The sequence below is a fragment of the Nicotiana attenuata genome, chromosome 3, assembly GCF_001879085.1.
Source record: "Nicotiana attenuata strain UT chromosome 3, NIATTr2, whole genome shotgun sequence".
Lineage (NCBI taxonomy): Eukaryota > Viridiplantae > Streptophyta > Magnoliopsida > Solanales > Solanaceae > Nicotiana > Nicotiana attenuata.
The window spans coordinates 44,260,641-44,326,765 of record NC_031991.1 but is presented as its reverse complement, the minus strand read 5'-3'; the positions used below and the strand labels follow the sequence as shown (position 1 = coordinate 44,326,765).

The window sequence follows — 66,125 nt, the reverse complement described above, 5'->3', positions numbered from 1 at the left end:
ACCTGCAAAACATTTAAATGAAGCAAGAAATCAATAATTTTATGCAGACAGATTCTGAATCTGTATACCAGGCATGGAAAGATTAGCAGCAATGTTAAGAAAATGCCCACATCATGGTATCCAAGACCCTGATATTTTATATATTTTCTATCATGGTCTTAAACCCTCTGCTAGAAATGTATATTGATGCAGCATCAGGAGGATCAATAATGGAAAAACTACTACACAAGCAATGCAATTGCTTAATGAAATTTCAGAAAATGCTGTTAACGACCTCAGACAGAATGATTATCAAAAAAACAGCAGGAGTAAATCAAGTTGAAGCTTTTGAATTCACTGACACAAGCAACAAAAATTGCGACTTTAACACAAAAAGTGAGGCTTTTCAGGTAGGTGCTCACTCATCATCCCAACTTGAGAATTGTGATGTTTCTCCAAGGTAATCATCCGAATCATGAATGTCAAGTTTCAACACCAAAATGAAGAACAGGTAAATATGATTGGATTATAGAAATAATTACTCCATTTGGTAGTCCCATGGCACAAAAACATCCAGGATTCAATGGAGTAATCCTAATGGTGGCTGAAACCCTCAAAGATTTTTTAATCAAAAGCAAGCAGGTACGGGACCGCCTGGTTTTCAAAATCAAAATAAGAGGACAACAAGATTCCAAAAATATCAACAATCACCCCAAAGAGCTCATCAGCAAAGCATCGAAGACATGATGTACAAATTCATTAAAGCTACTGATGAGAAAGTTGAAAGTCAAAGTTAGCCATCAAAATTTAGAAATTCAGATGAGCCAATTAGCAACCCTTCATGTCTGAACAAATAAAAGGTGCTCTACCAAGCAACACCGAAAAAAAATCCAAAGGAACACCTCAAAGCCATCTCTCTGCGATCAGGTAAAACTCTTGATGATCCAAATGCAGATAGAACAAGGAAAACCACAAGAAATTGGGACAGGTAAATGAAGGTGAGAATAAAAGAGACTCTGAACTTCTAAAAGAACAAAAGATAAAGGAAAAAAGGTAAAAGAAAATGAATTGATGACAAATCCGCACTCTGTACCCCTCCTTTTTCCCAAAAGAAGAAAAGAGAAAATCTGACAAACAGTTTTCAAAAGTTTCTGGATATTTTAAAAGCAACTTGTACATTAACATAACCTTTCACAGAAAGCTTTGACACAAATGCCTTCATATGCCTAAAAATTTCTCAAAGAATTTTGTCAAGTAAAAGAAAAATTGGAAGAAGTTTCAGTTATTAAGCTTACAGAGAAATGTAGTGCTATACTTCAAAATAAGCTTCCACAGAAACTTGGCGATCCAGGGAGTTTTACAATTCCTTGTACTGTGGGAGGTAGGGGTGTACAAATGAAACCGACAAACCGCACCAACCCGATAATCCGAGTCAAACCGAGAAAAAAAACCCGACTATGGTTTTGGTTTATTTGGTTTGGTGTTGAAAAAAAAAACCCGACCAATATTTGGTTTGGTTTGGTTTTAACTAAAAAAAGTCAAACCGAAACCAAACCCAACCGCGACATTATATGTATAGGCGTTTAAAAATAATTAATACATAAAAATATTTATTGTAGTGTAGTTTATAAATATTTCTTAAGTTTTTTTCATAGTTTTATCTTTTTACGTATTATTTCAAACTTGGACTTATAATTTGGATGATCCAATAAGTCTTATAGTTCATAAATGTTAGTAACTCAACAAATCCTAAATCAATATCAATTAATATTAATGCTAATAAAAGATATTCAATGCAATTGAACTATGAATGAAAATAGTGTTGGATATTTATTTTTTAGTTTATTTGTGGTTTAGATAAAATGCATAACTTATTTTCTTCTTTAGTGTTTAGTCATGTAAATAATACTAGTACTTATTAGTCGTACTTATTTTAGCAACTTATTAGTAATTTTAAATTATGTTTGTTTTCATTATGGCTTATCAATAATACTTATTTTATACGATTTTATTATCTTTAATTGTTTAATATTTTTAGTAAATGCCATAACTCATCTCATATTTATGTTATTTTATTGAAAAAAACACCTTATATAGTTATATCTTGTACTAGGATTTTTTTAAGAAATATTTTGGAGCAACAAATTCTATATTTTGTGCTATGCAAAGACTTTATGAAAAAACCGAAAAAACCCGAGAACCCGAAAAACCGAAGGTTGAAAAATCCGACTTTTATTGGTTTGGTTTGGTCTTTAGATTTAATAATCTGATACAATTGGTTTGGTTTGGTAATTTGAAAATCCGAACCAACCCGAACTATGTACACCCCTAGTGGGAGGTGCTCACTTTGAAAAGGCATTATGTGTTCGGGTGCTTCAATAAATCTAATGCCTTTTTCAATTTTCAGGAAATTAGAACTTGGTGAAATGAAAGATACTGATGTGTCTCTTCAATTAGCCGATCAAAGTACTAAGAAACCAAAAGGAATTATTGAAAATATCCTTGTCAGAGTTGACAAATTTGTATTCCCGGTAGATTTTATAGTGCTTGAAATGGAAGAAAATACTGAGGTACCATTAATTTTAGGGAGACCATTTCTCGCAACAGGGAGAGCAATTAGGGGTGTGCATTCGAATCGGTTTATCGATAAATCGAATCGATTATTTGTTATCGATTTATCAATATCGGTTTATCGATTTATCGATTTCGATTTCGATTTTGAAATTTTCCTTATCGAGTTATCGATTTCGATTTCGATTTTGTCCTCTTCGGTTATCGGTTTATCGATAAACCGATAAGATATACTAAAAAGACAATTTTTTTTTAAATTTTAATTTTTTTGTACCCTTATTCTATAATACCTTTTCCTTTACCCTAAGTTCCTAACCCTATTATTTCCTCCACTACATTTAAGAATGATCATATTTAAAGTTCAAGGGAATGAAGTTCAAATTAATGGAAAACAGAATTAGCCGTGATGATGTATTTTTTTATACCGTTAGAGTGTTGGTGACATACATTTGATCCTTTACTTTAGTTTCGTTGCATGTGCTTGTAGACACAAATTTTATATTATAAACGGTGTTCGTCTTATTTTAGCTTCTTTTTGTCCATATTAGTTAGGCGTGTTTATAAGCGATATACTTTCCGTGGAATCCCGCAAATTTTCTTATTGGTGTAATCGATAACCGAATCGATAAGCCCCAAAAATCGATAAATCGAAATCGAAAAAATCGAAACCTTATTGAAACGATAACGAATAAGCATATGTACAAATCGATAATCGATAAGTAATTACCGATAAGGGTCAAAATCGAATCGATAAATCGAATGCACACCCCTAAGAGCAATTATTGATGTTCATCAAGGACAACTAATTTTGCGAGTTGATGAGGAAAGAGTAATTTTTGACATGTAGAAAATGATGAAATATCCCGGGGATGATCATCAGCATCTTGTTTTCAAATTGACTTACTAGATGACGCTTGTAGACGAATACAAAGATAATCAGTTAATTACTGATTCATTGGAAAGATGTTTAGTCAGGTCAGGTACCACAATGATGAAATATGCCACCAATCAGCAGGTTGGAAAATATTTATTTAGAAATTTCTGAGTCATTTGGTCCCATGTAGTGATTGAACCTCTAGGCAGACTTCGCAACCTACATTTTTTGCTTACACCTTTTAAAGAAAAGGAAAAAAGCCGCAACCTGATGGCGTCTGTTGTGACTCCATTATACCTGCAAGTTTCAACTAATTCAAGAAAATCAATTAGATGGGTGTGAGGATCTTCACTCGCATCACCAGTAAACTGACATGACTGTTGAATGTTTTGAATCAAGCCTGTGCGGATTTCAAAGTTGTTTGCTGCAATTGGTGGTCTCCTCACACTTGATTCTCCTTCAAAATGATCTGGCCTTGCATAATCACGGAGTATTCTATCACGTCGTGGTGCCACCTCATCAAACTGTTCTTCTACTTGATGTGGTGGAAGTTGGTTATTGAGTTCTTCGTTCTCCATTTCCTCTATTATGAAAATTTGAGATCGTGAGGTTTGTTCTTTTCGCAACAACCGTAAAGATTTTTCAATTTCAGGATCGTATTTGACTAGTTCTCTAGAAGAGGAACGGGTCATACACTTTCTGAAATTTCTGTAGAAAAGTTAAAATGATTAGACAAAAAAAAATCTCAAATTAGTAGTAAAACAATTAATCTGTAGTAGACTTTAGCCAATCCCCGGCAACGGCGCCAAAAATTTGACGAGTGTCTAGCGTATAAAAAATTTTAACTCGTACTCTGTCAAATAATAGTATAGAAAGATGTCGAACCCACAGAGATTGGTTTATCTATTCTACAGATGTTTCTTGTTTTAGTTACTATTTGAGAAAATCAGAAAGAGTTGAGTTTTAAATTAACTAACTAAAAAAAACACGAATGGAGCAATAGAAAATATTTTTGTTTTTCACAGATATAATAAAAAGGTGTTGGGATCCTGACTTCACTTAATATTTTTATTATATAGTAGATACATTTATCCTTCAACTTCTATTTCTCATAAATGTATAAATGCCTATCACGATTACATTTATATATTACTACTATAGTTGAACAATTAAATGCACTCCTCTCGGTTATACAAATTAATCGTTAAAATAGTAATATTAAAGAACCAGAAATATATACTTGAACTAAAGTATGCTCCTATTTTAGTAAGTCCCTTTCGGTTACCCTACTTGTTATAACTGATTACTACAACATTCGCCTCTTTCGATTACAAATAAGTGTAGAATCAATTTTAACATATATTAGCTAGATGTCACTAAATATAGGTTAACATCTATCAATACCAAAATTAAGTATTACTTCTTCTGCCTCTTTCGATTACAGAATTAGTAAGAAGTTAATATGTAGTACGAAATAGATAGATGTTAACTGTCACGACCCAAATCCACTACGGGTCGTGATGGCGCCGGACACCGTTGTCAGGCAAGCCAACTAAATTATCAATTAAATTCTCTTTTAATACCTTTGAAAATCTAAGAGTTTTCCTTCCATTTTTCATATATAAAACAATCTATGTTTCAATTCAAATTAAGAAATAACTATTAACACACATCTTTCGAAAAACCATCCCAGAACCCGGTGTCACAAGTGCATGAGCAACTACTGATAAGGAAAATAAATTACAATGTCTGTCCGATATACAGTGGACAGAAAATAAATAAATAAAGTACTGGAAGGGAACTACACTAGCTGCGGGTCGCCTCGAACAATGCAACGCACCTACTCCCCAAATCATCCGAGCTGCTATCTAATATAAAATATACCTGTGCAACAAAAATGCACAGAAGTGTAGTATGAGTACGTAATCAACGTGTACTCAGCGAGTATCCCGCCTAATCCCGAAGGGGTAGAGACGAGATGGTCAACTTGACATTCTCTAATAGTCCAATGATTATTTATCCTTAATATACATATTAAATAGTGGATTTATTTTATAAACATGATTTTAATCCAGATAGAGGAAACAAGTAAACACGTAATTCTTTCATAGGAAAATTTCCAGAGTTTCTCTTTAAATATACTCCAAATATTAAGGGCAATAATAACTTAATTAAGTTCAGGCAGCAACACAAGCATGCGCAAATCATACCGAGGCGACGGCCCGATCCAACAGAAATAAATGTGCACTTGCCGAGGGTCGACGGTGCGCCTATAGATGCATCTATTAATCTGCCGAGGCGTTCGGTCCGTTCCAAAATAAACACACACAGAGTCAGACAATCAGTCAAGAAGTCAACAAGGAGCAATTATCCAAGAAAGGCCAATTCTCTTTAAAATTTTGAGAAAACCAAGCTTAAGTCTTTTTAGAAATCCATTTATTAATTTAATGTGATCTAAGCAATTCAAACCATCAATGGGTTCACAATTAATTCAAATATAACATGCTTTTGGGTCCTAGACTACCCGGACAATAGCATAATAGTAGCTACGCACAAACTCTCGTCACCTCGTGCGTACGTAGCCCCCACAAATAGGAGCACTTAACCAGTTTAACTCACCTATGGGGTAAATTCCCCCTCACAAGATTAGAAAGGAGACTCACCTCGCTCCGAAGACTCATAACCGGCATTCTACATTCTTCCGAAGGCTTGAACCAACGCACAATGCACCAAAACTAGCCAATTAACATCAAACTAATGAGACCATGCTCAAATACTTGTTAGAAATTCAAATTATACAGATTCCCAACTTCGCTTAGTGAAATGACCAAAATACCCTCGGGCCTACATGCCCGGATTCCGAAATTTCTCGAAGAAAAAGGTTACCCCTGACCTTAGGAACTCAAATATATGATTTTCTCCTAATTCCATACTCAAAATCGTAATCAAAATCCAAGATTTCTAATTTCCTAGGTTTTCAACCAAAACCCCAAATTTACACTAATCTTCATACTTAAATCCATCCATAATTGATATATTTAACACAAAAGTGATGGGGATAACATACCTTGACATTGACGACGAAAATCCCCTCCTTGAGGCTCTCCAAAATCGCCCCAAGCCATGAAAAATGAGAGAAATGAACTCCCAATCACAATTTTAAAACATGCCTACTGCCCAGCATTTTCGCATCAGCGGAACCCTGTCCGCTTCCGCGGTCCCGCTTCTGCGGACCGCTTGCCGCTTCTGCGGCTCCCATCCACTCCAGGCCTTCCGCTTCTGCGATCAGCCTACCGCTTCTGCGGTTCCGCATCAGCGGATCAAGGGCCGCTTCTGCGGTCCTGGCTGCCCTCGCCCTCGTCCGCTTCTGCGGCTTCTTCTTCGCTTCTGCGGGGCCGCTTCTGCGGTCCTATTTCCGCAGAACCGAAAATACCAGATGCCAGATCCCTTCAGCTATTCTTCAACTTCCAAATTTGATCCGTTAGCCACCCGGAATCCACCCGAGGCCCCCGGGACCCCAACCAATCATACCAACCAATCCCAAAACACATTACGGACTTGCTCGGGGTCTCAAATCACATCAAACAACGCTAAAATCATCAATCGACCCCCAATCCAAGCTTTATGAACTTTAGAACTTCCAACTTCTACTTTCGATGCTTAAACCTGTCAAATCACGTTCGATTGACCTCAAATTTTGCACGCAAGTCATATTTGACATTACGGACCTACTGCAACTTCCGAAATCGGATTCCGACCCCGATATCAAAAAGTCAACCTCCGGTCAAACTTCTCGAAAACCTTCAAACTTCCATCCTTAGCCAAATGGCTCCAAAATGTCCTACGGACCTCTGAATTCACTTCCGATCGCGCCCCAACTCCAGAATCACCATACGGAGCTATTCACAGTCTCGAAATTCCAAACGGACATCGATAACTCTGAAATGCACTTCGAACCAAACTTTTGAAATTCCTTCTAAAATGCTAACTTCCACAACAGGCGCCAAAACACTCCCGGGTTATCCAAAACCCGAACCGGGCATACGCCCAAGTCTGAAATCATCATACGAACCTGCTGGAACCTTCAGATCCTGATTCCGTGGGTGTTTACTCAAAATTCCAATCCTAGTTTATTCTTTCAACTTTAAGCTTCTCAAATGAGAATTTTCATTTAAATTTAACTCCGATCTTCCTGAATTTAAATTCCGACCATGCGAACCAGTCACAATTCCTGAAATGAAGCTGCTCATGGCCCCAGACTGCTGAACGACGCGCTAGGGCTCGAAACGACCGGTCGGGTCGTTACATTCTCTCCCACTTAAACAAACGTTCGTCCTCGAACGTGCTGAGAACTATGTTGGATTAGTCTGAAATCACTGTTTAACACCTCGTGTACCTTCCCGTGCTACTGTAAGTCAGTTGAGCACATTGGCTCGATCAATTTGAAGATATTCCCTTTTTATTAAGGCAAATAAGCCTTAGAGCCCGATTCCAACATCCGGAATTCTATGCCTGACCTGTTTCCAACATACGCACACCGTATCAACCACCACACGCTGTATCCAGACATGATTGCATAACTTTGCCGAATTCACACTTTTCATCATTTCACTCGCCGGATCACGATAACATTTTCTGTTCCACTTAATTGAAATTCCACGAATTTGGTGCTCCCATTGCACCCCATAACATACACAGGTATTACTCCCACTCTTACAATACCGCCAAAACGGAAGAGATGCGAAGAAATTCATAATCAACTGCCGAGTCGACCAATCATTGAGCCTATACTTCTGACAGGAAACATTACCATATTCTGAATCAAATAGCGATCCTTGCTCCTTAATATACTTCACGTAATCAGATTGCACTGATCATAAATCCAACAATCTCGTCTCACCCAATACGAACTACTCAGGCAATGAGCCACCCCGACATAACCAAAAGTCTCATATGATGCCACAATGTGCCAATAGGCTACCAATTCGAACGCGATACCCAAGGAAAACGAACTCTGGAAGGAATTACCTAACTCCCGCACTAATACGGACTTTCCCTGGAAATAGGAAATGAGACATATAGAAATAGCATATAGAAAAACTATACTCAACATCACCCTGTTGCGGCGCACAACCCGATCTACTAGCATACCCATGGCGGCGTGCCGCCCGATCCACACATAGATCTCACATAAGGAGATGCACATCGAGCTAGATTGCTCATTACAATAAAATATTGAATGTCAGTCAAGAACACACTAAGTGTATAATAACAATCCCTGAGAAAAACACATAGCGCCATAGGCTACAAAACTCAAGCACAACTGAGGTGCGTTACAAGATCTAAATCTCAAGAGCCATCCTGCTCACATAACATCATCGCCACGTGGAACCTTAACACATAAGAATTTACCAAGCCGTATCACAACCCATACGGCGCAATACATCACTACCCAGAATAACTGATGACAAAATAACACCCCGACTGTTCCTCCATAGGGAACACTCGCTGACACGAACACAACTGGCCTGATATACAGCCCTGATCACATGTATAAATCCATTGATCTCAAGCCGATTTCTGATTGCACCCACTTAGCTAATCACCTTTCAAAGGTCCATAGTAACTCCCTTTTCCTCATAACACATAAGAACAACCGTCATAACCGGAGCAACCTCCTCGGTTCATAACCCAGTAAACAAAGTGCCCTCCAGGCATAATTTCTCAAATTTAGTGACACTACCACAATCCTCATACTTGGTTCAAATCTCTAGCCAATCAAGTGACTACATGTCAACACGCTCCCAAAATTTGCAGAAATAAATAGCGGGTTCGCCCGTCTAATCCACCGGACGCACTAATGCTGAAAAGCGATCAAAAATCCTTAACCAGGATGCAAAGCCTCTTTCACAAAACATCGATTTCAAGTGACGCTGAAGACAATACCAATTTACTCTAATCATTCAACCCTTTCCTCGCTCATCCGAGCCCGTGACATCCTTACCAGGACCCAACTGTAACCTTGATCCTCACTTCGAATTTCCATGCTATTCACTGCATCTAATGTGCCAACATACGATAGAACACGATTTTAACATTAACATTTTAACACTTCATCATATAAGAACCTTCCACTTAACTCACTTCTGGAGTACCATAGCAGCACACAGGCGAATTTTTCATAACCGTAGAATATGCAAATCTCTAAGTAGTGGTCTAAGCCACCATAGCCTCTTCCGGAATCTGCTTCCACACAACAAGCCATAACAATAGAAGGCCTCTGAATAACATCAATTGCGGAGGCTGACAAGCCTGATACGTACCATCACAAATCACTTACATAACCCGATCATGCTGTAGAAACTGACTGCCAACACCCATATGCCAAATTCAACTATGGCTAATCAATTTACCTTCTTCCAATTCCTCCTTGCTTGCCGTAAAAATAAGACTAACTCCATTCAACACATAACATACTCCATCTACACTCGCCCCGAGTGACCTTGAATCACGAGACCAGGCTGTCTCCATTCCCACGAACTATTCCACATCACTCAAACGCTACGCCACAAGTCGAAATATCATAGAACATCCTGGGCACCTTCTCATAAGCTACTATAAAGCTTGGTTCTTAACTGTACTTATAGGCTCGAAATCATTGGGAACCACACTATAACTTCTGAATTCACTAGGACCATTATTGAGAGCCACCCGCTCTGACTTGGTCGTGAATATAATTCACTCCATGAATCTTCTAGCACATTAATACCCTCTCAACGAAGCACCTGGCAGAACCACTCCCCTTTAAACCCGCTTCTATACAAGGTATAAATTCTAAATCCTTTCCCAAGTTCGAACATAAGCCCATAAGGCTAATCATAGCACATCCTTAATAATTCCTCCGCTCAATTCATCTCTTATGTTCTTTTCCCGTACCTAGAATAACCCATCAACATACTAATAACCAGAAACCTTGCAAGTAATCAACNCCAATTCCAAGTTATGTTGCATCCTTCTTCACTTAATCGGCCTCCTTTCCGTTGTATTAAATCTCCTGCCCCATGATAGCTCTTACTTCTAATCAATTCCGTAGGCCCCAATAGCCAAGCACCAATATTCCCAAATCACTCCAACTCTCCTTAAGGTACGTGGTCCTTCCACTGCAAGCCCATATGCATCTCCGCCACTCTCCCACTTTGGCGGAGCTCATCCCCTTAATCGACTACTTTAATCTTTGCTTTATATACCTGGCCTTTTAACAATTTAAAACTCCGCCTGACATTTCCCACAGGCCCTTCTCATCTTTTGCTGCTCAGTTGTTGCCGTAATAAAATTCATCTTCATAGAACTTGAATCCTCAATTTGCTACTAACTCCAAACCTTTCCGAAGGTCATCCTTCTCGAACCGTCAACATTAGAAATACTGATTCAATCCTGAACCACCGCATCTTGTGGTATCTGATAGTTGTATCTCCGATACTATTTCACAATACCTTGCCTCAAAGGCGAATTGTAGAAAATCATAACACAGACAACTTAATACGTCCAATTAGGACAACGGTACCCCAATATAGAGGAATAATTCCACCACGCTCGCAATTACCAAGTCTCATTACTTTCACCAGTCCACCTGACCCTCCTTAGTTCGATTACCTTTCCCCCTGCCGGGAATAACGTACTGAATCTCTCGATTATGCACTAAGTAAACCTCCCTTGAAATCATTCATTGCCCTGACACGTGGGCAACACCCTACCATCATATTACTACTGTAGAATAGTCATTCATAAGCATTGCGGCAACTTGTGCTTAGCCTCAAAGCCCTCGAAAATACGGCTACTGGGCTGAAACAATAAAATATTCTTCTATAAGGCGACGACAATAATCTGATCAGCTATACCAGGAGAAACATCCCGTATCACATCTGTAGTACCATTACGATTCTTCAATTTTCGATTTATAACAAGCGGTTTGCGTCGCATAGGATTGAGCAAGAAGGAAACAAAGGCATAAGCCTCTCATGAAATCGAATCGCACGATAAGGAATCAAGAAGGGAAGTACTCCTAATAGTCCTGCAGCCTCCCGATGATAAGTACAGACCTCTCCGTACCGATCCGCGAGACTCTACTAGACTTGCTCATGACTCGTGAGACCCTGGGAACCTAGTGCTCTGATACCATGTTGTCACGACCCAAATCCACTACGGGTCGTGATGGCGCCGGACACCGTTGTTAGGCAAGCCAACTATATTATCAATTAAATTCTCTTTTAATACCTTTGAAAATCTAAGAGTTTTCCTTCCATTTTTCATATATAAAACAATCTCTGTTTCAATTCAAATTAAGAAATAACTATTAACACACATCTTTCGAAAAATCATCCCAGAACCCGGTGTCACAAGTGCATGAGCAACTACTGATAAGGAAAATAAATTACAATGTCTGTCCGAAATACAGTGGACAGAAAATAAATAAATAAATAAAGTACTGGAAGGGAACTACACTAGCTGCGGGTCGCCTCGAACAATGCAGCTCACCTAGTCCCCAAATCATCCGAGCTGCTATCTAATGTAAAATATACCTGTGCAACAAAAATGCACAGAAGTGTAGTATGAGTACGTAATCAACGTGTACTCAGTGAGTATCCCGCCTAATCCCGAAGGGGTAGAGACGAGATGGGCAACTTGACATTCTCTAATAGTCCAATGATTATTTATACCTTGATATACATATTAAACAGTGGATTTATTTTATAAACATGATTTTAATCCAGATAGAGGAAACAAGTAAACACGTAATTCTTTCATAGGAAAATTTCCAGAGTTTCTCTTTAAATATACTCCAAATATTTTGAAGCCACAAAAGGGCAATAATAACTTAATTAAGTCCAGGCAGCAACACAAGCATGCGCAAATCATACCGAGGCGACGGCCCGATCCAACAGAAATAAATGTGCACTTGCCGAGGGTCGACGACGCGCCTATAGATGCATATATTAATCTGCCGAGGCGTTCGGCCCGTTCCAAAATAAACACACACACAGTCAGACAATCAGTCAAGAAGTCAACAAGGAGCAATTATCCAAGAAAGGCCAATTCTCTTTAAAAATTTGAGAAACGAAGCTCAAGTCTTTTTAGAAATCCATTTATTAATTTAATGTGATCTAAGCAATTCAAACCATCAATGGGTTCACAATTAATTCAAATATAACATGCTTTTGGGTCCTAGACTACCCGGACAATAGCATAATAGTAGCTACGCACAGACTCTCGTCACCTCGTGCGTACGTAGCCCCCATAAATAGGAGCACTTAACCAGTTTAACTCACCTATGGGGTAAATTCCCCCTCACAAGATTAGAAAGGAGACTCACCTCGCTCCGAAGAGTCATAACCGGCATTTTACATTCTTCCGAAGGCTTGAACCGACGCACAATGCACCAAAACTAGCCAATTAACGACAAACTAATGAGAACATGCTCAAATACATGTTAGAAATTCAAATTATACAGATTCCCAACTCCGCTTAGTGAAATGACCAAAATACCCTCGGGCCTACGTGCCCGGATTCCGAAATTTCTCGAAGAAAAAGGTTACCCATGACCTTAGGAACTCAAATATATGATTTTCTCCTAATTCTATACTCAAAATCGTAATCAAAATCCAAGATTTCTAATTTCCTAGGTTTTCAACCAAAACCCCAAATTTACACTAATCTTCATACTTAAATCAATACATAATTGATATATTTAACACAAAAGTGATGGGGATAACTTACCTTGACATTGACGACGAAAATCCCCTCCTAGAAGTTCTCCAAAATCGCCCCAAGCCATGAAAAATGAGAGAAATGAACTCCCAATCACGATTTTAAAACATGCCTACTGCCCAGCATTTTCGCTTCAGCGGGACCCTGTCCGCTTCCGCGGTCCCGCTTTTCTGCGTTCCCGCTTCTGCGGACCGCTTGCCGCTTCTGCGGCTCCCATCCACTCCAGGCCTTCCGCTTCTGCGGTCAACCTACCGCTTCTGCGGTTCCGCATCAGCGGATCAAGGGCCGCTTCTGCGGTCCTGGCTGCCCTCGCCCTCGTCCGCTTCTGCGACTTCTTCTTCGCTTCTGCGGGGCCGCTTCTGCGGTCCTATTTCCGCAGAAGCGGAAATACCAAATACCAGATCCCTTCAGCTATTCTTCAACTTCCAAATTTGATCCGTTAGCCACCCGGAATCCACCCGAGGCCCCCGGGACCCCAACCAATCATACCAACCAATCCCAAAACACATTAGGGACTTGCTCGGGGTCTCAAATCACATCAAACAACGCTAAAATCATCAATCGACCCCCAATCCAAGCTTTATGAACTTTAGAACTTCCACGTTCTACTTTCGATGCTTAAACCTGTCAAATCACGTCCGATTGACCTCAGATTTTGCACGCAAGTCATATTTGACATTACGGACCTACTGCAACTTCCGGAATCGGATTCCGACCCCGATATAAAAAAGTCAACCTCCGATCAAACTTCTCGAAAACCTTCAAACTTCCATCCTTAGCCAAATGGCTCCAAAATGTCCTACGGACCTCCAAATTCACTTCCGATCGCGCCCCCAACTCCAGAATCACCATACGAAGCTATTCACAGTCTCGGAATTCCAAACGTACATCGATAACTCTGAAATGCACTTTGAACCAAACTTTTGAAATTCCTTCTAAAATGCTAACTTCCACAACATGCGCCAAAACACTCCCGGGTTATCCAAAACCCGAACCGGGCATACGCCCAAGTCTAAAATCATCATACAAACCTGCTGGAACCTTCAGATCCTGATTCCGAGGTTGTTTACTCAAAATTCCAATCCTAGTTCATTCTTTCGACTTTAAGCTTCTCAAATGAGAATTTTCATTTAAATTTAACTCCGATCTTCCTGAATTTAAATTCCGACCATGCGAACCAGTCACAATTCCTGAAATGAAGCTGCTCATGGCCTCGGACTGCTGAACGACGCGCTAGGGCTCGAAACGACCGGTCGGGTCGTTACATTAACAAATTAAATAACACCCAACTATAAAGCAGATAAAATTTAAATAAAAAGCTTCAGCTCAAGTATGTGAAATTGAAGAATAATATCTACTACTATTATATAAAAATATTAAGATCCGTCATTTTCCCAACACAAGAAAAGTTACTCCATATTGGAGCCAATACCGACAACGGAAATAATCTTGCCCATTAAATAAGAAAATAGAAAGAAATATTCAAGAGAATAATTCCTCCTATTTAATTAAAAACAGGAACTAGAGTAATTTCCAATACTACAATTTATTCAGAACAAGAAATGAAGCCAAAGTAATGGCTAAAAGATGAAACAGAAGCAAAACTAAAGAATAAAGAGAAAGGAAAAACTTTCTGCTCAATATTTCACTTCTCAGCTTTCTTCCTCGCTCCCCTTTTTTCATTCACGATTGATGCCTCTTTTATAGCCAAGCCAAGACAAACTTTTCAATACACTCTTGGATATGAACTTGTTATGGCTGGTTGTGGCCTTGTTATGCTTGGTTATGAGCTTCTTCGGTTATGGATCGGTTATAGTTTGTTGTAGCCGGTTGTGAGTCGGTTATAGTTTGTTGTAGCCGGTTGTGAGTCGGTTGTCCTTTGTCATGGCATATCACGTCTTTCTTTAGCGCCATATTTTACTCTGCTTTAGCTTGTCCGTTTTTCTAATTTTTCCTCTGTAATCTTCTCGTTCCCGGACCAATACTTCTTTAACCTTTCCTGCATAATTTAGACAAAGTATGGAAGAAATATGATAGTTTTTTTTGTGTTTTTCAAAGAAATTATATGTTAAAAATCAAGTAAAATGCACTTATCAGCACCTCTCATGAAGACAAGGCCAGCCGACACATTTCCAATCCAATTTTAAGAAATTAAACAATAAGCATTACGTCTAAAACATGATATAATCTCAGAAATAACGATGATAATACAAAAAAATTCGCGGGATCCAGCCCAACACAGCCCAAATCGGGGTGTCACTAGTCATGAGCATCTACTACAATCGTCTAATCACATCAAGACCGAAATGGTTGGAAGATTTCAATAATATATAAGGAGGAATAAATAGGGAGAAAGCAAAGTCGCGATCGCCAGGCAACTACCTTGCTAACTCCAATGACAACTGCCACCAAGCTCAGAAATACCTGAATCTGCACACAAGGTGCAGGGAGTAAAATGAGTACTGCCAACTCAGTGAGTAATAATCATAAATAAAGACTGAGTGGTAAGAAATCACGAAAAGAGCATCAACGTGCTGTATAGAAGCAGTATCAAACTAGTAAGAAAGCAATGAAGCTGTAAAATCCTTTTAAAACATCCTAGCTCAGTTTAAACTCTTTTGAAAATGACCTTTCCAACAGTTGCGCAAATGAATGCAGAACAACTAGTACAGATAAGCACAACAATCCGCCCCTTGGGCACAAACACATAATTAAGCAAGTAAATGACAGGCAAATAAGAAAGATAAGCACATAACAGTACCAGCCCCTCGGGCAATCACATTGAACAAAACCAGCCCATCGGGCTATATCTCACATCACACTGGGTACCCGCGCTCACTGGGGGTGTGCAGACTCCTGGAGGGGCCCCTTACGGCCCAAGCGCAATATCAAGCCATCTCGTGGCATCATAAACAGGTCCTCGACCTCATATCAATATCAAGCCACCTCGTGGCGTACAATCGCAGACCCTCGGCCTCATAATCAAATCAGTGTATCACCGCTGCAGCGTGCAGCCCGATCCCAAAGATATGTATCACTGCTGCAGCGTGCAGCCCGACCCAAAAGATATCCTCACAACACAAGCCCTCGGCCTTACTCAGTCAAAAATCACATAAGCCTCTCGGGCAACAATAAAACAGTATTTCTCAGACCAAAACATCATTTAAATATCATTTGAGTATTAAAAGAGAGTAAACATGGCTGAGTTTTGAAAACAGTGGAAATAACATGACTAAGTTCAAGTATAAAGTCAAAACAGTGAGGAAACATCAACAACAATCCCCGAAGGGTCCAAATAATTGGCACGGAGCCTAAATATGGCATACAACCCAAATAATGATGATAGCAAATAGATTTCAATTAAATACACGGTAAAATCATCAATCGGGATGGACCAAGTCACAATCCCCAATAGTGCACGACCCCACGCTCGCCATTAAGCGTGTGCCTCACCTCAATATAGCACTACGATGTGCAATCCGGGGTTTCAAACCCTCAGAACATCATTTACAACCATTACTCACCTCGAACCGGCTACATCTCTAACTCGCGACGCCTTTGCCCTTCGAATTGGCCTCCACGTGCGTCAAATCTATCCAAAATCAGAACGAATACGTCACAATATGCTAAGGGAACAAGGCCCAAGCGAAAACAATCGAAAAATACCAAAAATCCCGAAATTGGCAAAACCCGAGCCCCGGGCCCACTTCCCGAAACTCAGAAATTTTTACACCAATAGGTTCCTCATCTCCCCCGCGAGTTCATACATACCAAAAACATTAAAATCCGTCCACAAATGATCCTTCAAATCCCAAATTAAAGGTCCAAAATTCCAAGCCCTAGTTCTTCCATTTTTAGCTTAAGTTTCCATGATTTTCTAGGTGGGTTTCAGAATATATTCGAGTTTTAAGTCCAAGAATCTTACCTCAAAGTGATTCCCCTTGAATCCCTCTTCAATCTCCTTCAAAAAGCTCCAAACGACCAACAATGGAAGAAATAAACCCTACCTTCGCGGACAAAACAACCCTTAAAATATTCTGCCCAGGCATAAAATCCTTCTTCGCGAACGCGGCATATAGCTCGCGAACGCGAAGCTTTACCCAGGCAACACTCCGCGAACGCGTTCAGCCCATCGCGAACGCGATGAGTTAAATCCTCTGAAGCTCAGCCTCACCATACCTTCTATGCGAACACGAACCTAACCTGCGAACACGATGAACAAACTCACAGCCCTTCGCGAATGCGTCACCTGCCTCGCGAACGCGAAGGTTAAACTCCCACCTTACTCAGCTTACCCTTCGCGAACGCGAGGGTACTCTCACGAACGCGAAGACCAAAATGTCTGCAACAGCTGAAACCATTTTCTGCAATTTTCCTTAACTCAAAATGATCCGATTGACCACCCGAAACTCACCCGAGGTCCCCGGGACCTCAACCAAAGGCACCAACACATCCTAAAACCTTATTCAAACTTGTTCCAATCATCAAAACACCTCAAACAACATCAAATTACCCAAAACACATCGGATTCAAGCCTAAGTTTCTAGAAATCATCCGAAATACGCTTTCGAACAAAAACCCAACCAAACCACGTCCGAATGACCTGAAATTTTGCACACACATCCCAAAAGACATAACAAAGCTACTGCAACTCTCGGAATTCCATTCCGACCCCTGGATCAAAATCTCGCCTATCACCCGGAAAACGCCAAAATCTCACTTTCGCCAATTCAAGCCTAAACCTTCCACGGACTTCCAAAATGCATTCCGATCACGCTCCCAAGTCCCAAATCACCTAACGGAGCTAACCAAACCATAAAAATTTCGATCCGAGATCATATACAAACAAGTCAAAACTTGGTCAAACCTTTCAAATTTCAAGCTTCAAACTGAGAACTGTTCTTCCAATTTCATTCCGATTACCTTGAAAACCAAAACCAACAATTTACATGAGTCATAATACATCACACGGTGCAAGTCATGCCCGAGAACTGACGAGCAAAGTGCAAAAGCTCAAAACGACCGGTCGGGTCGTTACAATATTTTTGCCTATTTCCCTCCCTAGGTACTTAGACTTGTTTTTAGGGCTGCTAACACACATATTTATAGTGTAGTCAGCCCCATTTCAGTTTTCCTATTTCAGTTGACACCCCCAACTGATTGGCCATGATCATGCATGATAAAGAACGTGCATGTCATGCTAAAACATGCCTAAAACGTGCATAGACTTAGCCCCATTATCAGCAACTCTTTGGACAAGGCAGTTGTAGCCGCCCAACGGCACATCATGTGCACAACACACTTGACAACCACTCCATGTGCGCGTTTCTGGCCAGCTGCTGCATGCCCAAGGCTGGCATTGCGCCCAGCCTTGCCCTTTTGACACTGCTCCGCCCCAATGCCATAGCTACAGCTTGTCGCCCATGACTTAGCCGCACGCACGCCCACTGCCACAACCGCTTGTTCATGTCAAGTCGCCCCTACTTGATCAAGTATGCCCTTTGCCAATGCCAAGCTGATATTAGCATCAAGTCACCAAGCCATGATACCATTCCGCTAAGTTATTTCCCCACAAATTCCTTAGGTGCCAGCCCGCTCACCTAAGCCAAGACAACACCAAGTTGCCAATGCCACTGCCTTGGCACTAAGCTACCTCGTCTTAGCACCTAGGTCTTTCCCGCTTTGCCCTGTCAAAATTCCGTCCAGCCCGCCTAGTCCCGTCAAGACCTTGGCCTTTGCTTGCACACAACCCTCTCGTGTTTTAGTGTAGTTCGTCACACCTTAGCCTTCTAATTGTAGTGTAGTCCGTCACACTTTGCCTTGCAACAGTTTGTAGCCATTGACAACGCCCGCATTGTCTTGCATGTTGATTTCTATCGCACATAGGCCAATGGCAAGGCCATCATGCCAAATCTTTGCCACTGCCGCGCCATTTACCGATCAGTTTTGTCAAGGGTCTAACAAACCACCCAACTAGTTGAACTCAATAGCCTCGTCGAATAATTCCCAACACATACTCGCCATTTGCAAAGACATTACAAGTTCAGCACCCTTTTGAGAATTACGTTGTCCTTTCCCTCATGTGCAACGTTTTTCTCCTTTGCTTTCCCTGCCCGTCATTCCTACAGCAAATCTATCACGCAACTAACTTGATTTGAAAGAATTCCACGCTAATTTTGGCACCCTCAACTCGAATTTTCTGCATCACTGTCTTCCTTGCCTTTTCTGAATTTTCTAAGCACGGACAATCCCTTCCATGAACAAGCACACTGACCCACTGTCTTGCAGTCTTATCCATGGACGTCTCGCCCTCATCACAAACCTGCTCTGCTCTGATACCAGTTGTCACAGGGGCATTTTCTGTCCGCCGAAAACCTTCCTGCTGTGCGGTAGTCAAGTCTCAACTTGGCTCAGCCTTTGCCCGATTTTCTTACGCTTTCGAGGTTTGGCACTTAGAATAATTTAAAGGCGACATAAATAAGTAAAGCATACGCAGAATTATGGGAACCCTTTCCCAACATTTTATAATAAACAAATTACAAAGGAAAATCTCGAGTTTGGCAAGGTGCTGCCACCCTTGGCAGACACCAACTCACAAAATTGCCGACTCTTGCACAAAACTGCCCTATAAAAGCCCCTGCCTAAGGCATTTCGTGCCGCTCACTCTTTTGGCAAGGCAATGGCACATAATTTGCCATGCTCAAGCCTTGAAATAGACAACCCTATGCCTACATCTTTGCCTATTTCCCTCCCTAGGTACTTAGACTCGTTTTTGGGGCTGCTAACACACATATTTATAGTGTATTCAGCCCCATTTCAGTTTTCTTATTTCAGTTGACACCCCCAACTGATAGGCCATGATCACCCATGATAAAAAACGTGCATATCATGCTAAAACATGCCTAAAAACTTGCATAGACTTAGCCCTATTATCAGCAGCTTTTTGGACAAGGCAGTTGTAACCGCCCAACCGCACATCGTGTGCACAACACACTTGACAACCGCTCCATGTGCGCGTTTCTGGCCAGTTGTTGCATGCCCAATGCTGGCATTGCGCGCGGCCTTGCCCTTTTGACACTGCTTCGCCCCAATGCCATAGCCACAGGTTGTCTCCCATGACTTAGCCGCACGCACGCCCACTGCCATAGCCGCTTGTTCATGTCAAGTCGCCCCTACTTGATCAAGTCTGCCCTTTGTCAATGCCAAGCTGATATTAGAATCAAGTCACCAAACCACGATGCCATTCCGCTAAGTCATTTCCCCACAAATTCCTTAGGTGCCAGCCCGCTCACCTAAGCCAAGACAACACCAAGTTGCCAATGCCACTGCCTTGGCACTAAGCTGCCTTGTCTTAGCACCTAGGTCTTTCCCGCTTTGCCCTGTCAAGCTTCCGTCCAGCTCGCCTAGTTCCATCAAGACCTTGGCCTTTGCTTGCACACAACCCACTCGTGTTTTAGTGTAGTCCGTCACACCTTAGCCTTCTAATGGTAGTGTAGTCCGTCACACTTTGCCTCGCAACAGTTTGTTGCCATTGACAACGCCCGCATTGTCTTGCATGTTGATTTCCCCCACACATAGGCCAATGGCAAGGCCATCATGCCAAATCCTTGCCACTGCCGCGCCATTTGCCGATTAGCTTTGTCAAGGGTCTAACAGTTATCTTGGTTAGGCTTTGTCAGATGATCCTCTTCCACATGTTGCTTTGCTTTGCCTTTGTCTTTTGTAACCTATTGTTGCACTATTTTCTTTGTTCCCCTCTTTTCTTTCGTTTGATCCTTGTGTTGCTGCTCCTGTCTTTTTCTTTCCTATTGGCATTTATGCTCAATGACTTGGCATTCTTCACAGAACATTGGCTTCCAATCATAAATGATTGGTTGTAGGAACACTATCCCATTTGGGTCCTCCACAGTTATGTCATCCACCAGTGGCTTAGTCATATCTACCTCAATCAACATCCTTGCATAGGACACTCTAATTTTCTTAGCATTACATTCATCTGCGTACATGGGTGTCCAGTTGAGCTGGCTATCTTGCTAAGTGAATTGTTCCCCCAACAGTTCAATGGTAGTTTATGAAACTTGATCCACAAAGGGATTTTTGTTGGAAACTCCTTCTCAAAATCAAAATCCGCTGTCCATTGTTTAAGAATAATAGGTCTGTTACTGATAGTATTTGGGCCAAAATACAAAATCTCCTGCATGTCATCTATCATTTTGAATTTGATTATGTAATAGCCCTCCTCATGTATATACAGATCCGGCTATGAATTGCATTCCAATTGAGTTTTATATACCTCTTCATAGCATTATAACCCCATATGTCCTCGATTACATATGCAGTTAGAGCCCCTTTCCATTTCTCAGTTTCCTTATCAACTTCATCCTTATCCAATTTGACAATCATTTCACCATTAACAATCTGTGGTGGGATATAGGTTAGGGCCATACCATTTTCAGCAGCCCTATTTTCAGCAAATAGGTTAACCCACGTTTGAGTGCCTTCCTTCTCTACCTGCTTGTTTTCCTCCCCTGGTGTAGTTACTGTTCCATTGCTTTGTTTCACTGGTGGGATTGAGATTTTCTTTGTCTTCTCCACTTCTAGATCTGCTTGTTCCTGCGGTGTTCCTGGGCTCAATTGAAGCCTTTTCATCGCTCCAATTGATGATGAAATAACCTCCAATAATTAAAAGTTAAATCACTCACTAACTTTAATAGTACTAATTATAAATAAATTTTTTGCATGCTCCATAGTACTAAAAAAAATGTTTTAATCAAAAGTATTGATATATCCCTGAATTGTGCCAAGATTTTCATTCATACCCTTTCGTTAAAAGTTTATTTCAAAATTATCCTCTCGTTAACCAGTTGTATGGCATAGGCTTTTATTTTCCATTTCAACAAACAAAATTAATACTCCCTCCGGTTCAAAATAAGTAATTTTTTTGATGTTTTCACACAGATTAAGAAATTCACCTTTTAGCATTAATTAGCAATGGAATTGACCATATTAACCTTTACTATCTCACATAAACACTCCTAACACATATTCCAACACTATTTACTCCAAGGAAAATGTAGGAAAAAAATAATTAATTCATTCTTGAAATCTGGAAAAATCACTTATTTTGGACCACAAGAAAAAGGTAAAAAAATCACTTATTTTGGACCGGAGGTAGTAATAAACACGTAAAAACATATTCTATTGTTGACACATGAAATGTGTGAAATCCAATGTCAACACCTCATCGTGATATTCTTCGCTCCTGTTTGTTCATAATTTTTTTTCTTCGTTTTTTCAAAAAGTGAGTTTGTTGTTTTCGAAAATGAGTTTTTTTAACCATCTTTTTAAAAAATTTAGAAAATTTCTCTTTCCCTACTCACAAAACTTCAATATTTTTTTCGAATGGAATGTATATTTGAAATATATGTCCAAACATAATTTCAAATTCTAAATATTAGTTTTCAACTTAACTCCAAATACAACTTCTTTTTAAAAATAATAATTTTTATGTCCAAACCCCTACTTCGTTTCTTCAAGAACTTCATATTTTGTCCACATTCATCATTACCAAGCCACCACACCAAACATAAACATCATCTTCCCTACCTTTTCCACCTATATCAATTCCAAGCTAGCACACAAATACGGAAACATCGTCTTCTCATCTACCACTTTTTTGAGAAAAGGTTAACACTAATGTACTATTAAGACATGTGATCATCTATTTTTAATAGTGAAAGAAGACTTCAATTCAACTTATTCTAAGAAGATGATGATGATTGCTCAGTATTAGATAAGAGTTTTTAAATGGACAGCCAAATTAAAATATGTTGAAGAAAGTCCAGTAGCTCTTTTTTGGATATTTTTACTAACTTTCACACGAATTTATACAAATAAAATTTTGTGAAATAAATTACTGATCAGAGTCACTAATAACTGATGTTGTAAAGTGGAAGACAAAGTTGACTTAACAAAACCATCTACATTGTGTTGGAAAATAAAGGCATTTGTGATGTAATTGGGAAATGCCAAGCTAGCGTTTGGCCATAAATCCCAAATTTATTTTGAAAAATTTGATTTGGGTGAAGTTTGGTTTGAAGATGAAAATGTGTTTGGACATATGTTTTCAAAACATATTTTCTAACTTTATTTTGGAAAAACATGTATATAATTCCCAAGTTTTGTGATTTTGGCCCAAAATCACCTCAATAGCTGATTTTGAGATTTGAAATTTGGGATTTGGAATTTGGCCAAAATATGGGCAAAATTTATCGCCAAACATGAGTTTTGAAAATAAATCCCAAATTTATTTTAGCAAAACTCATGGCCAAACGGGCCTTAGCAAAGTGTTAAGTCACTTTTTTTGAAGTGAACTTCAAATAGAGGGCATGAATGACTAATTTCATAAAGTTTATGGGTAAATTTAACAAAGAAATAAGTTCCACTCACGGCTTAAGTTAGCGTCATCCAATCAAAACATAATTAAGCCGGCAGACTCGCCCCACAGTTACAACAGAGAGTTAGAGCGCTCATAATTTCCGAAGCCTCACTTTTTTCCCTCTTTCTTTTTCAAAACCCTTTACTAGCTACGCGCACAAAAGCAGCCATAACCCAAAGTAGAAGGAAATTCTCTTTTCCTCTGGCAGATCGATAACGTCTGCAGTTTACTCCTGATACTGTCAAGTGTGTGAGGGAAAAACGGTAAAAGGAAAATGCCGAGAGAAATAATCACGCTGCAAGTGGGACAATGCGGGAACCAGATCGGAATGGAGTTCTGGAAACAGCTGTGCCTCGAACATGGTATCAGTAAAGAAGGCATTCTTGAAGATTTTGCTACTCAGGTTTTGTAACTTCTTCGCTTTTGTCATGTTCAGTTGTGTGTATGCAGTCATTAAAGTAGTATAGCGCTTTGTATTAGATTTTTACTTGCGTCTTATGCTTTATTTTTATACTTATTGAAATGTTTTACCTTGCAAGTTTTTTGGTTTTGTTTTCAGTGTTTGGTTGGGTATAAAAAGTCAGTGACGAACATTGTGGTAGGAGGAGCAATATAGGGCATACTGATAGTGGTTGGTGAAATTTTTTAGTTATTAAATGATGACAATAGTGTTGTTGGAAGTAAGTGAGGAAAGTTGTTCTCACTATTTCGTGAAAAGTAATTTCCTTGGAGAAAACACTTCTACAATTCACTTAACCAAACACAAAATTTCAGAACATTTTCCAAGGAGTCAAACACGCCCTAAGAGTGTTTTGCTGTTAAAGTTCCTTTATTCTCCTGATTTTACCTGTTAAGGTATATGCTTATCTGAAGTGAACTTATTTCATTACCTTTTTGGAATGGAAAAACCTAACTTTTAGGTTTCCTGGGTTCATTTTCTTAAAATTAAAGCCTTCTAGACAATATTGTTTTACAATTGATTTATTGGTTCAAATTGGGCTAGTTTTGTGGTGTTTTTTTAGTTCCTTTACTGCAGAAGGAAATTGATTGCTTAAATGGTGGAAAATGAAATGCGAATCTAAGGGAAAAGGGGCTAATATTGAAGTACTGTTTTCATTGCAGAGGTAGTTAGATCTTTTTTCTTTTTTGTGTTCAGCATAAAATGCAAGTGGTGATAGTTACAAATGACAAATCAGAAGAGGATTAGTGGTTAGATCATGTAGAAGGTAGTGGGGCATTTTAGTTGAGTTATCTCTATGACAATTAACTTTAGTGACTCTGAGATCTTCATGAGAAACAAAACTCCCCCCCGAAGTCCATACCAAAGACGCATCACATTGTTTAAGTAAAACATCTGACTATTACCACGATGAGCATTTTTATCCAAATTATTGGTCCTTGTTCGGTTATACACTTATACTACAGCACTACATGGTTTACTTTTGAAATATTACATGGTTTTGCTTGGAATTTCTTGTGCTGGACTTTTCAGAAAATGATAGACGTGTTGTTTCTAAGAAATTAATTTGAGGGAGCTTGAAACCAGGATTTGTCTGCAGCTTTTAGATATGATTCTTCCATTTTCTGATCTGATTTATGCTACCTAGTGACCATGGATGTTTATACATGTACATACAACACTGTCACTGAGCCACATGCATGTGCATGGTTGATCCACATGTCCACATCCACTTAGACAGAAGGTTCTTATTTGTTTTACACACTTGCTTGTGTGTGACTAAGTGCTTGTATTTTCATCTTAGGACCACTCTCTTATACAACATGAATAACCTACATTACTTTATAATGTTGAATATGTAATGCTGCAGGGAGGTGATAGAAAAGATGTATTTTTCTATCAAGCAGACGACCAACACTACATACCTCGAGCATTATTGATGGATCTAGAGCCCAGAGTGATTAATGGTATACAAAATGGTGAATATAGGAATCTCTACAATCATGAGAATGTATTCATTGCAGATCATGGAGGAGGTGCTGGAAATAATTGGGCAAGCGGATATCATCAGGTCTATTTGTTTTCTTATATTTTTGTTTCAGTTTGGTAAAGATGAGTACTTCTCTAGTCAAGACATGTAGTTATTTATAGAAAAATATTAATTATGGTTAGGAACAAACTAATGTCATCGCATACATATAAATATTCTCTGCTAGTTTCTGGATTACACTTTATTAAGATTCCCATCTTCTCAAATATGCTCCATCAATGTTGTGTATGCTTTCTCTGTGATGGTCAGTGGACTTACATCTTTCAAGTGGTCTGCAAATAATCTTGATATTCGTTGCTGTCCCTTTCATCTTGTTGTCCTTAGAGCTTGTATTAGTAGTTTCTGACTAATTTGGTAAAATCACTTCTTTTTATCAGGGTAAGCAATATGAAGAGGATCTAATGGACATGATTGACAGGGAAGCAGATGGAAGTGATAGTCTCGAGGGTTTTGTTCTATGCCATTCAATTGCCGGTGGAACTGGCTCAGGTTGACTCCTATTACCAAGTTGGTGCAGCTTGTGATAATGTCAGAAAATGAGTGTCTCAGGATTCGGTGCGGATATTCAACTATTATTTTGTTTCTATTCACTGTTTATATGCAGGTATGGGCTCATATATATTGGAAACTCTGAATGATCGCTACAGCAAAAAGCTTGTTCAAACCTACAGTGTCTTTCCTAACCAAAATGAGACAAGTGATGTGGTTGTACAACCTTACAATTCCCTTTTGACACTCAAGCGTCTGACATTGAATGCGGATTGTGTAGTTGTACTTGATAATACTGCACTCAATAGAATTGCTGTGGAACGCCTGCATATTACAACTCCCACTTTTGCTCAAACAAATTCATTAGTGTCTACTGTAATGTCAGCAAGTACAACCACATTACGTTACCCAGGATACATGAATAATGACTTGGTTGGCCTCCTTGCTTCGTTGATACCTACACCAAGATGCCATTTTCTTATGACTGGGTATACTCCACTCACTGTGGAACGTCAAGTAAGATTTCTGCTCTTATCTTGTCAGTGCTTGGTTTTTTTTAGTGTTTTAAATATAACTGTATTGGCAATTGCTGATTGTTATCCTTTATATAAAATGCTCTGGTAATAGCTCAGTTGTTTCTCCCTTGAGAGAAGCAGAACTCCAATGTGGACTTAAGTGACCCATATTCATGCTATCCACTGATCAATTGCAGACCAGTTTATTTCTCTTTAGCTCCATGGGATGGGAGAAAATTTTGCCTGATTCATGTGCTTCCCATGAAGGGAAAAAAATCAGAATTAGAAATATATAGTTCTAATTAATGGAGAGCAATTTATCTTGGTGCAACTCATTTTGTGAACCTTGTACCCGTTTTCTCTGCTAGACCTTTATAACTGCCCTAGTATCGAGAAAAAGAGAAAGATAAATTGGCCGGCTCAATAAATGGGTGGTTATTTCTTTTTACTCCACTCTCCCACTTTCTATCCACTATTGCCTTTCTTTTTATGGGTAAAATTGTATCATGTAGCATGTCTGTGACCCATTCACTAGTGACAACTGAAGCGAAGTGCTACCAATCATTTTTGCAGGCTAATGTAATTCGGAAGACAACTGTACTTGATGTCATGCGAAGGCTCCTTCAGGTCTGGAAACCTGTCCTTTAGATTGTTCTATTGAAAGTGTTTGCAGATATACTCAAGGACTTTCACTTTGCAGACCAAAAATATCATGGTTTCCTCTTATGCTCGAACAAAGGAAGCCAGTCAGGCTAAGTACATATCCATATTAAACATTATTCAAGGGGAAGTTGATCCCACTCAGGTATTCTTGATACTTAACAACTTTTGTGGAGTTATTCCTTTTTTTTCTGTTGCTCCTGCAATAGAAAGTCTGACTGTTTGAAGTGTATTTACCCCAAATTTAAGGCATCTGTTTTTCAGATATTCAAGTTCTTTCTGAAGTCCATTTGCTAGAAATTTCTTTTAGTTCAGTGAAATAGGTTCTAGGTAGATTCTGAATCTGACTTTTTGAAAATCAATCACACCGTGTGAGTCATGTTTCTGAAATTTAAATCACAAACTTGTTCTTTTTAGTTATCATCTAATCCTTTACTTGCTCAGTTGCGCTTGAGGAGTTTCAAGATTATTTCATTTGCAACTTAGACATAGCTTTATCACCTAACCACCCAAGGGGACATTGCTTTTCCATTTCATACATTAAAATTCGTTTATTCTTAACTCTTAGAATTCTATTGCTCCTGTTTCTACTTCCCAAAATTTGTAAGCTTGGAGCATATAGAGGCACAAACTTATGCATACATGTAAAATGCACTCCTGACAAAACATATCATTCAGCTGTCTTTGGCTCATGTGATGTTTCTGAAATCAGGTCCATGAAAGCCTGCAGAGAATAAGGGAAAGAAAGCTTGTTAATTTTATTGACTGGGGCCCTGCTAGCATTCAGGCACGTGTTTTGGCCATAATGGACATTGAGATTTAGTTTTTTTATCCTATTGCTGCTTAACTTTGACTTTGCACTACTTCCTTGGCAGGTTGCTTTATCTAGGAAGTCTCCTTATGTCCAGACGGCTCATAGGGTGAGATTTGATTCTAAGTCTACTTGTTTAATCTTTTATGCTGAAGGCTGTTAATCTGATTTGTACTGCTTGGGAACTGCTTAAATGCCTTTCTAAGTGATAAGGAGGATCAGTAATGTAAAAGTCAAAGCTTGTAGTCCAGTAGTTCGGCTCACCAACAAATCAACTAAATTATGGGACTCATAAATTTAATGTTCTGATAGCACGAAGTAATTGCTCTTTTTTGTTTTTTGAAACTGATGCTTGATCCACTGGATGATGTTTCTGATCTAAAATGTTTACAAATTTATATTTAAACTTTAAAAATGGACATATAACATAGGTTTTGAAGTTGCAAACATAACAAATGCTGATAACTTACCATGTTCGAAAAGCGCATGTTTTACAATGGGCAAATATAAACTCTACTTCACTAGCTGACATGATCACTAAAAAGCATCAGTTGAGGCAAGCCAGATTAGTTTGCCTATCTTGGTCTTCACATTCTATTGTAAATCAGCTTTCCTGAAAGTTGTTTGGAGTAAAGCTGTTTCTTTTCCGAAGATATGTAATATTACTGTGGTTTTCGATGTGTCAGGTTAGTGGTCTCATGCTGGCTAGCCATACTGGCATCCGACACTTATTCAGCAAGTGTTTGAGCCAGTATGATAAATTGAGAAAGAGACAAGCCTTCCTTGACAATTATAGGAATCATCCGACGTTTGCCGTAAGTTCTTGTTCAATTGTCTTTCAGATATTATCTACTATGAATAAGAGGCAGCATAGTGTATAGTTTAGTTATCGGTCAGGCAGTGCCCATTCCGACCAGGGGATTTAGTTTTTATGTCTAAAAATTGTCTGCTTGTATAGCTGAGAGAGTGAAAGAAAACAGAGCAGACATTTGTCATGCTCCATGGTTTCTGCAAAAGTGAAGCTGAATCTGGAGATTTTCCATTGAAATCTATCAATGTCTATAAGAAACTATGACATGCTTTCTCCTTTCATCTTGTTGTCATTATAAAACAATATCTATGTTTATAGCTGAAGTTCACATGTCTAAAGTAAGATTTAATTGATGAATATGCGAAGCTGATATTCTATAACTAACAAGTTACATAAAATAATACGATATAATTTTTATTGTAAGAATGTATGGTCTTAGACAAAAGAGAACACTTGAGTGTGAAATGTACTTGATGGCGCAACTAACAGACAAGTTATTAAAAGCATTCAATTGCTGCATTTTTTTTTATAATTATCATAGGCTTAATTTGTCATGAGATGCTTCTCTTAAAGAACAAATGGAGCTGCATGTGTTACGGAGAAACAAGGAGCTAAATTCAAAAAGTAATATGAGGTTTTTCGAAGTACAACTCTCCAAAATCTTGAGAATATAACAGCGTTCTTGGTTATCTTTTGACTTGTGGGGATGGGATGTACTGTTGAACCTCAAAACCTGTGCTTCTTTGAGGAGTTCAAATCCCCAGCAATAGATAAGCTTGGCAATTTGAATAAAAAAAAAACTGTTTGCGTCAGTTTGTCAATGTTGCAGACGAAGACAGTGTATTTGTTGTCTGATCTCCAGTTTGAGTGGTTTGCTCTCAGTTGAGCTCCTTGCTTTTATCTTCTGCAACAAGGAATGATTTGTCAAAGCGGTGTCCAAGAACCCCAGCTTTAAGTAGCATGCACTCTCTTGTAGAAGCTTTTGTCAGTTGCATTGTAGTGTGATGTTCAGTTTGCTCAAGCCTTTTTCCTCTTTCTTACATTTTCATGCATAATGTGCAGGACAATGATCTATCAGAATTTGACGAATCTAGAGATGTGATTGAAAGTCTAGTTGACGAGTACAAGGCTTGTGAGTCCCCAGATTACATCAAATGGGGAATGGAGGTAAGTGCTAGTACTTGTACTAGTCTGTATTGCTTTTTATTTCATGTGCTGCATCACAAATGAGCTATATCTATTTGTGCAGGATCCAGACCATGTTCTAACAGGCGAAGGAAATGCTAGTGGGACAGTTGATCCCAAGTTATCTTTATGAGCAAGCTTACTATTCTGTATTTTTACTTTGCAGAACAAAAAGGAGAATTTACTCGATGTAATTATCTCTGCAATTTAACCCTGATTAGTCTTCTGTATGTGATTGAATTTGGGGCTCAACTTATTTGTTAGGGTCATATGGTTTATGGTTACCGGTAGTATCAGTGAAAATAGTCTTGTCTAGTTAACATTAGCAAATTCATGGTAAGATATACTGAATTTTTTCAAGAGAAATCTCCGGCAATGGATTGAACCCTTGAGGGAAAAAAAAATGATCTTATGTTGGAGTGACAAACGGGCAGGTCGGATATGATTCGGGTCGAAAACGGGTAATGAAAAAATGGATAAATGACGACCCGACCCATATTCAATACAGATAAAAAATGGCTTAATCAGCGTTTAATATGGGTAACCATATTATTCATGATTTCTTGCATATCACTTTTGGGGGAATTCTCAGTCTCCCTAACTTGAGGAATTCCAATTTGAGGCTTTACAATTGTAAAAGTTAGACTTGTTGATTATCCATTTTCTAAATGGATAATATGGTTTTTATCCACATTTTTAAAAGTTCATTATCCAACCCATATTTTAGTGGATAATATGAGTGGTTAACTGTTTTCTTTGAACCATTTTGCCACCCCTAATTTTATGTAATCGAATGATATGCATGCTTTAAAATTTAATGATCAACACCCCCCTACTTCAAAAACTCCCAATGAGTCTATATTTATGCATAGATTGCCTAAGTTTAGTTGTCAATTTTTCATTCCAATTAGTAGTAAACGACCATGTAACGGCTTTACTAATTCTAGGTGACAAATAATCAGCTATCAAAGCAACTGGAGCAAATACTTGCAAAATCGTATACTTAAATATTAAATTAAATTAAAAGAACAAATATGTTGTATTTTGAAAACAGAAAGGTTCCCTTTTCTCCCTTATTACTATTCACTCTCAACTGAAAAAAATAAAATAACAATAAGAAAAAAATTAGGCTGGTAATAAATTACTTAGGAGTAATATTTTTCAAGAAAAAGAAATGGAAAAGAAGCAAAACGAAGTAGTAGTTGATAAAAATGTAAAAGTCAAGTCTCGTCTCACCAAAAGCAAGAACGGGAGGAAGAACATATAGCTGAAAGCCTGCAACTTTCGTGCGAATTTGGATATATATACATAGAGAGAAGGGGAATGGAGAATCTTCGCCAAAGACGAGCAAAGAATCCCTGTTCTCTTCTTCTTTCTTTTGTATTGATCACTGTCCTCTCTTCATCCATATCCGCAACTTCACCTCTTCCTCACTCAGATCAGGTTTCTTCTCTTTTTCAACTACACTTGTTTAACGACTAACGAAATTTTTGCTTCTGTACTGGTAAAAGAAAGAATTATTTTTCGAAACATATTCTATACTATTATTCTGCCCTAGATCGAAGGGATACATTTTTGTTCTTGATTTGATTTTGCTTTTTTCTTTTTGAATTCCCAGTTAAGTTAGGGTTTTAATGAAAAAGCTATGGGATTAGGTTTCATGTGTTTTTTTTTCTTACATCTGATATGGCAATTCCTGCACTAAATTAACCTTTTGGTTTCACGGATTGCAGAATTATTAGTAATGTTTGATTTGGATTACTTGCAATCATCAGTGATAATTTATTTTTGTTTTTCAATCTTTTGTGGGCTTGTGTGGATGTAACTGCATGTATTGGAAATTAAATTATGAACAAAAATCACTTTTTGGAGCTGGTATTTTCCTGGCTGACCACTTTTTGTTTATTTGTGCATAGGGTACAGAGCAGCATGCGTCAAGGTAATATTTTGTTTCTCTTTTATTGATTCTTATTCCGAAAAGGAGCCTCTTAAAAATACATTTAAAGATATTTCTCTGAGGCAGTTAAGTTGTATCATAGTAATTTATCAGAAAATAAAAAAAAGTTGTATCATGGTTAAATGTTCTTGTTTTTGCCCCTTTTCAGGCCTTATATTCTTTTTCAGCAACTGTATGAGATAAATTCTGGATTTCAACTGTATTACTAAAATATATTTGAAAATTATTCCATATTAAATGTGCATTCCCTTGAAGTTGTCACTAATCTGAATTATTGTTTTTGATGCTCTGAAGTCCTGAACAAGACAAGCCACATGTTCATGAAGTTCATTGCTCCCGAGATAGAAGCCGGGCTGCTTGGAAAGTTATTGAGGAGGTATCTGCAAAAGTACTCCATATGGACTCAACATAAAGCTGCTGCACATACAGGACTGAAAATTTGTTCTTTTATTCTTTTTGTGCTGTGCAGTACTTGATGCCCTTTGTGGAAAGAGAGAAGTATGAGCTTCCTAGGCAGTGTAGACTTCATCCAAGTAATGATATTTTCAGAGATCAAGAGGAACATAAAATCCATCTTGACGTGAATGAGTGGAAATGTGGATACTGCAGAAAAAGCTTTCGGGCTGAAAAATTTCTTGACCAGCATTTTGACAACAGGCATTCTAATCTTCTGGACGTTGTAAGCATCATATATTATTCGTGTTTGCGGTTTACTCCAATTTTTCTTGCAATAGGAGTGAGAAAACCAATGTTCACGCACTCTTCTGTAGTATAGCTATTCACGAAAACTAGTGGTTCATGTGTGCGTTATTATCTATATTATATACAGTCAGACCTCTCTATAACAGCATCCCTATATAACAACACTTCACTATAAAAGCCAAGCTTTTCCGGAACTAATTTTCATGTTATGTTATAATATATGTTCTATATAACAACATTTCGCTATAACATCCAAAAATATTCGGAACAAGCAAGGTTGTTATAGAGAGGTTTGACTGTAATTTATATTCATCTTCTTCCACTTTGTTTTCTATTTATTTCAATAGATATAATTTTCTAATCTGAGAGGCGTAATTACCATTCTTTTCTTATTCCTTTTTCTTGTTCACTATTATAAAACAACATTTTGATCATTGATGTCATAATATATTGTTGGAGTTTAGTAGACAATTCATAGAATTAATCCTGAAAGATACAAAATAAATAGTAGAATACCTGATAATTTTTCCTTAAATAATCCCTGCTTAGTTTGGTTCCTTATTACCTTTATGATTTTCTAAACCTTTAGTAGCTAAAGCACATAAAATTAGGTAACTCAAAGAAAGGTGGTAGTGAACTACAACAACTCTTGTCACAAGTATTTGGCAAGGTAATGACTTATCTAAAACTTAACTTACTGATACTTAATAACCAAATATTATAAATCTTCTGGTTTCTTTTAAGAATCCTTTGTCATCTGAAATGCCCACTTAATTTATGTATTCGTTCGGCATTGGAGAGTGTTTATTTTGGCTATTGGAGAGTGCAACTATCGATGCTACATTAGTAGCAGTTAATATGTAGAATTGTAGATTTAGGTAGCACTATTTTGCACGGTATCAGGTATGTGTGACTGCTAATTTTCTAGGTTGAGGCTAATTGAGTTATATGAATAAAAATGATCAAATTAGCAGTGATAGGGTATCTCTAGCTTACTGGTCTTTATATTGCACGGAAGTTGGGAGAATGTGAGCTGCTGATTGGGGGCCTCATCTGGGCTCTGTTATAAATAATTTAGTGCTAAGGGGATGAAGATCTATTTTCAAGAATAATGTGATTAATTACAGTCCACAGAAGATTGTTTCTGTTAGGAGCTATTTGGGGCTTTAAGAAAACCATCTGCGATGCGACCTTCTCTCAGAACCTACTGACAACCCGAACCTGCTTTTCCTAAAAACTTGTCCAAACAAGTAGAAATAGAATTTGGGTTTTACTAAGCTTCTTTTTTCCCATCACAGAAATGGATTTCATCATAGTATTCAAAAACCAAGTGTAAGTAGGCTGATTATTCTCTGGTAACTTAATTCCAATGGATTCATAATTTGGTCCAGGTCGGCTGACGAGTGTGTCAGATACTCAGATAGTTAGAGTATTCTATTACTTATCATGCATTTACCATGCTTTGATTTTGAATAGAATTAATCTTTTATAACGTATGAAGTAATCTACTTTATAAAAAGAAAAGGTATGAAGTAATCTTAGCATATGATCTCAATGGCTCAGAGTCACAGCAAATGCCTGGCAGATGTATGTGGAGCTTTGCATTGTGACCTTGTGATGGAATTTAAATCCAAGAAGGCCAAGTGTAATCCTGCGGCAGCAGCAAGAAATCGTCATTTATGTGAGGTTACCTTCTGTACTTAAACTTGTATTTCAGTTGGGATTAAGTTGCCAATTCTACTGATTTCTCTTTGATCATGTCCACTGTTTCCCCCCTATTTCCGTGCAGGGTCTTGCAGACAGCTGTTTTCCTGCTAATAAGAGTCCATCAGCTACTCGTCTTCATGGTAAGATTTCTCCATAGTGTTAGGACCTGAAGTAATTAAATAGTTGCTTCCACTTATGATGATCGTTTGGTTGATTTGATGGCAGAACTATTCTTGCGCCAATTCTGTGATGCTCACACTTGCTCGGGCGGTAGAAAACCCTTTTCTAGAGGAGGAAAGGTACAGTTTGATTACTGAATGCCTTAATTATATGCCTTCTCTTAGATCAGAATAAGAGTTGTACAGGGGATTATGGAATCTTCACCTTTTTTGGATTCATATACTTGTGTCTGTAGGAGTAGAAAAGGCCATAACATTCAGTTAAGGTTATAGCTTCATACAGTACTACTAAGATGTAAAACCTGTTTGGCAATTTTGCGAGGTGCTTGCATTGCGTGTTCTAGTGGGGCTTTTTCTCTGCATTTTGTAATTGTATCATCCCTTATGCATGTGACATGTTATATTTGCAGAAGCATATGAATCGGTTCTACTTGGCAGCTTCAGTGTTGACGTTGATGCTGCTCCCTTTATTTTACCTTATTGTCTATTTGTACCAAAGGTACTTCCTCCAACCTTTGCATCGCCAAGTCTCCCTCAAAATTTGCATTGAAACAATTGCTTCTTCATCTGCAGAGAAATGAAAAAGGGAACTCAAGAACTTAGGCGCATTACAAAAGTTGGAAGAAAAGCCAAACCTTCTTAGCTGTGTACAGCAATGATACTTCTTTTGGTGAGGATATTTGTCTATCTTGTTTACGTCATGTTAGAAAGAAATGATTCCTTTCTTATAAAATGATACACCAGCTTATTAAATGTATTTCATAGTAAGCTGAAACATTAGCATCATGAAGGGATGGAGATGGATTAACATTGTGCATCTTCTTGTCCTGCTGTAGACATCTCTTGGCAACAAATCATTTACTGTTGCTGGATGATCAGAGTTCTGATGTAGAAGACAAGACATATCCTCCGTCAGCATGGTATAATGCATCTTGCATTTAAGTCGTCTGCCTGGATAAGATGATCTCATTCAAGCAGAAGCTAAATTCTTTACTCTCTGTTGTATCACTTCTCACAGATCCATACAACAGTTTTCATGGGAAGACCAGTTTTCTCTTTATCAATTTTACATTGGGGGGAACGTGAATTCTTCATGTTGTATGTTTCTTTGGGTAATCTAAAGTTTACTTTTGGGGTGTCTTGGACAAACTTGTGTAGTTATGACTGGGAAGTGGTAAGCTCGTGGAAGTGCGTGTTAGCGAATGGAAAGACAAGGTGGTCAATCTGTATTCCTTTTAATTTCTTTTCTTGTTTTTTGGAGCCAAACAGGAAGCTGCATTATTATCTTATACAGACAAGGAGTATGAATCAAAGGAAGTTTTATTTTAGGGCAGGGGTGGTAGAGTGCAGTAACGTTCCTAATTAGCGATGTGACAGCAATCAGCACAGCTATTAACCTTGCCAACGGTGCAAGCCTGTGAGAAAAATCTGTAAAGGAAAATAATCATCTCTTGTTGTGTAGCAGATTGGCTTTGCAATGGTGGATTCTTATATTCTCGTTGTCTAACCTACGGTTGTGTTACTGAGAACAGTGGCAAAAGCACCGTAAGGTATAGATTATGTAGGACTGGCAGTAAAAAGAAAGACAACCTGGAAGATGCCATCTCTATGCCTCATTTGATGGAATGAAGAAATAAGAGATCGATTCAAACTAATGATAATGATATAGGAAACATTAAAAACCTCTATCATTCACTTGTATTTCCATTGTAAGGAAAGAATGTCATGTGTGTTGATAGCAAGAAAAGCGTAATAGACAACTATGGATGAGCTCATACAGAATTCATACAAATTTTCGGACTCCAAGTCGGTATTTATGAATGAAATCTTGACTCATAAAAAAAGGATTTTGATTAAACAGTGAGGGTCATATACCCAAGTTACATTTACTGCTGCTTTTGACTAAGTATGCTTGCTAACAAAACCTTCTGCTCTCTCCCAATAATTATATGCTTATCCAGCAGTATATTACATACACGCCTGTCTTTGCTCTATTAAGGGTTCCACCAGTTCACACGTCCTTGTAGATCTTCCACGCACAAACCACCCGATGGCATCAAAGTATTGGCAATCTCATGCCTAAACAGCCAGCAATGCTAACAAAGCAGCTCCAAGCAGTCTCATCTGAACCATCCAGGCTGAAATTTATGGAGCTAACACATTGAACGCGAGGGATATTAACTCATTAGATAATAGGAAACCATCAGGGTCGCTAAGCCTGATATATGCCAATACCTCATTAACCTTGTCCCCTTCAGATAACAAAGATCTGAATTCTTCTGCGTCGATTTTCCTACTCTGCTCATCCAAACATTCAACATGCCCACTCTCAATATGAGGCTTGTAGACCTCACAAAGGGAAAGAACATTTGAGCTTCCAAAAGCTTTGCTAAATGACTTCAAATCTAACCCTCTAGCAGTTCTCAGAGACAGCATAACAACATCTGTCGCTATGTCTTGAGCGTCTACTTTACTGTCCTGGCAACAATTCACTAGTCCATTCTCCAAATTTTGCACATAACCCATGTAATCTTTCAGCTTCCTTGGCCTTGAAAACCTTACTCCATTAAGATAACTGGCTGACCCCAGTCCAAAAGCGTAAAAAGATTTGTTTATCCAGTATGTATAATTGTGCTTGCATTGATAACCACTTTTGCAGTAGCTACTTATCTCATAGTGCTCATAACCAGCATTTCTTAGCATTTCAGAGGCCATTTTGTAAAACTCAGCAGATTGATTTTCAGAAGGCAGAGGGAATTCTCCAGCAGTATACCTGTGGATACAACAATTTCAGTTCAAAAGTTGAATTTGTAACTGCAGTCACTGTTTCTCTTATACTAGGACAATATTATGGAAAAACTCTCAATAAAAAAGCAAATAATCTTGGCCTTTCGAATACTATCAGGTAAGCTGATTATTATTCAATGTACTCCTCAGTCCCAAACCAGTTTGAAAAAATTAGCTGAATGATTTTGTAGGTTACTGTCTCTAGTGGTTTAGAAAGAGTTCTATTGCCACAAATGAATAGGAAGCGAGGCGGGGTCCTTCATTAAAGAAGAGATATTGTAAAAGATTGTTGGCAAAGAAAAATCTCAAATTTCCTTTGAAGGTTGTACTACTTACAAAGATCCAAACTTTGTATCTTGTTCAACTTGTAAATCATAAACTGAGACATGTGTAGGCTTTGCTTGAATGGTGAGGCTCAAGCTTTCTTCCCACATATGTGGCTTCTGATGAGGGAGTGAAGATATAAGGTCCACACTCCAATTCTCAACACCACATGATCCAACAATGTCAATAGCCTCATGAATTTCCTGTACGCCATGAGCTCTCCCACAACTCTTAAGCAATTCCTCCTGGAATGCCTGAACTCCTAGAGAAACTCTATTAACACCCAACTTCATCAAATCTTTCAACTTTGCAGCATCAAATGTACCAGGGTCCATTTCTATTGAAATTTCAGCATCAGAACATACACCAAATTTAGAGTCCAGTGTGTCCAGGATTACGGATACTAATCTTGGTGGCACAAGTGAAGGTGTCCCTCCACCAAAAAAGACAGTTTCAAGAGGTGACTTGTGGTTGGAAGGTGTTGGGGTGGCTTTAATTTCTCTGCAGAGAATATCAATGTAGTTAAGAATTCGCGGGTCGTCATCAGCTTGAGGTGAAGCTGAGCCGAGAGCGACGATAGGGAAGTCACAGTAGTGGCAGCGTTTTCGGCAGAATGGGAGGTGAACGTAAGCTGAAGTTGGCTGTTGCAGGAATGTATTTTCTATTGCGTCATTTTGTCGAACAGTTTGTGGGGTTTTTGATATTGCAGTGATAATTGTGCGAGGTTTGGCCTTAGACGGAAAGGCCGTGAATATAGGTGTGAACGTTGATCTCAGCATGTTTGGGAAGGCAAACATAACGCCTCCAGCAAAATAAGCATTAATCATTTATTAGTAGGAAAAAAAGGGAATAAAAACAAAAGAAAACACAAGCTGATAACTAATTATGTGTAGCCAACATAAATAGTTTTAAGTAAGCAAAAAAATAAATAAAAATATGAGCGTTATTTTCTTTTCTCATTTTAAATAGATGGGGTGCGCCTCTAGCCCTCTACACGAAGAAGAGAATAACAGTCTGGTGAGGAATATTATTTTATTTCAGAAAAAGAAGTTTTTTTTTCCTTCTCAAAAGTTATGCTTTAGTATAAAAATTGCCAAAAGGAAACATGACTAAAAACTTTAGAAAAGAAAAAAAAAAAAAAGAATACGCATAAAGTGTTGTTTCTTTCTTTTTGTTTTAAGTAACAATCTTATTTTCTTTGTGCATACTGATAAATATGACTTCAGTACACGTCAAACTAATAATTACATGACATATAGTTTTTACTGGTAATTTTATCACTTTACTATAGAAAATTAGCATTATATTTCCATCATTTTTTTTGTTTAAATATTACAGTAATTTCTTTATTCGGCTTTGGATTAGTAGGTACTATTTTGGCGCGAATAAGCATAATTATAAGCGTTCCCGCTACAATTTTGCTAATCGCTATTTTTGGCGGCTAAAATCCCTTAATCTTCGCTTCTACTGCAACGTTCCAATTTCCAAGTCGCCGCCATGAATTCCAGAGAAGTAGCGCTGGTTTCAGCTGCCACAGTACTCGGTGCCTTTGCTTCTGCTATAACCGTTCGCCTTTTCTTCTCCCCCAAAAGGCGTTCAATTACTGATTCAGACTCGGGAGTCAACGGTTTCCAGCAGAGGAAGTCATCTTCTCAGAACCCATTTGATCCTTCAAAACGACTAGGGTTTGTCAATTTTACCTTTTATTGTATTTAAATATGTAATTTACTTTTATTTTCTGAAAAAATGTAAAGGAAAATGGTTCTGTGAGTTTAGGTATTTGTCATGGGATGATTATTTCATGGCCATTGCATTTCTCTCTGCTGAACGGTCCAAGGATCCCAACAGGCAGGTACTAGTCTAATTTTGAACTGATTATTAAGCTTCTTGTACGAATTCTAAGTCATTTTGGAATGGATGAGTAGAATTATACACCAAATGTTTGTTGAAAGTTGTGTTCTGATGCTAAGTTGCTTAAGTCCAGTATTTATAGAAAATACTTTATTGTGGTTGGCTTTGTCAATTAACATATCCCCATAATTAAGAGGAAGAATCTTAACTATATTCTCAAACATAATTGAAAATGCCAAGTAGTCTTCAGATGCTGCATAAATTGAAGTTTCCCTGGTCTGGAACAAAGGCTACTGATTAATATGTCCTACGTGAATTTATCCCGTCTTCTTGACAGAACCAAAGTAGTGATTAGTAGTTCTTGCCCTTTTAACCTCACACTAAAAAGAGTTATCCAATCATGAGTATGACCGTGTTCCTTCCAACGGAATGAAGCTATTTATAGACAGTCTCAAGTTAAGCTGTACTTGTTCGAATAACTCTTGTTCTTGGTGCTCAAGTTAAATGCTCGGAATTCTTTTTGTATGTTTTATTTCCCACATTTTACTGCTTTAGTGCTACTTCAAGGTTGACTTTCTCAACTCAGGTTTCACAAGCTCCATCGAAACTAAACACTTTCTGGTTGTTTGACAGGTTGGAGCATGTTTGGTGAGTCAAAATGGTGTAATATTAGGTAGGCTGTATTTGAAGGAATCACTTCTTTGTCTATTGACAGCTGAAAATGTTTCGTATCATTAAGTTATATTTTTGCAATTTATTTTGCAAATTATATTTGATTAGGGAGAACTACATAATACTCCTATCAATTGATTGTCTTTTGGAGTAGCTGAAAGATAGATTAACTAGCTCATTTGGTTATGTGGATCAAGGGCACATATTCAGTCACTTTGGACTTTGAGATTTTGCTATATTAACTTAAATATACTATAATATTCATTTCTGATCTCATAACCCTGATGATTTTATTGCATTCTAGGATTTTCTTATTTAATATGAACAGAAAAAGATGAAAATGGAAAGGTGAATACTTCAGGAGTAGGGAGGTGAAAGCTACATTCACTAAACATAAGTGCGTTCTTAGAAATGGTGAACATTTGCAAGACACAAGTCGTCAGTTGCCTCTCGAAGTTGCTTTACTCTTCCTGCAGAGTAAATATTATTTACTATATGTTTTATCTCAACTTCATAACTTGAATTAGAATACATATGACCACATTGTAACGCTGGGGAGTATATTGGTGAATTATGCAAGACCCACATAGGATTTTTGATATTGGAAGTTCATCTTTATTCTCTGGTTTGTTATCTTTCCCCATATGGCTTGTGTTTCCATCATACTTGAATGTTTGATTAGGCTAATTGCATCACTTCTAGAATATGCACATTTCAAGCAACATATTTACTGCCAATAGGTTATTAGATTCCGTCTAATTTATGCTCTGCTTTTAGCCAGGCATTGGATACAATGGGTTCCCACGTGGCTGTTCAGATGACAAGCTTCCCTGGGCAAAGGTTGGTACTGTTTGCTGAGAAATGTTCTTTTTTATTGTCAGCGTTATTCCAACTCATTCGCTACCATTTCAGAAATCTAAAAATGGAAATCCGTTGGAGACAAAGTATCCGTAAGTTATATTCTTCTCCAAAACAATTATATATGCAATTTTGTCTGTAGGCTACATAATGTCCTTTTTAAATGTGTAGTTACCAATAACTATCTTAATTCAAGAAACAAGTCTTTCTCAATCTACATTTGATGACTCTACCTTATTCAAGCTTTCCGATTCTCGCAGTTATGTTTGTCATGCTGAAGTTAATGCCATCTTGAATACAAATCATGCATCTGCTGCTGGACAGGTTAGCTTGAGTCATGACCTGTGAACTATCAATCTACTGTCCTGACACCACTACTGCCAGTCCCCTACCCCCCCCCCCCCCTCTCTAGACGGCTTCTTTTCTTTTCAATCCTATTGGAAATTATTTTATCTCCTGCAACTTGCGCAGTATTAACTCACAGAATGTCTTATCCGTATTATGCAGAGGCTCTATGTCACAATGTTTCCTTGCAATGAATGCGCAAAGATCATCATTCAGGTGAATTAAGCGTGATCCTTTATGACTTCAACATATCTATAGCACCCCCAGCAACATCTTCTACTATGTTGATAAAATAGAAATTTACCTCCATCATTGGAAGTTTAAGCTTTTTCTGGATGTTCATTTCATAAATTCGGATAGAACATGCTCTTGCAAAGATTATGCGAGGGCAAAACATATTGCTAGATTTCCATTAAGGGGAGGCTATTGAATGATTTATTAAAGAACTTGCATATCACTTGCAAGGAAAACTGGGGGCGTCAGGATTTCACACATTTTACCTTGCAAATGGATATAAATACAGACTTTACGTAGGCGCATTTTGTCTCTTTTTCAAGATACAAAGAGTAGTTATAAAAGGATTAATAAGGATTGCAAAGTAAAAAAATAGCTATAACAAGAATCTTTTCGCATTTTCTGATATTGACTTCTGTGCACCGGAACTAGGATGTTTAATTAATTATGCATTTCTGCTTCTTAAACCTTCCCTTTTTGGCTTTCCAGTAATTTATACTTCACAAATGTCTGTATTTGCAGTCTGGTGTTTCAGAGGTAATTTATTTTGTGGAGAAGAGGTTGGACGGTTCTGACGCAACGTATGTTGCTTCCCACAAACTTTTGTCAATGGCAGGCATAAAAGTAAGTCATTTTATTAGTGTCAATTTCTGAGAAATGTTTACTTTCCTCAATACGCGAAAAAGATTTTTTTTCATGATTTATAATCTTTGGTAAAAAAAGGGAGAACCATTTATTAGCTATTTTGATTTGTTAACTTCTTCAAACCTTGATTTATAGGTAAGGAGGCATCAACCACAAATGAAAGAGATCTCGATCAAGTTTGAAGAGCTATAGACGGTCCTGATGATGCGCGCTTCTCTAAGCTTTTGTGTGTCTATGCGGCTCTTTCTCTCTTGGTTAAAAGATCGACTGGATTGATTGCATCTTTAGTTAATGGTGCTAAGATGGCTGAGGATTTTCAACTTACCATGTAGGGTGTTCAACTCTTGAGATGTTTACCAATGTTTGTAAATCTGTGTTAAAGCTGAAACTTCTTACTATTCCCTAAAGCACCTTCACTCGTTATTGTAAAGAAGCTGAGTTGACTTACCATTAAGCAGTTTTATAGGTGCTTTAGTTCCTGAGTGAATTGACTTTATGTAGAGAAATAAGTACTGTAATACGTCGATCTGTATCCATTTTATTACTAGTTTAAAACAGAAAAACATGCTTATGTAGAGATCTACTTGTAACCAGATTCTCCGATGTCTATGGATTGGGACAATCATTTCTTGCTAAGCCTTTAGCGAATAGGGAATCGGCCTTCATTTGGTAAAACATGGAATCGATGGGCACGTTTCAACTGATTCAATTAACAAAACATGTGAGGATAAAAGAATACTTGAACATTGTTTAAGATGTCTTCATTAATTTAACACCTTTAGGGATCCAAAATTGGTAGAAACGAGATGATGACAACATTTGATTAGCCTTTTAGTAATACAACAATAACCCCATCTCTGTCAGTAAGTTGTAGTAGTATAAGATTAGTTCACTGTCTTTTACGCGTCTTCAATCCTGCCGCATGCTGGGGATAGGAACAACTGTCCGTTCATTTAGACAATAAGCATTAAGAGCATTAAAAATGCCTCAAAATCCCAAGATTATCAAGCTTAATGGTCTCTGAAGCAAGGAAATTCTACACGAGTGTCACGCAATAGAGCAAGTTTTCCTTTTAACTTCAAGAAGAGTTTCTCTTTGTATTTCAGTAATCTAATCAGCGTTAAGGGCCTCAAGTTGCTTTCTGAGTTCTTCAAGGTCATCCGGCGGACCAACAGTCTCTGTTATAACTGGTTTTGTGTATTCATCAGCTACAGGCAGCTCATGAACAATACCTTCAGGAAGGACACCTACAAGAAAAATAAATAATACATTCAGGTTAAAGTATAAATACTAAGTATGATATTTTCAGATTATATCAACCATTAGTTCTTTCTCTTTACATTTTAAGTTGTAACCTAAAACACGATGCATCACATAAAGTATAATTGTAGGAAGAAACTGCCGCAATGAAAACTGGAATATTCCCTTCCTCTAGTCGTTTTAACATAATTCCATGAACTAGTGATCAATTCCCATTACTTGTTTAAATGACAAGTGAACTCCTAGAAGGCATTCTCTATTGTGTAAAGAATTGTTCCAAGTTTATTACTCAGTAAAAGCCAGAGCATTACACATATATGAACAGAAACACAAGAAAGAGAGAGATTGTCCTAGTATGATTTGGCAGCATTGTCGAACAAAGAATTATATGCACTTTTTGGAATGTCTATATACAATAGATAAGGACTCCAATTTCAGAAGATGATGCAGAATTTGGTGGCACACATTATTGAGTGAATTTACATCAAAAGTTTGAAGGGCAACCTTTTCAGCAAAGGTTTATTGATTGTTAAGTTTACTCTAAAGCTTCACAAGGCTCCTCTTACAGTATGTAAGTTTGTACTCATCTTTCCATGTGGCTGACATTGGACTCTAGAGTGAAAAAAAAAGATAGGCGCATTTCCAAGATAAAATAATAACCTAGACTAGAATATGCATTGTGATCTCTCAATGCATCTTACTACAAATATATATATATATATTTATATATATATATATTCTGATAAGGTAAGATTTTATTAATATGCAGTATCAAGAAAATACTGCAGAAGAGAACAACAGAGCAGTATCAATGCTTCTTACTATATTAATGCATGACACCTAAAGTTTAAGGCAGTTCGCATGCCTATCCTAATCAATAGCAGAACAAACTGTATTTTCCTTTTCCCTATAATCCTTTCAACTTTCATTCTCCTGTCTTAGCTCTTTTACCTTTGAACTCTCCAAATTTCGTGTTATTTCATTCTTTAGCTTGATGCTTTTCAGTTTCACAAAGTAAAGGTTAGTCACAACATCTTTGGCTAAAGAAACTTTTGTACTTGAGCAACATGGGCTTCATTTTTGAGTTATGAATTATGATTCATCGAAGAATTTTGAGTTAGCAGATAGCGAATGCACAAGCAAAGTGAGGCTACAAAAGCATAATATGTTTATCAGTGTGAATGAAAACCTGAATGTCTACTGACAGCACCATCCGCTTCATTGTCATCAACAACGCTGAAAGATCATAAGATAGCAACAAAAACAATTAGTTGAACAACAGTGAGATCAACAACAGTTATTAGAACCCATCACTCACATTAGACTCAACAAAGCTGTCCAAGTGCTTTTTACCAATATGAGGTATGCGAGGATGTAGTTGTCTGTAAGCTTACCTTTCTTTCTTTCTAGATTTGCATTAGTATCGAAACTTACCTTATGTTCCATTCATTATCTGCATGAACAGGGTTTTCTGGTGCTGATAATGCTTCCTTGTCCGCTTTTGCTTTAGCAGCAGCATCTCTGCTAGGTTTTGCAAGAATGTATTCCTTCTGCAGAGTAGTAAAAAACATCATAAAATGTCAAACTTCAATTGAATATCAAAGACAGATGCCTCCTCATTTGTAAGACCATGGCCACTATACCTGTCGTTCCAAACAAGCAGCATTTGAACATTGTGTATTTGGCTTCATCTCCATCGTTGGAAAATAATCTTTGAGGGCATTGTACCCCTATAACAAGCAACAAGAAAGAAAATCAAAAGATCAAAACTGTTGAGCTACACTTAATTTCTCTCTACACCTTGCCCTCCTTTTAGAGGAGGCAAGTTCACTACTTTGCAAATTTGAGAGACGGAAACTAAGAACTCGAGTATATACTGGTCTGCCATATCCTCTGACTATATGATCAGTTATTTTTTAAGAACGAATGTACAGTAAGAGGGGATGATCGAGAAAGTCCTCCTTACTTCAAAGGCTTGAAGGAACTCAAGTCTACATTTGACTAAAAAATATCCAAGAAAGATAATGTTCTCCCACATTTATCGTGGCTCCTTAAAGGGAGAGAAGGGGGAAGGGGGGAGAGAGAGATTGCAAGCTTTACCAGATATGGTGACACCTGTCCGAACTTCAACAAGTATTTCAATGTGTTTTGAACTAAAAGTCCAGCAACAACTCCCTATCAAAGACAGTTTGAATGTTAATTAACCAAATCATGTAACAAATATATAATACAACTTCAATCAAAGCAATATACAGGACTCTAGTACTGTTGCTGGAAAAGAAGTTAATATTATTCTTCAAAAGCGCCTGGGAGCATAAACATGAGAAAAGCTGCCAAATTAATAGCAAATAGGGCTATAAGGAGAAAGAGAACAATTTAAAGATGAAGAAGCAAACATCAATCACAACTTCCAGTGTTTCTTTCTTTGTCTAGTTGCCTTTCAATAAAAACAGTCTTTTCACATGGCAATCTTTTTTTTTTTTGAGAAGGTAAAGTGTCCAGTATATTCAAAAAATCATCAGCACAAACTTTGTGCTGGAAGCCAAAATAGGCAATTACAATATGGAAAAGCAAAAATATAGTCCTTGTTCTTCTTACAAGGAACTCAAAACATCTAGGATTGAATCAGGATCCTCTACATATTCTGATTTACACCAAAAACAAAAAGAAGAATACACTTCATCTTAATCTTTTGTAGAGAGTTGGTTTCACATGGCAATCTTCAGGCAGAGAATTTAGAACTTGTCATGTGTAAAACTAAATAAAGAGAGAACGGGAACAGCAAAAAAATTGGGGGAATAAGGTTTTTCATACCATTGTAGTAGGTAGAGAGGCAGCACAAACCCCTTCACGCTTTAGGGTTCGTTCATCGATTCCAGATGCTACAACCTAAAAGCACAAGTATTCCATTACAGCGATTTACTTGGTTTACTTGCAAGCAATCTTAGTTGGAGTTCATACAGAAAACTGAAATTTGGCAGAACAAAATTAGTTTTAGCTATAATTTAGCCTTTTTAAACTTTTAGTTCTCAGACTTTAGCAATCTTAGAGGACTGTTACACCAATTAGGAGTCTCACTTCAAGTAAAGATTGGTGATCCGTAATTGAAGTCATTAGGGGAAACTTCAATAACTAAACATACCAGAGGAGGCACACATGCAAAGCAAGCACTTTCACCAGGAATCAACAATTGTATGTGACCCGAGACAGCATCTTCAGATACACCTGTCACAAAGTTTCACATGAATTTCAAATTATCGAAAATGTATTTCCCTATCATTTGATAAAAAATTTGGTTTGCTTTATGAAAATAAAAAGTTTGCACATAAATTCCTTTAGTGCAATCCATGAAAGAAAACAACAACCGAGGCCATCCAGATTCTTACAAATGCAGAAATGTATGCACAATGCATTTTCATAAAAAGCTTGTAATAATATTGTAAAGTCGGAACACATATTTCGTGTGTTAATACGACTAACTATTTTTCAGCATTTAATAATATAAAGAGGTTGTAGAAATTCAAATTTTTATTTGGCTAAAAGTTCCAGTGATACATTAAGAAAAGAAACAACGAAGAAAGATCAGTCTCCTCTTCCACTAAATTAAACGAGTTAAGTTTGTGCATTACCAAAGTTCAGTTTTTCACCACTTCATTTACAATTTCTTATACAGCCAGTATTTTAACACTAGAAAATTTTCAAAATATCTCTTTCAGAAGAAGGCTATCTTATAGCTAAATAAGGGTAGTGCTTGGCCACATATAAGAGTTTCCTGACACATATGAATGAAAGAAAAAAGAAGGATATGAAATTTCAGCCACTTACCAGATTCCATCCATGTCTGATTTAATTCACTGCAGGCCTGCATTATGATGAAGTACATAGCAGGTAAGCTACCAAATAATGAACAACCTAATGCCTAATATCTAGTAAACTTGTTCTTATACAGATTAAAGGAGTTCTTGCAAAAAGAACCTATTTCAAAATACTTTCAAAAAGAGGACACTAGAGCATACAAAAGCACACACTAGACATTAATTAATTTTAGATAGCAGATATTTGCCCATACCTGATTTACTACCATTCTTGCTTCATAATTATCTACACAGCTCAAAACGAGGTCAACCCCACTGCCACTCTTAGTTGGGCGGAACGACTTATTTGTAAGACTTGACATAAATGTGTCAAAACCTTCCACTGTTGTGATATTCAATGTGTAGCTCTAAAAAAACAACCCAGTTAAATAAGAATAAGGATTCTATGGAGAATATAAAGATAAGAAGTGAAGGATGCAGGAACATATTCTTGAGTAGAACTGTAAAACTACATCAACAAATAAATGTCACAAGCAACCCACTCTACCTTAATAATTTAACAGTTCAAATAGGACAAACTTTCAAAAAACTTTTGGGATGGGCATCAACATTCAGTATGTAAAGGAGAAACAACGCCAAATCTTCAACTGGAAGGAACACAAGCCGGTAAGACTTGCACTTGACATGGCCCAGAGAGGGAAAAGAAAAGGAAGGGACCTAAAAGTACGACTTGTTAACTTCTTTCGATGCTTCAAGTTTTAGCTACAGGATGGGGTCATCTTTTAATCCATAAATAGTCTGGATCAATTATTTTCTAGCACAGTCCATCTAAGAAAAGCTTATATACATCCAGGTTCCAGGGACCAGTTCAGAAACATGAAGAAGTCAATACCACTCTCACGACCTAAGCATTGTGAAGTGATCACACTCACAACCTATTTATACACTTAGCAGACGAACATTAGGCATTATTGTCAACTGACATGAAATAGAACTGATGCTTAAACTAATAGATAAATAGGAAAAGGAATATTGAAAGGGAGTTGGAAAGAATTCTAAGCACCCTAGTTTCTTTGGATCTCACCTCAAGTGATGAAAAATTAGTTCAAAATAAAACAGAACATTTAAGAGTGATAGTTGACGTTCTACAGTAAAGTAAAATCACAAAAAGAGCAATTTTTTTCGTCCAATCATATTTTAAAGAATGCAGTGGAAAGAAGAAACAATTCCTACAAATTTATTTAATTTCTGATTATGGTGAAAAAGCACCCAATTAAATTTCTCCTTTAAGTGAGGTTGAGCAGGAAAGCCATCAGAACTTGTTCTTCAAGTACAACATCTCAGCTTGTATTTGGTTGAAGATTCTGAAGTGGTTAGGCCTTAGCAGGAATGGGCAACAATGGGAAGAGGAGCTAGAATGGCAAGGAATCAGGCAAATGGGAAGAGCTCGCAAGCAGAGGTTTATAGAATGAGTTTGGCTGGGACTGTATATCACATATGGCATGACAGGAACTACAGAATCTTCCAGAAGAAAAAGAGAATCTGTGAAGCAATAACTAAATTGATCATCCAGGAAGTTCACTTTCGAGGAAGCAAGATGCCAAGATTGTCAAAGCTACTGCAGAATTTAAATTTCTACCCCTAGATTCATAGCTTTGTATTGACTTGGTGTTCAGGTTGATAGGGAGATAGGAGGAGGAACTAGTGCGGATCTGTTACATTAGATTATAGCTGGGACTTGTGGTCAGATATGGGGATTTTTTATACTTATAAATATTTCCCTGGTAATAAAAATTTACTACAGTTACCAAAAAGAAAATTCTCCTTTACGACAAAGCCCTAACTAGCAAAGTGCAAACAATCCTACCTCAAGCACAACATCAGGATTTATCTCTGAAAGAGTTTGTACAGCAGCATCTGTCTTTGTCATACCAACCTGGAGGTGACATTAGAATTGTATGATAAAATGTCAGAGGATTGTTCTTTGTAGCTGAAATAAAAGATACAAGCTTATTAAATTAGGAAAATGTAAAAAATCTGTGGCACAACAAAACGTACTATTAACATTGAAAAGTTATAACTCATTAGCTACTAAATATGTACACAAGGAAAATGGAAATGAGAATATTTTCCAGAAACACCTGCTCTGGGCGAAAAAATAGCCTATTCATATTAGCTAACTCCACTTTGTCATAATCATACAACAAAAGACGACCTATGCCACACCTTGTCAGCATCTCAGCAGCAACACTGCCAACACCACCTATGCCCTGTCATGAAGAAATTGCAAAATCATGAGCATTTAAATATTGAAGACTAGCACATGCATTCTACACGAGTCTAAAGTAAAACATCGAAGACTAAATAATTATTCTGACAGCTTAATGGACATACTAAAGATTTTGCAGTTCCTAGGCCTTAACCAGGGTCCTAAGCTCTTTTAGATACCAACATATAGCCCGGTAAAATAAATCCCACAGATAGCTTAAGAAAGTTCAGAAGCTTAATACTCAGATTGGCGTCACAATAGCAAATCTATGACGAGATAAAAGACGACTTTTTTATAAGTAAAAAAAGACGTTATCTTAAGTATAAAGAACAAAAATCATGAACATATTATTTTACATACATCTTAGACCTTGACAGGAAACACTAAGCAAGATCAATCTCACATTCATAGCATAGTCGGAAATCATGAAACATGCAAAACAATATTGGAAAGTAAAAATGCAGTATTATAACAAAACAAACACACAATTTAACACAATGAAAGGAGATAAAGTACATACAACAATGGCAACTGAGAATTCTCGTATCCTTTCATAATTCTCCACAATACCCATCCTCTGAAGTGCCATAAGCCTGCTATATGGATTGCTGTCAACAACCTCAGCACTCATGTCCTGCCACCGTTATAATCATGTAATTATTTGACTAAAGTTCTTAGTTAATTCTGATGACAATATGGCATGAAGGACTATATACACTAACCTTGACTTTTGATGACCGGCGAGTAGGTCCTGAATTCTCAAGGGTAGCGATGTTTTCAGCATGCAAATGCATCTAGAAATAGGACCAAAGAGAGAATAGTATATATCAAAATCTCATAACTGGACATAGGGAAAAAAGTTCGATGGTTAATGACATTTAAAAGATATGGTGAATAGTTGATACTTTTTATGTACAGTAAATTTTAAAGTTTCATTGTTGGTGTAGTAAGACAAAATGGATGTGAAGACCAATATCCTGCCCACTTATATTTCTTCTTTAAATAACAATGTTCAATTTTGAGGATATCCAAAGGGAAAATATTTGCATTCACATTAAGCATATGAAGTAAACCTGGAGAACTCCTATATAACTAACATAAGACATAAACCAAAGCCACATTTTCCTTCGGAATAAGATATAGAGAAGGCTAGAACTTGAATGCATTTATAAATTTTTTTGATACAAATTGCGGTTCTGCATTCTGGAGGATGAAACTGCAATGTTTAGTGCAGGAATTTGGTGACAAATCTGAAACACAGCCAATGAGCCAAACACTACAATTGCATGTAATTCTGATAAACCGCCAATTTAATGCATCAAAAGAATAACTGAACGATTCATAGTTGACCTAGACAACTATGCAAAATCTAAACTATGAATGTTCACAGTAGATCCAGATAATTTGACCTAACATTGGTGTTTAAGCATTGACTATTGAAGAATTTGTGACGCCGTGGAACTGAGGCAATTTAGATGGTAAAAAAAATACTTAAACGCTTAATTAACTGATCATAGACGCAGATTTCATGTATAGGAGAATGTTTTTTCTCAAAAGGGAATGTACATGGATATGTGAAAGTACCTTGTCGATTAGAGCAAGATGGGAAGGATCTGAGAGCGATTTCTTAAGAGATTGGAGATCATTCAGCAATTCTTTGAGCTCCACCTCCATGATTTTCACCGATTTGACGAGTCCCGATTGCGGGTTTTTGCTTTATTTGCTGTTTTTGTAAGCGAATCTGTGAATATTATTGTAATCTTTGATCAAATTCAGCGGTAACTGCTAAACCTGCTTGCTGCCCCGGACGACAACAGCTACTATCTGTCCTCACGGTTTTAGATGTGACGTCATAAATCCCAATTCGATCGTATCGAATTTCCTATCTTTCTTCAGAAAGGAAATCAAAGCTTTTCTGTTTTATTTATTTCCTCTCTAACATTTTTAAAAAAAAATTACACATTCCTCCATTTATGTTTTGACTTAGAGCTCCTTTAGCCATAAAAAAAACTCTCTTTTTTCGATTTTTTTTTTCATTTTTTTCGAAATTAATGTTTGCCATGAAATTTTCGATTTTCACTTGAAGGTGAATTATGAAATTTTTTGAAAATTTGAAAAACTCCAAAAAGCTATTTTTCAAAATTTCACTTCACATTACTCACAAAAATTCAAAAATAGCCCAAAAATATATTCATGTCCAAACACAACTCTAATTTTCAAATACCATTTTCACTTGATTCTTTTTTTTACTTTTTTTCCAAAATCGTACGAGTTTTATGTCCAAACACCCACTTAGTTACACATACTTTAACTTTAGTTTCAAATTCACACAAAACTCGACTTATATTAAATCTAGATGTGGAGCATTGGAGTAATGATAAAGTTGTATTCGTAAACGGGGAAAGTTTGATGCACCAGGATACCCTTTATTGTAAATTCAAAATTCTTATGTGTTAATTTAATTCAATTTTTCTTTTATTTTGTGTAATAATATTACTTTATTTTACAGCTAATTGGTTATCTAGATTAAGATTAATTAAATGGATATACACATACATGAGACTGAAAATCACGTGGAATGATAACTGATGAGATGTTAAAAAATAATAAGGAAAGAAAATATAGAACGACGATTATTGGAAGTCTTTTTCTCAATGATGTAATACAATCGGATAAGAAAACCTCCTACATAGGAGAACAAAAACTTTGTTGAATATGATCAGGAATGGCCATTAACATACATGTAAATTTCTATTTTTTAAATTTTCATATAAATTCTTCGGTTTACCGTGTTTCACGTGCAATTTTTACCGTGTTTCACGTGCAATATACATGGAGTTTGGGACCACTGTCAGTGCAGTGCTAGAAGTAGTACCATCTTATCGCTTATTAGCTAAGAAGCATGGGTCACTCGTACTATGTATTTTTACCCAAAAAAATCACTAGATATGTAAGCAAATCTAAACCCATAAAGTTTAAATCCTGAATCCGTATAAAGTTTAAATCCTGAATCCGTCTCCGCTTATTAATCTCATACAAATGAAAGGACGAATATTAACATGCATGAGGCAAGAAAAACTTATGTCACCTTTGCCTTCCGGAAGCATGTTGCTGTGTCAGTTACAACAAATTTGCCCCCAAGGCTGCTGAAGGGGTTGTATTTTGAAGTTATGGGATACAGGAATTGAGTGCTATAATCAGTTCTAACAGTATCAATGTTATTTAATGATCTTTCCAACGCACTGAGCTCTCGCTATGGGCGGGGTCTAAGGACGGGCCAGACCATAAAGGTCTATTGTACGCAGTTTTACCCTGCATTTCTACAAGATGCTATTTCCACAGCTCGAACCCGTGACCTCTTGGTCACATGACAACTTTACCAGTAACGCCAAGGCTCCCCTTCATCTTTCTAATTTTGTACAGTTCAAAGAAAGATTTCAATAAAGGATTTGAGTTCTATAATATGATTGCCAAAATTAGTGAGGAAAGAAAGACCCCTTGCAGGCATATGGCTGGAGTAACCCGTCAGTGTATCATTAATAATGCTGAGCAGGTAACGACAACTCCCAATAGGATCAGAACCAGAGATGCAAAGACAACTGAATTCAATTTTGTGAAACTGAAAATCCAATGTTACAAACATGGGGAAAAAATGACAAAGAAGAAAAGGATGAGGGAGCCATCTCAAGGTTGGGCAGCTTCCAGGAGTTTCTCATATACTTGTCTAGCTGTCAAATCTTCCACCTGATGCAGTAAAAAAAGAATTAACAAGAAGTTAACTGAGAAATAACAATTAGTAATATGCAGTCTTTAACAGGGATACTTCTCTAAAGCTAAAAGTATCTTGTGTCATAATGAGAGCATTTAATCAACTTTAAGCGTTTTCAAAGTGCAAAAATTGTGATTGAAAAACTTCACTGATGTAATCAGTGGAAGTCCTTGGCAGGTTCCGTGGAAATCTTAGGCAGGAGAGAGTACACCACCATGCAACTTCCTTAAATTTTCCTGTCTATGGGCTTCAATTTGACACAATTTTTCTAATCGAGTAAATAGTATAAGTGCGCGTATGGGGCAACCACACTGCTAAAATTAGAAGTGTTAATTTAAACTTACTACGAGAAGCTTTGATTTGCTATTCCACCCTCTTTGGAGAGTCATCTGAGATAGTTTCAGACCCAGTACCTGTGTCAACAGAAATCCTAGTGGTTCAGCGAATCAACCAACAAAGTATCTAAAATATGTGCTCAAATTTGATAGTATTTCCAAGAGGCAAAAAAAGTGTTCAGCATACTCGGCCCATGAATTCCATAAGTTCATTGTTAGCTTCTCCACGAGCTGCAGGTGCGGATACAGTAACCCGAACATCATCTGCATTTACTCCTACAACAACAATATAAATGTAAAATGAGATTCTCCCAAAGATATAAGAAGGGTCACTTTTGCTGAGTAAGTTGATTAACTTAGTGCATTCTTAAGACAAAAAGAGCAAATCTCCGAGTCACATCAAAAAGAGAGTCTTTCCTCAAAGAACGTATCATTGTCCAGTACTCGTCTGACATAACAGGCAGCTAAGATATGCTATTATTATTAAACTGTTCTCTTTTTCATAAAATAACCATTCTTACAATATTGAGTTAAACCCAGACAAAAAGTTCTAGCCTGCCAGCACAGAGGGGGCAGGTCCATATGAAAGTTCAGAGTTTGGATAGTTGAGACATCAACATCCAGGCCAAACAGCTGATTTAATACTACAAGCACTAAATTCAACTTTTACAATTAACAGAAGAGTAAGAAATCGTTATTAAAGGTACTTGATGAAAAGACTTAGTGGAGTAATTGTAAGACTTTTTGCTGTAATTTTTCAGTACCTCCTTCATACTTGGTTGAATAATATTACCTTACTTTATCTTAAAAAATTAAAGGTACTAATTATATATGAAGCATTGTTCAGTTGACAAATTATTTCGGAACTATAAAGGAATTGAAGCTAATGAGAGTGTCCAAGTCTAACTTCTAAAAACGATTGAAAGAATGTTTACTTGTAATTGCTGACCGTTGGGCACGGTCCTCGACTTCTATTGCCACTTGCACAAGGCCACCTTCTAACTGAGAAATGCAGGGCGGTACAGGAGCATCCTAAAATCAACAAGAAAATTTAATCCCTAAAGGTATATCCATATACCTGTATCTGGAAGATAGAATAAAGCATAAGATTTTACATGATCTTACAACACAAGCAAGTGACATATAATACAGGAAGATTACACAGCTAATGCAGAAAATATATTTCAGCAAGCAGAGAACAATCAATTTAAAGGCTTAATGCAATACAGAGAATATGTAGGCAAAACTATGTATACTGCAGCCAGGAAGTGAATAATGGTAAAATCCACAAAGAATTATTACCTGTGGATTTGTCTCAGCCGCAATAGTACTAAGTGCACCATCAACTACATATATGAAGGAGGCAGTCTCCAGATCTTCTTCTGACCGGTAGCAGACAAACAGGCCACAACCCTTACAGGACATCCGAAACTGCTTCTCCAGTTTCCCTTCACCACTTTTAATCAAAAGCGGAGAGTTTCAAAGCGTTGTTATGTGTAAAAACTGTTACCCTTATCAGTCATAAATAACAAAGTTCTTTTCCAGTGAAGAAAGAGACATAAGCTAAACATTTCTAAGTTAATAATGGATGGACATCGCATAAAGGAGCCGCCATAAAGGGCCAATCCACAATGTACATCGGAGAGACAGAAAGTAATTTAATCCTGGTTATGTTGAGCTTATCTTACTGACATTTGACTGTGTCTTGTTCACCATTTTCTCGAATCCCCAATGGTAATAATGTGTTGGTCTACACATTCTCCATGTACATTCTGTATAGCTACTCCAATAACTCAGATAGACATACTTTCAACACTTTCAATGATGTTATTCCACTATAGCTCAAGTTCATTACTGCTGGATTATATCAGCTTCTCTTTAACTCTTAGCATCTAGCAGCACTTTCCCTTTAAAATGTATTCTATTTCAAATAGAAATATCTTGTTATCTTGACACAGCAGCTAATTGTATGTACTCATAAGGGAAGTAAATCAATAGACTAAAGATTACAAGAGCAGAAGAATTACCGCTTTAGAAGAACTTTCCCCGCATCATCTACACTCAGTCTTGCAAGATACTTTTCTTTATCCAATACATATGCTTTGTCAGTTTTCCTTTTTGGCATTTTCTGCAATTGATTATCTACAAGCATACTTTAGCAAGGAGAATGCCCTGTAATTGGCAGTAACGCCATAATAAAATAACAATAATTCCTCTCTTATTCTTTGGAGAATCATACGGAAATTTTTCTCCAATTTGCCAAGAACAAGAAAGATTATGCAGCACCTAATCACATCTAATCCGTGCACAATCAGCCGAAGACTATAGTTCATTGGAAAATAATAGAAATTTTCAAGTTCGATGTAGCAAGTATCATATTCATCATAGAACAGAAGAGGCAACCAAATATTTACTACTATAACACAATGACTCAATGGTTCAAACCCTGCGGCAGACAAAAGCCTGGTATTTCGGTGGAAAACAGTAGAGGGACCAGCCATTATCCATCGATTTGGTTGGCCAGGGCATAACTGACTCAGCAAAACTTTTCAGCTTAAGCTTAATTCAACTGGTCCTTCATTGCCATTTCCATAAACACAAAACATCCTACCTGGACCATACAATCTAGAAAGAAGCTCAAAAAAAAGTTGAAGGGGATATTTAGGGAGTCGAGTAAATTTGTTTACTATAAGATTTTTCAGTAACTTCTTTTAAATACTTGCAACAACAAAAAATTGTGATCTATAGTACTCTAAATTGAAAATTCAAAAACTATAAGAAAACAATATCCTAATTCACGCTCATTCTTTTTTTAACAGTGACGAGTAAATTCCGTTTATAGAAGAGAGGAAGAGGGAGGAGTGCGAACCGGAGATGAGGACGTGAGAACTGCAGTGTTTGCAGTAATAGACAAAGAGATCGGAGTTTGGACCGTCGGTAACTGCGTCCTCGCTCGAGTATGTGTGCGTTGTCCTCTTCGGCATCTTTCCCCCAAAGCCTCGCAAGTACCCACACTGACGAAGAAGATGAAGTAGTTTCTTTTGCTCTCTTTCGTTTTTCTTTCAGCTCCTTGTATTCCAAGTGAATTCTACTTTTGCCTTCGTCCTTTTCCTATTTGGACAGTTCGCCTCCAAGTTCACGGTAAAAACTCGAGGAAAAGGGAAACAATGCTCTCGGCGATAAATATCAAAAGGAATCTTTACAAACATAGCCAGCTAAATTCACTATTTACTATTTTTAGCTGGTATATATAAATTAGGCATTGATTTTATATATATATATATATATATATATATATATATATATATATATGCGGCGACTATTTTTAGTTTAATCGATTGGATGGACGTGATCTCGTCCAAGTCACACCTCTATTCGAGGTTATGAAACGGTCGATTGCAATAATAATATCCAACAAGGAGTCGGAATCGAATCCATAGGGAGCTGATGAGAATTAGTAGTATATATTTGGATTGAGCACGTAAAGTATCTAGATTGCACTTCCACAAATATGGTTTTGTTCTTACTTCTAAAGTTACGCTAAGAATTACAATTCTAAAGATATAAAACTAGAGAATATTATTTTTGGATGTTTTTCAAATATATAAAAAGGCCTAGGGCTATGACCTTCACCTAGGTGTTTGCCTAACGGGTTATAAACTTTAAAGCTTGTTTTGTTGGTCGGGGTGTATTATAGCTATCAACACTCAAGTACCCACTCAATACCTCTCGGTAAGAGAGTTGTCACGACCCAAAATCCACTAAAAGTCGTGATGGCGCCGGACACCACTGTCAGGCAAGCCAACACCAAATAACTAGAAATTTCTCGTTTTAATATTTTTGAAATTATTTTTTTTATACATTAAACAATAAATAATGAATTTCTTTAACAGTTTTTAAATACTGAATAATCCCTTAGGCATCCAGAATCCGGTGTCACAAGTGCATGAGCAATTTCTAGGAAATAAAGTACAATACAATAACTGTCCGGAATACAATAGGACAGAAAAGAACTACTATACTCTGAAAGAGACTCTGCTGGCTACGGGTCGTCTCGACAGATGCATCTCACCTAAGTCTCCGTGTCAACCACGCCGTTGCGCCCAACGGGGCCACTCGGCGTACATGTGCCTGTGCAACAAAAATGCACAACAAGTGTAGCATGAGTACGAAAACAACGCGTATCCAATAAGTATCTCGTCTAATCTCGAAGAAATAGAGACGAGAGGTCGACTTCGACACTTACTAGTGGTCCAATAACAATATACCAATAATATAGTAAATCGAGGATTTTTATATAAACGGTTGTGACTCAATATGTGCTATTCATCAGGTGCAATCAGCAATGCCCCTACTCTGTACCCATTTTGATTAGTCGTGCCATCAAAGTCAAATTTCCATGCCCTCCTCTTCTGTGACAGCTATTTTCTCGCCTGGGAAGCAATCCTTAAACTATGGTTGCTAGCGGAGGTAGCGCGACAAAGAGCAAAGCATGAAACAAGCAAACAATTCTTTTATTAATAGGGAATTTCCAAATTTACTTTCATTAATTATACATTTTTCTCAGGCCAGGGAGGCAATATCTTCATTCACAAATTTGCAAGTCAACCAATACAAGCATGCGCAAACCATGCCGAGTTCGTACCGTCCGATCCAACAAATATTTAAGTTGTGCACTGCTATAGGGTCGAATGACGCGAACCATAGATGCATCTATTTAATCTACCGAGGCGTTCGGCCCGTTCCACAATAGATAAACACATTCAGACAGTCAATCAAGAATTCATCAAGGAGCAATTATCCAAGAAAAGACAATTTCTCTTTTAAAAAGTCAAGAAAAATGATGTTTATTTTCTTTAGAAATTCATTTACCAATTCGATATGATTAAGCAATTAAATTGTCAATAAGGTTACAAATATGTCAAGTATAGCATGCTTTCGGGTCCTAGGCTACCCGGACTTAAGCATAATAGTAGCTACGCACGGATTCTCGTCACCTCGTGCGTACGTAGCCCCCACAAATAGAAGAACATAACCAATTAATTCACCTATGGGGACAATTCCCTCTTACAAGGTTAGAATTGAGACTCATCTTGCTCCGGAGTTCCATAACCGGCATTCCACGCCCTTTCGAAGACTCAAATTGATGCACCACACTCCAAAACTAGCCAATAATTATGCAAATCCATTAATATATGCTCAATTACTCATTATAATCCAATTTATAACATTTTCTAACCCCGATCAAAAAGTTGACAAAATCGCCCTCGAGCTCACATGCCCGGATTCTGAAATTTCTCGAAGATAAACTTTACCCATAACCCCACGAACTTAAATATATAATTTACTCTCAATTTCATGTCCAATTTCGTGGTCAAAATCCAAAAAATACTAATTTTCTAGGTTTTCTCTCAAACCCCCAAATTCCCACTAATTTCCATGTTAAAAATATACATAATCGATGTATTTAACTCAAACTAGTGCGAACCACTTACCTCATGCTTGGTGGTGCAAATGGCACTCTCAAGTTGCTCCAAACCCGGCTCCCATGGAGGAAATGGGGTTGAAATGAGCCAAACCCCCATTTTAAAGAAACCTCACTGCCTGCAGCCCTTTCGCACCTGCGGTCACTTAACCGCTTCTGCGGTTCCGCAGGTGCGGCCCACTACCGCTTCTGCGGTCTTTCACCAGGCCCCCCACTTTGTTTCTGCGCTTCTCCTTCCGCAGGTGCGGTCCCGCTTTGGCGGCTAGATGACCGCATCTGCGGTCCCAGCATAGCCCAGTCCATTTCCGCTTCTGCGGCTCCGCACTTGCGGCCCAAGCCTCGCAAGTGCGGTTACACCAGAAGGCAGCTGCTTCATTCCTTCTTCAAATTCCAACTTTGATCCGTTAACCATCCGGAATCCACCCGAGGCTCCCGAGACCCCGACCAATCATACCAACCAGTCCCAAACCATAATGCGGACCTGCTCGAAGCCTCAATTCACATAAAAAAAAATGCTAAAATCACGAATTACACTCCATTTCAAACTTGATGAACTTTAGAACTTCGAACTTCTTCATTCGATGCCGAAACCTATCAAATCATATCCGATTGACCTCAAATTTTGTACACAAGTCATATTAGACATTACAGACCTACTCCAACTTCCGGAATCGGAATCCGACCCCGATATCAAAAAGTCCACTTCCGGTCAAACTTCTCAAAAACCTTCAAATCTCTAACTTTCGCCAAATGACTCCAAAATGACCTACGGACCTCCAAATCCACTTCCAATCACGCTCCCAATACCAGAATAACCATACAAAGCTATTACCAGACTCGAAATCCCAAACGGACATCGATAACACTGAAATGCACTTCAACCCAAACTTATGAAATTCTTCCAAAATGCTAACTTCCACAATAGGCGCTAAAACGCTCCCGGGTCATCCAAAACCCGATCCGGACATATGTCCAAGTACGAAATCATCATACGAACCTGTTGGAATCCTCAAATCCCGATTCCGAGGTCGTTTACTCAAAAATCAAACCTTAATAAATTCTTTCAACTTAAAGCTTCCGAAATGAGAAGTTTTCTTTCCAAATCGACTCCGAACTTCCCGAAATTCAATTCCGACCACGCATGCAAGTCATAATGCCTGAAGTGAAGCTACTCATGGCCTCAAACTGCCGAACAACGTGCTAGAGCTCAAAACGACCGATCGGGTCGTTACATTCTCTCCCACTTAAACATACGTTCATCCTCGAACGTGCTGAGAAATGCACTGAAGTTGTCCGAAATCACTGTTTAACACCCCGTGCACCTACCCGTGCTACCACAACTCAGTTGAGCACATTAGCTCGATCAAATATGAAGATATTCTCCTTGTTTAGGCAAATGAGCCTTAGAGACCAGTTCCAACATCCGAAATTCTCTGCCAGGCCTGCTTCCAACATATAAACACCGTATCAATCACCACACATTGCACCGATACAAGATTGCATACCTTTGCTGAATTCACACTATGCACTGCATAACTCACATAACCATAATAACGTCCTCTGATAATAATAGCCGAAATTCCACGAATCTGATGCTCCGAACGCACCCCATAACATATATAAATCCTGTCCTAACCCTTTGCAAGAGATGTGTAGAAATTCATAACCAACTGCCGAGCAAACAAATCATTGAGTTTATACTCCTGACATAAACCATTACCTCATTCTGAACCAATTAGTGGTATTTGCTCTGCATACACTTCATATAATTCGATTGCACTGATCCTAGATACGATAATCTTGTCTCACCTAGTACGAACTGCTCAGGCAATAAGCCACCCCAGACATGACCAAATGTCTCATATGATGCCACAATGTGCAAATGGGCTACAAACTCGAGCGTGATACATAAGGGAACGAACTTTGGAAGGGACTACTCAACTCACGCAACTAATATGAACTTCCCTCAGAAAATCGGAAATAAAACACATAAAAATTAGAATATACAAAACTATACTCAACATCATACTGTTGCGGCGTGCAACCCGATCCAAACAACATACCCGTGGCGGCGTACCACCCGATCCACACATAAAACTCACATAAGGAGATACACACCGAGCTAAATTGCTCATTACTACTAAATATCGAATATCGGCCACAAGCACGCTAAGTGCATAATACCATCCCTGGGGAGACATATAGCGCCATAAGCTACAAAACTCAAGTACAACTGAGGTGCGATATATGATCTGAATCTCAAGAGCCATCCGGCTCGCATAACACCATCGCTACACAGAACCTCAACACGTAAGAAAATTATCAAGCCGTTTCACAACTCACAAGGCACAATATAGTTTTACCTAAAATAGCTGATGCCGAAATAACATCCAACGTTAGAATACTCCTTCATAAGGAGTGCTATGCTGAAACGAATGCATCCGGCCTGAATAGATCCCATATTCATATTTAAGTCCATCCACAGACCTCAAGCCGATTCTGATCGCGCCGAACTAGGCTAATAACCTTCATGGGTCCATAATAACCTCCTTTTTCTCATAGTACACAAGATCAAACATCATAATCGGAGCAAACGTCCACCATCCACAGCCCAATAAACCGAGTGCCCTGCAGGCATAAATTCTCAAATTAGTGATATTATCACAATCTTCATACTTGGTTTAAATCTTCAATCAATCAAGTGACTACATGTCACACTTATACAACCTTCCTGCATGACACGCTCCCACGACCTTCCGCACCAGATAACAAGTCTGCACATCTATACCACCGGTCGCACTAACGCTGTAAAGAAATCAAGAATCCATAACCATGTTTCATAGCCTCTTTCACAAAACACCGATCTCAGGTGACGCTGAAGACAATACCAACTTACTCTATACATTCACATCTTATTCCTGCTCATCCAAGCTCGTGACCTCCTTGCCAACACTAAACCGCAACCTCGGTTCCTTACTTTCAATTTTCATACCGCTCACTGCTCCTAACATGCCAATTTGCGATAGTATAAGAATTTCATCCTAACACCTGAACCACTAATAGGGTGAACACTCATCACATAGAAACTTTTTACTTAACTCATTTCACGAGAACCATAGCAACACGCGAGTGAATTCTCATAACCGTAGAATATGCAAATCCTCAAGTAGTGGGCTAAGCCACCATAACCCTTCCGAGATCCGCCCACACATAACAAGTCATGATACTTGAATACTTCCAAGTAAAATCAATTACGACAGCCGTCAAACCTCGCACGTACCGTCACAAATCACATGCATAACTTATTCACGCTGAAGAAACAGATCACCGCCACCATTGTGCCAATTCAACCATGGCTAACCAATCTAACTTCTTCTAATCCATCCTTATCTTGCCTTAGAGAAATAGTGACTCCATTCAACCCATAACGAACTCAAATCACACTCATACCGAGTGGCCTTGTATCACGGGACCATGCTGTCTCAAATCCCACAAACCATCTCATACCTTCCTTGTGCGCACATTCGCATCCTCAGCTGGTATGCCCATTCTGATAACTTCTCTATGAACCCGAAGTCATTTCCTCTCATTTTTCCAAATGCTACACTGCAAGTCGAAAATATCATAGAACATTCTGAGCCTCTTATCATAATCTGCTACAAAAGCTCGATTCTTAACCATACTACGGGCTTGAATCCTTAACCTTTGAATTCACTAGGACCGTTATTGAGAGTCAACCACTCTGGCTTGGTCCCGAATATAATCGACTCCATGGCTTCGCTGGCACATGAACACCCATCTCGATGAAGCACCCGACTGAATCACTTCCCTTGTAAATAACCTCCGTACGAAGCATAAATCCTGAATCTTCCCAAAGCCTGAACATGAATCGATAAGGCCATTTATGTCACACATTTCTCAAATCATTTGCTCATATTACCACTTATATTCTTTTCCCTTAGCTGAAATAACTCGCAATATGCCGATAGCCAGAAACCTCACAGGTAGATAACCATGCAACCCAATCGTAGGCGGTGGGACTCTCCCACTTAGCTTGGAGCCACCTGTTACATAACTCTGGAACCCACCAAGATTCTTTATCTCTTATTGACATAAACTTGCGCAATCAAATCACCAAATTCTTTAAAATCCTTCCGTTAGCATTTCATGAGCGCTCTGAATCTCTAGCAACATTCACACATTCGACCTCTTATCGGATAGCCAGTAGAATTCTTCGTAGAAACTTTGTCAACACCACGCGACTGCTAACACGCTCACAGGAGATAACCCACCTGCGGGAATTACATGCCGACGTCTTTCAACGATGCTGCACTGCACAATTACTACGAAATTCGTAACCCAATCTAAGCCCATGCTCATTCGCTAGCTGTACAAGCCCATTCACTCCTCATGGACATCACTAAATGTGCGACAGTACCTTCCAATCCAAAGTCACGTTGTATCCTTCTTCATATCAAGCAACTCCTTTCTGTTGTATCAAATCTCCTGCCGTATAATAGCCTATATTTCAAATTAAGACCGTGGACCCAATCGCCGTCCACTAAAATTTCCAAATCACTCTAAAATTTTCCTCAAGGTGTGTAGTTATCCTGCCGCTGAACCCATATGCCACTCTGCCACTCTCCCACTTTGGGCAAACTCGCTTCTTTAAGCAACTACTCGACTTTCGCTTCTTACACTTGGCCTTCTAGAAATTTAACCACCGCCTGACACTTCCCGCATGTCCTTCCTCATCCTTTGCTGCTCAGCTGATGCCTTAGATCAAAATCTATCTCGGTAGCACTTGAACCAATAGACCGCTACTAACTTTAAACCTTTCCGAAGATCATCTTTCTCGAGCTGTCAACATTAGAAACACCGATTAAATCCTGAACCACCGCACCCCGCGATCCCTGACAGCCGCTTCTTCAATACTACCTCACAACATCCTGCCCCAAAGGCGAATTGTAGAAGATCATAACACTGGCAAACTTAATGCATTCAATTGAGGACGACGACACCACGTCGCGGATAAAAATTCCACCATACTAGAAAACACCAAGTCTCGTTACTCTATAAACCCAAACCTGATCATTTATAGTCCGATTGACTTTCCTCCGTCGGAAATACAATACCGAATCTCTGAATCATGCACTGAGAAAACCTCCTTCCAAGTTATACACTGCTTCCACGCATGGACAAACATCCCACCATCACATCAATACCGTGTGATAACCATTCATGAGCATCATAAAAACCTGTGCATAGCCTCAAAGCTCTCAGAAGTACAGCTATAGAGCTGAAATGACAGAATATCCTTCCGCAAGGCGACGACAATAGTCCAATCAACTACGCATGGAGAAACACTGATAGCATTCATGGCAGCTCAACATCATTAAAGGAGAAGGATGAAGCTCTGGAAGCTCCAAGAAGGCCCATGACAAGGTCTCAAACAGAGAAATTTCAAGACAAGCTTAATGGGCTTCAATTGGCAATTAAAAAGTGTTTTATAATAGAAGAAGAGCTCCAGCACAAGGAGGATCTTTGGGCCAAGTCTTACAACTATTTTGAGGCCAAAATTAAAGTCCAAGAGGAGATGGAATGAAGCCCAAATATGCCCCAAAAGAGAGGAATTTTCAGCAGCCCAAATAAGCCCAAAAATAGTTTCTAGAATATATATTTAATAGTTGTTTTAATCTATGTTGACTTGCATTGGCCTATATGTATGTTGACTACATTGGTCTTAGTGTGGGTAGTCTTCTATGCTTCTAGGGAATATAATTCTCATTTATTGAAGTCTTGACTAGCTCCTTCTTTACTACTATATAAAGGGGTGCTTGTCTTCCATTGTAGAAGATCATTGAAGATTAATATTATTATTGTGAGTTCTTTTGAACCTTTGTGAACTTTACTTTGAAGATTTATCTTGCAACCCTAACTCGTTCATAGCTTAAGGTAGTAAGATAATTTTCTTTCTTGTGATATCTTTGGTTTCTTTTGATATTCTTCGAAGGCGACTAGTTTCTTTTACTAGTTGTTGTCGTAAGTTATTCAAACTAGAAGTCAAGATCCGAATCTAGTTCTTGATTAGCTTATCTCTAGTGAAGGCAATTGGTTTCATAACCAACTTGTTGTCATTAGGATCTTGTCAAAATCTAGATTAACATAATCTCGGGGTTCTTGGACCTTTCCTCGAATTTCGACATATCTAGTTTATTTTTCTTGCTCCGCTTGCATTTCTTTACTACTTCCGCATTTCATCAACTTATTTTCTTCAAGTTCTTGGATCTCCCAACCTTTGTATTATCAAGTGGTATCAGAGTGGTTGTATCAAGATTCCGTTCTTGATAAATCTTGGGGATTTCTTGAACAAAGGAGCAAAAAAAAAAAAAAAAAAACGAGAAGAGAAACATATTAGTCTCTTCAAGAAATACAGATTTTAATTTTGTGTTTGTTTCCAAAATAAAGGAAGGAAACAAGAAGAGGGAGTCCTAATACTTTGTATCTTGTTCAAAAAAAAAAAAATCCTTTTCTTTGTTCGAGGTTTGTTTCAACTAAATCCTACTCTTTCTAGGATTGGTTCTTCACTTTCTTTAGTTCCCCAAATTTCGTTGTTTTACTACTAAGGGCTTTGATACGAGTTGGGTTTAATTATAAATCTACAAGGTATTTTCCAAAGGTTAATTGAGGGGAAAAAGGCAAGAGTGGGTGAGAACAATTGAGGGAAAGAGCCAAAGTTTGAGTGATAACTATTATTATTATTATTTTAAAAAGATGTCTCATACAGGTGCTAGTGATGATGAACAGAGGGCTCTCCAAGAAGC

General features: G+C 38.0%; 6 protein-coding genes across 8 annotated transcripts; 3 read left to right on the top strand and 3 right to left on the bottom strand.

The window, feature by feature from the left end:
* Positions 23,676-30,397, top strand: LOC109223635 (tubulin gamma-1 chain). Its single transcript, XM_019388019.1, has 11 exons — positions 23,676-24,030; positions 25,457-25,657; positions 26,014-26,125; positions 26,241-26,641; positions 27,214-27,267; positions 27,341-27,445; positions 28,013-28,087; positions 28,176-28,220; positions 28,798-28,926; positions 29,985-30,089; positions 30,172-30,397. Exons 1-11 carry the CDS (start codon positions 23,902-23,904, stop codon positions 30,238-30,240), a joined length of 1,425 nt encoding a protein of 474 aa, XP_019243564.1. The 5' UTR covers positions 23,676-23,901; the 3' UTR covers positions 30,241-30,397.
* On the top strand, positions 31,290-35,941 carry LOC109223634. Its single transcript, XM_019388018.1, has 10 exons — positions 31,290-31,550; positions 32,024-32,046; positions 32,359-32,440; positions 32,534-32,743; positions 34,330-34,452; positions 34,556-34,613; positions 34,699-34,772; positions 35,063-35,151; positions 35,226-35,322; positions 35,489-35,941. Exons 1-9 carry the CDS (start codon positions 31,431-31,433, stop codon positions 35,293-35,295), a joined length of 849 nt encoding a protein of 282 aa, XP_019243563.1. The 5' UTR covers positions 31,290-31,430; the 3' UTR covers positions 35,296-35,322; positions 35,489-35,941.
* On the bottom strand, positions 35,417-38,814 carry LOC109223633 (oxygen-independent coproporphyrinogen-III oxidase-like protein sll1917). The gene is made up of 2 exons (XM_019388016.1): positions 37,776-38,814; positions 35,417-37,425 (listed from the first exon to the last, which is right to left on the bottom strand). Exons 1-2 carry the CDS (start codon positions 38,588-38,590, stop codon positions 36,798-36,800), a joined length of 1,443 nt encoding a protein of 480 aa, XP_019243561.1. The 5' UTR covers positions 38,591-38,814; the 3' UTR covers positions 35,417-36,797.
* On the top strand, positions 38,994-42,993 carry LOC109223632 (deoxycytidylate deaminase). Of its 2 annotated transcripts, XM_019388015.1 has the most exons (10): positions 38,994-39,031; positions 39,132-39,448; positions 39,540-39,615; positions 40,248-40,287; positions 41,068-41,126; positions 41,199-41,236; positions 41,405-41,468; positions 41,652-41,705; positions 42,246-42,347; positions 42,504-42,993. In XM_019388015.1, the coding sequence occupies exons 2-10, from the start codon at positions 39,261-39,263 to the stop codon at positions 42,558-42,560; spliced, it is 678 nt and encodes a 225-aa protein (XP_019243560.1). In that variant the 5' UTR covers positions 38,994-39,031; positions 39,132-39,260; the 3' UTR covers positions 42,561-42,993. The 2 variants fall into 2 exon arrangements, 1 of the variants encoding a protein (XP_019243560.1); XR_002067611.1 differs by lacking the exon at positions 38,994-39,031 and having other exon boundaries at positions 39,277-39,448; positions 41,064-41,126.
* LOC109223631 (ubiquitin-like modifier-activating enzyme 5) lies at positions 43,091-51,651 on the bottom strand. Its single transcript, XM_019388014.1, has 14 exons — positions 51,297-51,651; positions 50,435-50,506; positions 50,233-50,346; positions 49,585-49,713; positions 49,311-49,379; positions 47,698-47,850; positions 47,454-47,490; positions 46,771-46,853; positions 46,443-46,517; positions 45,729-45,803; positions 45,272-45,358; positions 45,063-45,178; positions 44,818-44,864; positions 43,091-43,615 (listed from the first exon to the last, which is right to left on the bottom strand). The coding sequence occupies exons 1-14, from the start codon at positions 51,384-51,386 to the stop codon at positions 43,479-43,481; spliced, it is 1,284 nt and encodes a 427-aa protein (XP_019243559.1). The 5' UTR covers positions 51,387-51,651; the 3' UTR covers positions 43,091-43,478.
* On the bottom strand, positions 53,256-56,910 carry LOC109223630 (UPF0235 protein At5g63440). Of its 2 annotated transcripts, none has more exons than XM_019388012.1 (7): positions 56,686-56,910; positions 55,844-55,958; positions 55,119-55,272; positions 54,752-54,848; positions 54,004-54,092; positions 53,826-53,894; positions 53,256-53,456 (listed from the first exon to the last, which is right to left on the bottom strand). In XM_019388012.1, exons 1-7 carry the CDS (start codon positions 56,798-56,800, stop codon positions 53,397-53,399), a joined length of 699 nt encoding a protein of 232 aa, XP_019243557.1. In that variant the 5' UTR covers positions 56,801-56,910; the 3' UTR covers positions 53,256-53,396. The 2 variants fall into 2 exon arrangements, with proteins under 2 accessions (XP_019243557.1, XP_019243558.1); XM_019388013.1 differs by having other exon boundaries at positions 55,844-55,988; positions 56,686-56,770.

Excerpts from the sequence above, each read along its gene's own strand:
- LOC109223634 (XM_019388018.1), top strand. The coding sequence starts at position 31,431 with ATGGAGAATCTTCGCCAAAGACGAGCAAAGAATCCCTGTTCTCTTCTT. Across the intron at positions 32,744-34,329 it reads ATTCTAATCTTCTGGACGTT|AGTCACAGCAAATGCCTGGC; the intron begins GTAAGCATCATA and ends TCAATGGCTCAG. Across the intron at positions 34,614-34,698 it reads ATCAGCTACTCGTCTTCATG|AACTATTCTTGCGCCAATTC; the intron begins GTAAGATTTCTC and ends ATTTGATGGCAG.
- LOC109223635 (XM_019388019.1), top strand. The coding sequence starts at position 23,902 with ATGCCGAGAGAAATAATCACGCTGCAAGTGGGACAATGCGGGAACCAG. Across the intron at positions 26,642-27,213 it reads CACTCACTGTGGAACGTCAA|GCTAATGTAATTCGGAAGAC; the intron begins GTAAGATTTCTG and ends TCATTTTTGCAG. Across the intron at positions 28,221-28,797 it reads ATGTCCAGACGGCTCATAGG|GTTAGTGGTCTCATGCTGGC; the intron begins GTGAGATTTGAT and ends TCGATGTGTCAG.
- LOC109223632 (XM_019388015.1), top strand. The coding sequence starts at position 39,261 with ATGAATTCCAGAGAAGTAGCGCTGGTTTCAGCTGCCACAGTACTCGGT. Across the intron at positions 41,237-41,404 it reads CCGTTGGAGACAAAGTATCC|TTATGTTTGTCATGCTGAAG; the intron begins GTAAGTTATATT and ends CGATTCTCGCAG. Across the intron at positions 42,348-42,503 it reads TGTCAATGGCAGGCATAAAA|GTAAGGAGGCATCAACCACA; the intron begins GTAAGTCATTTT and ends CTTGATTTATAG.
- LOC109223633 (XM_019388016.1), bottom strand. The coding sequence starts at position 38,590 with ATGATTAATGCTTATTTTGCTGGAGGCGTTATGTTTGCCTTCCCAAAC. Across the intron at positions 37,426-37,775 it reads GATACAAAGTTTGGATCTTT|GTATACTGCTGGAGAATTCC; the intron begins GTAAGTAGTACA and ends TTGTATCCACAG.
- LOC109223630 (XM_019388012.1), bottom strand. The coding sequence starts at position 56,800 with ATGCCGAAGAGGACAACGCACACATACTCGAGCGAGGACGCAGTTACC. Across the intron at positions 54,849-55,118 it reads CGGCTGAGACAAATCCACAG|GATGCTCCTGTACCGCCCTG; the intron begins GTAATAATTCTT and ends TGTTGATTTTAG. Across the intron at positions 53,895-54,003 it reads TTATGGAATTCATGGGCCGA|GTACTGGGTCTGAAACTATC; the intron begins GTATGCTGAACA and ends CTGTTGACACAG.
- LOC109223631 (XM_019388014.1), bottom strand. The coding sequence starts at position 51,386 with ATGGAGGTGGAGCTCAAAGAATTGCTGAATGATCTCCAATCTCTTAAG. Across the intron at positions 47,491-47,697 it reads CAAGAATGGTAGTAAATCAG|GCCTGCAGTGAATTAAATCA; the intron begins GTATGGGCAAAT and ends ATCATAATGCAG. Across the intron at positions 44,865-45,062 it reads GATAATGAATGGAACATAAG|CGTTGTTGATGACAATGAAG; the intron begins GTAAGTTTCGAT and ends ATGATCTTTCAG.